This window comes from Centroberyx gerrardi, chromosome 8, assembly GCF_048128805.1.
Source record: "Centroberyx gerrardi isolate f3 chromosome 8, fCenGer3.hap1.cur.20231027, whole genome shotgun sequence".
NCBI lineage: Eukaryota > Metazoa > Chordata > Actinopteri > Beryciformes > Berycidae > Centroberyx > Centroberyx gerrardi.
In genome coordinates this window covers 4,239,678-4,301,687 of record NC_136004.1, presented here as the reverse complement: position 1 = coordinate 4,301,687, position 62,010 = coordinate 4,239,678, and the positions used below count along the sequence as shown (strand labels likewise).

The following is a 62,010-nucleotide window of genomic DNA, read 5'->3' as shown; positions in this document are numbered from 1 at the left end:
ACAAGGGATTAATTAGACAAGCTAAGAGTTGCAGAAAAAGAGGAAAACGTAAACAAGTGTGCAGATGGAGATGCTGCAAAACAGGTTCTGGTTCTGGTAAACACTCTTCGTCCTGCCATCCGACACGACCATCTGAAGCCACTGGTGGTTTTAACGAGCTCGGGCCTGAATTAAGCACAGAGAAGCGGAAGACTTCAAAAGCAAAGGGCACTCATTAGCTAGCCATAAAATGGTTGCATAGTTGTGTTTACCACGAATCCAGCAAATGTCTCGTTAATCAAAGTGAGAATGTGGCTTGCTTGCCCCATACCTTTGCTATTGACTCCTGTGCTGAACATTCAAAACAATCTCACTTTTTTCAGCTCACACACATTTGCTTTGTCACCATGTGATGAATTTTCTTTTCGCTTTTCAGGCTATTTTACTTGATGATTGCCAGAGCATGCATGCTCTGCATGCTCTGATGAAGGTTTTGGCCTAATAAATTTAAATTGTGTAGATCTTAGTGTGCCGAAGTCCTTCTTCACTGTGAATTCTCACGTAACACTGCAAAAAAAATCTCCATCTTAACAAGTCATTAAGTCTAATATTGAGTCCTAAAATCTTAAAGTCCTAAAAAAATTTTCTTAAAATAAGTTAAACAATCTGCCACTGGGATGAAATAATTTCACTTGTTTCTGATGCCAATCAACTTGTTTCAAGGATGTTCTAGAATCAAGTTTCATTTTATTGATAGTGCAGTGATCTGCCTTATTCTGACTTTCAAGATATTGACACTCATTTCTAGAAAGTTCCAGAAACAAGTTAAACTGAATTGGAAACAAGTGAAATTATCTCACCCCACTGGCAGATTTTTTCACTTGTTTTAAGAAAATTAGGATTTTAGGACTCAATAATAGACTAAATGACTTGTTAAGATGGAGATTTTTTGCAGTCTAGCAAAGCTGGGTGAGCAGTAGACACTCTACACACTACTAGATTCATTACTGGAAGAAGCCTGTAGAGAAAACAAATTTTCACTGGTTTGCAAGAAAAAGGTGGTTATCACAAAGATTAAATACATGGCAATTTGTGTATCAGAAATACACTGCCTGTCAAAAGTTTGGGGACACCACATTTTTCTTTATTTTTACTATTTTCCACATTTTAGAATAATAGTAAAGACATCAAAACTATGAAATAACACAAATGGAATTATGCAGTGACTAAAAAAGTATTAAACAAATCAAAACTATCATATATTTTAGATTCTTTAAAGTAGCCGCCCTTTGCCTTGATGGAAAGGCAAAGGCTTTGGAAAGAAATTCATACATAGGATCAACTTCACCATTTATATTTGTCTAAGAAACAAATTTCAAGCATTTAAGCATAAGCCTTTAGATCAAAATGGCAAGATAATGAAAAACATATAGTTCAATTCAGTCAGGTGGGTCCAAACTTTTGACGGGCAGTGTACATTTGTCATCATCTCACGATCCTCCATCATAAAAGACAGCAGTGAGTGTATTAGCAGAACATTGGATAAGCTGTGTTACATAACATGAGCGATCTCACATTTGGTATCCATGACTTAGTGAATTTGCATAAAGTGGGTGCATAGAAACCAGTTTTGACCTGTTTCAGGGAAGTTGCTCTAAATGTCCTAAGTATCGTGCTTGTGGAGACAAATTCCAATCTCGTGGCAGAAGACTGAGTCTGTTATTATCAGCACATTTTTAGGATGAAAGGCTTTGTGAAAAACAGCTTGAATACAGCTCTCAGCTCAGTCAAAAGCCTTAAGGGAGATTTAAATTGTCACTTGATGTCTGGAAGGTGATGGTTGCGAATGTGTCAGTGACATTGTGCAACATCGGTGTCAATTCACAACAACATAATGCCTGTCTACTGTACCTGTCACTCCTCAAACCGCCCCCCCCCCCCCCCCCCACACACACACACACATTCAGTTCTTTAGTCTGTATTTGTGTTTGTGGTTTGTGTGTCTGTGTGTATTTATGTTCGTGTTGGCAGATTAAAAAGTGTTGATTGATGGATTAAAAAGTGTTGATTGATGGTTATTCACCAAACTGAAGATAATAAAGGTATAGAACTATGACTAAGATTTCTAACCTAATAAAATGTAGGAATCCTATGTTTCAGTACATTACAGTTGAACAAGTGAGAGATGTCTGCGCTCCAAGGAGTCTGATGATATAGGTTTGTCTCAGGTGTGTGGCTCAGAAATCATCAACACAAAGAAACCAACAAGAACTCGCACACTGATAAAACAAAAAGGAGGAAATCCAAAAGATGCAAAAAGAGGAGTGACATTTATTTACATCTTGCAAGAGTGACAAAAAGTGAAAAAACTAAATTAAACAACAGAACACATCCAGAAAAGTTCCCATTGATGATGATCTATGACTGACATATTTTCTATTGTGATTTCTTTTTTCCTTTTTTTTAGTGGATGAATTCTTTGCTGTATCATAGGATAATAATAGAATATAATATAACAAATGGGGTTATAGACATGTACATATGTACATACATAACCAAACAATTTCAGCACTATAACATGTAGAAATGTATGAATGAAAAATATTTAAAAAAAAATGAATTACAGCATGATAAGGTAAAATAGCAACAGTTGTAGCATTAGAATTTACTGAGGCAAGAAAAAATGAAAATAATCAAAATACGTACAATATGAAAATATATACGACATAGCCTATGTGCAGTATGACAAGAAAGAGAGAAGGAAAGAAAGACCATATGGAGTCTTAAAAAGAAAATGAGAGAAGGAAAAGGGGGCTGTTAGTTTCTTGCTAAAGCTAATGCAGATTGTTCTTGCTAATGTGCTGTGTTTGCTAGCGCTAATGTCATAAGCTAAAAGGATTTCTTCCTTTTTTATCAGTGTGCAAATACATTTCAGCTGCCATATTGCACAAAATGTAGGAATTTCTTGACATTTACCATCTTAAAGAATAGACACTGTTGCGTAAATCGAATCAAACCTGCGACCGTCTGGTTACAGTAGAACAGCGTCTCCATCCGCCAGACCACCCACCGTTGTCAAATAAGAACAAATACATACAAATAGTGACTCCACCATAGAGTAAAAAAGTAAAAAGTTATAAAGAAAGAAAGAAGGAAAGAAAGACCATATGTAGTCTTAAAAAGAAAATGAGAGAAGGAAAAGGGGGCTATTACGGTAAAGCGGTGCTCTCCCCCTCCCATTCCTTGAATAAAATTCTCGTAATGGCGGAATCGATGAAGTGAGCGAGTAAACTTGTTAAACTTATAAACTTGCTACCTGCCTCTTCACTTGTCATTGTGGAGCATGTAACCTTCAGCGGGAGAAAAATCTGGGAAAGTGAGACTGGTAACTGGCAACACTTCTCTGTAGGTATGTTTAGCTTAGCTATTAGCATTTATGCACGGTCCTTCGCTAGGTTTGTCTTTAGCGGCCTCTGTAGTCCAGCAGCTTTGCTGTGCTTTATTTACAAATGTGTCACCCTCTAGTGGTCGGAAAATCGCTTATTGCAGCTTTAAAGAATAGACAATGTTGCGTAAATAGAATCAAACCTGCGACCGCATGGTTACAGCAGTGTCTCCATCATACACTGTAAAATAAGATGGACTTAGTGAGTGTGACTTCACCCACAGGTTTCTGAAGGGCCGTTTTGAAGCCAAAAGATTGGGTTTACGGTCGCTGCCATTTTGACATTTTTTGGAGCCGAAGCAGCCAGAGCGAGCCTGAAGGTTGTCCGCAGCGCCGCCTGCTATTGGCCCACAATCGGCGACCTGTCGATCACTGGACAGGCGACCTGTCAATCACTAGGAAAACAACCCCGTTTTATAACCGTTATATCTCGTTAATGACGCAATTATTTTGAAAATCGCCATATGGACACATATTAGAAGAAGTGAAATGAGCTACTGAGACCATAATCTCCTGTCGAAAAAATGTATTGACTTTACATTTTGAGTGAGAAGTTGGGTTGTGGTCCCATTGACTTGCATGGAGTTGGGCCAGGTTTGGAGGCTTTTTGGAGCCAGCATCTAGTGGACGTTAGAGGATTTGCAGCTTTCAGCCACTTCCTTATTAGCTTCAAAATTCACCAGTGGTTTTGGCTGCTTGGTCTCCATCCACCAGACCACCCACCGTCGCCGAATAAGAACAAATACATCCAAACAGTGACTCCACCATAGAGTAACAATGAGAACAATCTCTCCCTGCATCCTCATCCTCTGATTCACTCGAAAATTCCCTTTCCAATTAAGTTTCTATGTGCCTTTGTTCAGAGTTTCCCAACTCTAAACAGTCTGCAGAGAAAACCGAGCTTCGCCAGCACACCCATATGTATCCCATTTCTAAGACAGTACATATGTAATCTGTTTAGCCACAACCCAAAAACAACACAACATTTCTATTTGTGAATCCCTGAGGTAGATGAGTAGGTTTTCCCAAAGAGGTTGAGCAAGAGAGACAGATCTTCTACAAAAAAGTACAAATCATAGTGTGTGACTTTACAGCAAATTGGAGGAGCAGCTTGATTCTGCAAGCTGTGCTTACAGTTTTTGAATATAAAATAACATATATAGCATTATACTGTGTGTATGAAACAGTAGCATCATAAGACCTGATGAAATGGGACCGACTTGGACAATCCATGCCTGATAATGTTTTTGAATATTATTATTAATATATTTTGTGCTATGATGTTCATCTATATACAGTATATCTATATATATCTTTTATATATTTTTTAAAAATTTTGTGTATAATTTTATGCTAGAAAATTCCCAGAATTCAGTGCTTCCTCCAGATTTTTATTCTTGTCAAGGTGGAAAAGCCTCTAAAACAGATGGGACACTAAAACTCTCCACTGACTAATAAGAATAATAACAAAAGCAACACCACTAGCAATAATAGTAATAATAATAATAATAATAAAAGCTATATGTATACTTGTGCAGAATTTAATCAAAATGTGTCATTAGAATTAGTTCAGTTCGGGCTTCAAGCACAGACAAATAATTGTAACTTTTTTTCTAATTATCCTGCAAAAAATGTCTTAACAAGCGATTTAGTCACACATGATGTGAATTTCATGCAGGACTAGCTTGTATAGTGAAATCTCTCAGTGACATTGTGACTGGCTGTGCCCAAAAAATATTGATTTGGAACTGCTGCAATCGGTTTCCAGTCCTTTTTTCACCACATACCAGTTGTTTGCACAAGATTTCTGCCAGTTTACAGCCTCATAAACCCATGCTGACAGAGGGGTTTTAGAGCATGAAAGAGACATAGCTACAGTGGGCCAATACTGCAAAAATGTCCATCTTAACAAGTAATTTAGTCACATATTCAATCTTAAAATTTAAACTTAAAATAAGTGTCAAATTGTTAGAGTGGGGTTACACATTGAATCAAAAGCAGGATCTGTTGTTGAATCTGTTCACCAGTGTGTTAAATGTCAGTTTTCAGTCTATTTTCGTGGCCTTATTCAAATGAATGGGAAGTAAAAATCTGAACGCTACAAACTCGTCCAGCTGCATCTGATCTTGGTGATTAGTTTATATTCTGGTTTTCATGGGGGTTATTCAGCTCTTGACCACCATGAAAACCAGAATATAAACTAATCACCAAGATCAGATGCAGCTGGACGAGTGCAAAAAGTGCAATATTGCTTTAAGAAGACACAATTCCAGATTAAATGCCTTGCTAGGATGGACATTTTTTGCAGTGTAGTGAGTAATCACTTCAGTGTAGTGATTGTGATTCAAAAGTCAGGAAAGGTGCAGACTGACTAGACAGTGTGATTGTCCAGTGTTATCACAAAGTCACAGTGTTGTGGGTTCAGATGTGGGTTCTCTTGGGCCACATAGTGCTCTACTAGGGGTTAGAGGCTCAATCCCAAAAGGTCAGAGGTTTGACCCTCATCTCATCATATGTCCATCACCAACCATGTGCCCTGTTGTGTCAGTGTCACTCATACTGAATTAGGGTTAGATTATTATTATATTAGCCTTTTATTAAAATTCAGATGTGGTCCACTCAGTGTGGTCCACCTGACATGGCGGATATAATGCAGTTTGATGGATTACATATTTATTGTAGAATTGATCAGTACTATACTGGTTGCCTATGGGAAACCCTTAACCTCAATTGGTTCAAATGAGACATTTTGATTGGATTCTACGCAAATATGCATTAATATGTTTTATTAGTAATAGTAGTGGTAGTGTTAGTATTAATAGTAGTACTGGTATTGGTAGTAGTATTGGTAGTAGTAGTAGTAGTAATAGTAAGTCAAGTCAATTAGAAGTAAACTGCTGGCGCTACTAGCAGCCTTTCTTAGACTGTTAGGTTGGGGTGCTGGTCCCAGGGTAAAGTCATAAACATGTGAAAAATGGTCCGCAACTCCCAACAAAATGGTCCACCACTTGTAGAATTTCAATATCTATTTATTTTGCAGAGCAATGCTTACGCGTTTCAACTGTATCTTCCTCAGAGCATGTAACATCCATGTAGCACTGTGTAATTTGTATATATGTATGTATTCCTTGTAATTTTTATATTGTGGTTTTGTGTTGTATTGTTGTAATATCTGTTTGCTGCTCTCTTGGCCAGGGCTCCCTTGCAAAAGAGATGAACATCTCAATGGGACTCACCTGGCTAAATAAAGGAGAAATAAAAATAAAATAAATGTAAGTCAAGTCAAGTTTATTTGTATAGCCCTTAATCACAGTTACAGTCTCATAAAGCTTCACAACGCCCACATTATGAAAACAATAAATGACCACAAGCCAATATTAGACCCTCAATGAAAACAAGAAAAAACTCCCATGAATACTCAGGGAAAAAAAATTTGGGCACAGCTGGGTATATGGCGCAATAAGATCTGGTAAACAGGACGGTGGTAGCCCATGTAATAATTTATATGTTAGCAGAAACACCTTGAAGTCACATTTGGCATGAATTAGGAGCCAGTGTAGGGAGGACAGGATAGGCGTTATGTGGCCAAATTTTGTCGTCTTGGTCAAGATTCTGGCAGTAGCATTTTGTACAAGCTGGGTCAGGTGTGATGGGTATATAGAGTTCTGTGTCATCTGCATACAATGAAATTGAATGCCAAATTTATGGATGTAAATTGAGAGGTTGCATGTAAATTGAGAAAAGCAATGGGCCTAGAGCTGAGCCCTGTGGTAGATACAAAGTCCACATTACAATACTCTGAGGTCATATTGTTATGGAAGATGAAATGGGTACTTTCTAATAGATAGGACCTAAACTACGAAAGCACCAAATCCTGCAACACCAATGTAGTGTTCAAGACGATCTATGTGTTATGGATGCTGAGATCGAGTAGGAATAGCACTGAGATTGAATAAGAATCAATAGGAAGCAGGATCATTGACCACTTTTTTATTAGTATCAGTAGTAGTAATAATAGCAGTAGCAATAGTTCTATCAGCAGCAGCAGCAATAGCAGTAATTGTAGTAGTAGTACTAGTAGCTTCAATGGAGATTTTTAGTGTCACATGATCTAAATGCTGTTTCAGCACTTTGCACACCCTGAACACCCTGAAATGAGGAAGCCTGTTTGGTTTTGGGTTCGGAGGCTGAGACGGGATAATAGCCTCATTAAAGACTCTGGCATCCAGACTCTTATACAACATAGCTTAGGGCATCGGGGTGTATATGTTGTTGTGAGAGGCCACTTTCCATCTTAAAAAGCACACAGGAGTTCTGTAAGACCTCCAGGTAAACATATTGAGATTCACACATCATTAGACACATATTAGGACATATAAGATCATAGTTCATCATTATTTTATCTATAGCGGATTTAAGAAATGCTTTACCCAACCTAACTCTTGATGAGTAGATGATATATATTTTAATTAACCAATGCATTGCTGCATCAATAATCATACATTATGGCTCCGAAGTCAATCTTAATAGTCACAATGCATGCATTGGAGCAACCCCATAGACTGACTGGGATATAAGCATCTATACTGTATAAGCCCTAAATAGCAATGTACACATTATGCTCAATGAGATTCCTGTTTACCAGCCAGGGGCCCAAATAATGATGCAGCCGCTATAGAAAGCCATTCTGGTGAAAATGAGGCCCTATAACATTAAGGCAAGAAGCTGGCATCCATTGATGTGGCATGTTGGAGATGCAATTACCACATATTTGGTTTAACTGCATAGTGGAATTTGACAATTAAACTTTGGGGTGAATGTGAAAAGAAACTCATTAAGCTACAACTGTTTTCTTTCCAAATACTCATCTAAAGCTTATCTCTAGGATATCATTCACTTAAATGTAAGAATAATCCCCATGAGCAAGGCAATACAATGCATCTAAACTCAATTTATTTAACATAATTACCCACCTTTTAGGCTGATATGAATCTTTAGGATACAAAAATAATACTATACAAAATAGCACACAATGTCAGACTGTACTAAGTTTCAGGAAAGTAGGGTATTTTGAAGAAAATTAATGATTTTGTGAATATTGTTGATTGTTTGCCTTACAATGATCACCAACTGGAGGTCATAGTTTTCCCACATTTTTATTTACCACTTCATCACTAATTACAATTGCCAGTTTAATGAGCAAATCATAAAAGTAGATATAAACAAAACATACCAACCTCATTGGATTAAACTCACCAGTATAGTACATATTGTTTGCATTTCACCATTTGAGAAAAAGTTCAAATGAGCGGATGAAACTAGGCCAAGTTTGGTTGAATGTCATCTGCTTTGCATATGAGGAAAATGCCTTTAGCAGGTTTGCAGCTCTCGGCATTTCTCCATCTCAAAGTACTTGACATGTCAAAAGCATTCTCAGACTCCAATAAAGAACACCCTGTAATTTACCACATATGTAATTTAGCAGTTGTTTGTCATGTTCAGGCAGTGCTATTACTGTACTATAATTGTCCTATAGCTTTTATCGAACACACTGCCAAGCATTAAAAGGTGGGCAGTGGTGGCCTAAAGGTTAGAGAAGCGAGCTTATGACCGGAAGGTCGTCGGTTCAATCCCCCGGAACCGGCAGGATAAATCTGGGTGGGGAAAGTGAAAAGCAGCGCTTGCCTCTCCCTCATTACCACCACTGAGGTGCCCTTGAGCAAGGCCCTTAACCCCAACCGCTCCAGTGGAGCTGCTCAGTGGCCAGCAGATCAGACTGTGGCTGTACTGGTCAGCTTCCAGGTGTGAATGTGTGAATGTGATCAGGGCGTTCCTGAAAAAGAGAGCATTGCTCTCAGTGAAACTCCCCTGAATAAATAAAGGTGAAAAAAAAAAAAAAAAAAAGGTCAGTATAGTCCAAACTACGGAAGCCGAGAACGGCCGTGCTTGCAATAATTTTTTTAATGCCGTGATTATTTTTTTAATGCCGTTATCTCGAGATCACAAGTTAATTATGTCGTTATCTCGAGATAACAAAGCTCGTTTTCTTGTGATAACGGGTTGATTATCTCGTTATCTCGAGATAACAAGCTCGTTTTCTCAAGATAACGAGATAATTAACTCGTGATCTCGAGATAACGGCATTAAAAAAAATAATTGCAAGCACGGCCGTTCTCGGCTGCCGTACAAATCAGAATGTTTGTAAACAAACAGATTGGCTATACTTCCGGGTGGATAACTCGCACCTGTCAGCAGCAGAAATCGTTCGTTTTAAGCAGCGGTAAATACGAGTCAACTAAACAAAACATTAGCGATTATGCCGAAATCGGGTTGTGTTTGGGGCTGTAATGCCAAATATAGCTTGGTACAAAATGGATTAGGTTTAGGCTTTTTCCGTTTCAAAGCAACCTAACGGAATCGGTGGATACAGATAATAGTTTACAGGCCGTCTGCATCTACAGAACTGGGGACAGGCTGGCAGCAACCACTCATGACCGGGTTTTGCGGCAGGCATTTTCTTACAGGTCAGTAATAAAAATGATAAACGTCGCTGTTGGTTAGCATAACGTGCAAGCTTGCTAGAGAGACAGTAATACAGTCTCTCGGTTTTGCTAGTCTCGTTCGGGTCTAGCACAGCAGTAGCCCCGTTGTGACTGGCACTGCACTGCCAGTCCCAAGGCGTTCCATTAAAAACCGTTCGGGTAAAATCTTTCACTTCATGTAGGTAAGATTTCCTGACCGAAATTTTGCCAACATGATAAGCTTTCTGAAATCCTTGAGCCCTTTTCTGTTACACGAGTAAAACATATTGTCAAAGTGCCACAAATGTTTTATCCGCACGGTTTTTAATGGACCGCGGTTCTAGCGCAGCACAAGTAGCACAACACACGCAGTGGTTTGTGATCTGGGTTTGCTATCATACCCTGCTTTACAGTCAAGATGCTTTACAATCGAGTCTGAAAGTAAATAACGAACAGTCCACAGTTTCTACTATAAAGCAAAACACTAAAGAATGACTGGTTTGAGGTTGCTTTGTTAGATCAGCACTTGAATTTGAACTTCTGCTCACTGAATCACACTAACAGCCTACTTTGTGTCACTGGCTGTCACTGTTTGGCTATATAACATAATATAAAATAAAAACAGAAAGTTATGGTTAATTTGTATATGTGGCCAAAACAGAACTTTTAAGCATTTCTAAACATTTTGGTAAAATATAGTAGTTTGTGGACACATGCTTAAATAGGCTATATATTTACGTTATGTTAGGTTATACACTAACAAATATCAACAGCAACGACATCAGGAACGTCTCGTTTTCAGTGGACAGCCAGAACTACATAATGTCTGTGTTTCTAATCACCTGAGCTTAAAAAGGGGTCTTATAGGGGTTAAATAACACGAAAAATACTGTAGCGCCGATTGCAGCACCACCGACATTATCCACCCGGAAGTAAGTTCTTTGTTGTTGTGACGTCACGCTGATATGGCCTATAGTCTGTTTCTACAGAACACACACACACACACACACATATGAAGACAGCAGGAACAAGAGTGCATTTGCTTGTTCACATCCAACTTCCACTCTCCTGTCAGTGGTCACTGACGACGACTGACACCCGCTTTACATGGGGAGGGACAGTGGTAATTACTGACTCTGCTGGTAGCATGTGTTGAATAAATGCCCATTAATTTCCCCATTAACCAACTCCTCATGAACAACTAACTGCATGAACCTAACCAGTAATGTTTTAATAGATAAGGTTATAAACTGCAACCTACAGTAAAGGTAATTGCAATAAAACATTAACTCAGTAACCCTGTAACTCAATTTCATCTTCAGCAGCTAGCAAGTGATTATAGTCATTAAAAGACAAGTGTTTTAGATGGAATTGGAATCGCTGTGATGTTGGTTTTAATGTACTTCCTAATAAAATTATATATAAAATTCCCTATGCAGAAGTCAAGCCTTTTCTCACGGAACTTGACCTGATTGCTTCTCTCCCCATAACCTTTAAAGGATGTGACTATAAACTGTTTCTGTAAAATGTAAATAGATAACATGGAGAAGCATGGAGGTGCAATGAACAGAGCAATAAAGACATGTCGTTAAAAGCCACCACAAATACAATTAGGCCTTGCAATCAATTTTCAATTTAATAATGCAACACATTAGAATGTAGAATGCAGTTAAAGAGGTCAACCAATAACATTTTTGATGATATTTAAAACCGATAAGATTGAATTTGTTGTGTTCTTAACCTCTGAAACAACAGAGGGTAATACCAAGCCTTACAGCCTGTGCTTCCAGACAGATGAGACGGCACCTCTCTCTGTCCTTGGGTAAATTCCAGCAACAAATACCTGTACAGTTTCCTTTGCAGAGTATGGAAATACCCCAAAAACTCTTTATACCTGAGAATGGAAGCTAATGAAACCTGTAAACCCTCATCCCTTCTCGTCTTTGCCATAATGTCAGCAAGCCACACAGCTTTCATGTGATGGCAATAATGACCAAAACAGAGACCATCCAGGAACAATTTCACACACTGACACTGTTCACTGGTCATGCTTGTGTGACCAATTGTCTCCGGTTCTGCTTACTAGCCCAAGTACTGCACAGGAGCCGGGATGGATGGAGCATTTACAGTGGTTTATTCTGTAATAGTGGGACACACACACAACCACAATCGTTTGGCATTAATGGAAAGTTGGTCTGCTATTCGCTCCAGCTTGAGCCACAGCATGAGAATCCTACTCTGCTGTCTTTTACTTTTACATTGTGACCGTATAGTGGTACATTGATTATATATTAAAAAAAAGATAACTTAAAAAAAATAAAAATATTTTAACTGTACAGATATTTTATATTATCTATCTATGTAATAGTGTCAATATAATAGTGCAATACTATTAATACTATTACATACAACTACTATAACAATATCCAGTACTACATTCTTATAACATAAACATACAATTCTTGCATTAAAGTCGAGATGAAACGGCATTTCGAGAGTATCTAACTTCCGTATCGTGACGTATTTCCGAGTGAAACAGGAAAGACAGGCGGGACATAACGTTGGGAGGAATTTGATTTGAACGTTGAAAAGTGGGTGTGTCATAACACCCGAAGACACACCGAAGTACCATGCTGTTGCTAGCTAGCTAACTAATGAATCTTAGCCTCTTAGCTCTGTGCGCTAAAAGTTGAAGATTGATTGATGGGTGGATGTCATGATATAATTGGTTGAAATTAGTTACGGGCATGCTTACGTAAGCACACGGCATATTTTGTTTTACAGGAAGAAAACATGATTGAATTTTGATATAAGAATACAATGAAATTGATTTTTGGTTTTTTTTTTGGCATCTATTGTTAAATAGGTGCAGAGTATGACCGGGGATGTGATCTAAAAGGGTTAAAAAGGCATTTTTCATTTCATCTCGTCTTTAAAACAAAAGCATACATATCCCTGACTCTAAATGCTCCGTTTTACAAGGAAACAATACATTTGCTTTGCTGCCACCTTCTGGTGGTTACCGAAAATAACAGGCACGTAATACGTGCAAGTCTTGGCAGTCTTCACAAAAGGATTTTCACCCAATTAACTGGCGATCTTCATAACATATAATACAGCACTTCACATTTTAACATATGAACATACCTGTAATAGTGGGACACACACACAACCACAATCGGTTGGCATTAATGGAAAGCTGGTCTGCTATTCGCTCCAGCTTGAGCTAAAAGACAAGGTTGCACATTAATAGACTATCACATGTGTGCTTCAGAGCTAGTTAGCGGCTAGCCAAAATGCGACATGTTACCATACTTTCAATCAGCAAATGTGCACGTAGCGACAGAACTGCGAAACGACTTGCATTGTATATAAAAAAGAACACAAACGGTAAATGCTGACAGCTTCCACACATCGTATGACAATGCAAATCACTTTTATAGATCAATTTAGATCTGAGCGGGCGGGAGACCAACACAGCATGAGAATCCTACTCTGCTGTGGGTCACCCACAATGCCCTGCATATAATACAAAACACAAGCCTTGGATTTCCGCTATGCACTTTCATTAGAAAATAAAAATGAAGAGAGAAATTATGGTTGGTGGTCCCAAATTAAACAGGAATTGAAATATATACATAAATTATTTATTCATACTGTTACACTTGCAGGTTATAGAAGGTAACATGCACACACAACTTCACACATCAATCTCACTTCTGCATAAGACACCAAGGTCCAAGGCATAGGTTTACTTTGGCAAGTGGTAGGGACAAATCAGTAGGGTGCCTTAAGGTTGTCCCTCAAAAATGTTATTATTCTTTAAACACGTTTACTGAAATTCTACACAACTTCCTATGCCTATTTAGTCCTCTTGAACACAATAAAAGTTGGATAATTACCAGTCCAAACACATATACACATTTGAATAATTTATTTAAATTAAGCAGCAGTCCTCCAATCACTACAACACTATACAAGCCCTCAATCACAAGTCTCCAATCTCTAACACTGGCACCAACACTCCCTCCATTGAGGATGACCCTGCCTGCACCAATGTCTATTTGTATGGCCCAAATACACCTGCACCAGTTTGTCCAGCTTGTCCTGATGGACATGTTCATGTTTCCCCTCTCTGTGATCATAATGTTACCTGAGCCTCAGCTGTAGGAGACCTGCTGCCTGCCCCTGTGCTGCTGCTCCACCCTTCATCCTGGATCTGAAATTTACATTGATTTATCTGAGTGACTTCAAGCAATCACGCTTACATGAAGAGAAAATATAGCTATGGGCCGTTGTGAAAGGGAAGAACAGAAATAAATCTCCTCAACAACGGACTGTACTGACCAGAAACAGATTTACACCACTTCGGCAAGAGCCTGGATCTCCAGCTGCTAACCTGGCTAATCCCCCGTCCTCGCACAGCCTGGTAAGGACTGTACATTACTCAAATAGCAACAGGCCACAGAGAAAGCAAGCCACAGGGCCCGAAACTCTGATTGTGGGTGATTTTGGAATTAATAATGTCAAAGACATAAACAGTAAGAATACTAAAATAGATGGATTCCCTGCTAAACAGTTCTGGCCCCTTCTGTCACCGCTGCTCTTCAAAGTAATATCACCATAATATAATTTCACCAATGTGTTAAATATCAGTTTTCAGTCTATTTTTGTGGCCTCATTCAAATTAATGGGTAGTAAAAATCTGAATGCTACAAACTCGTCCAGCTGCATCTGATCTTGGTGATTAGTTTATATTCTGGTTTTCAGTGCCAAATAACCCCCATGTTAAAACTAAGTGGAATATTGCTTTAAGTGGACTTTTCATGTTCCTCAGAACGGTTCAAGAGGCAGCTGTTCTCTTTTGTCTTATTGCATAGTGCAATGTATTAATAGGATATGTGATGTTGAGCTGTGGCAGATAGTCATGTCTCTGATGGCCTAAGTGTGTAGAGCCTGTGTGTATTTAGGTTTTGTTTGTTTTTTTGGTCTGGATCTCTGTGTTTTGTGTACAGGGTGGCTACTTGGGATCAATACAGTTTATCTATCTGTTGAACATTTGCCAAGCAGCCAACTATCTTCACAGCCCTTTGACCATCGACCATGAATAGTTAACTAGTTATGCTATGATCACATAGGATGCTATTTTGAACATGCCCGTGACTTTTTTCAGTTGTTTTCAATGGTTTAGTTGCAGCAGGCGTGCGTCTCCTCCAAACTATGCGTCTTGCGTTTTGGGAGCTGCCCTGGACTCCAAGTTGAACATGTCTCAACTTTAGCTGAGCCACATATTATGTCAATGGTCAATGTGAAAACAGCTGTTGAAGTGGACTCCATTTCCTCCATTTCAGAATGGGCTCCTCATCCTCTTCTGCAAGCGCATCCATTTTTATTTGTAACCACGTTATCCCCTTTGTTACTTCAGGTTAGCTAGCTAAAGCGCATTTTATATACTTAATAATATATATAATAATAAAATAGCGTCTCTCTGCACGTAAACTGACGCTATTTGACGTGTTTTTGGGGCTGAAAAGGGTCTCCGCGTAGTTGTTGGGTACCTGCCAAAAATCTCAACTTCTTATCGAGTCTACGCAGAGTCGTACACTCTGATTGGTTGATCATAGGGGCAATTAGGGGTGATCAAGCTCCAACTGCTCCAACACATCCCATTTCTTCAGCTGCATTGCTATAGTCGCGTCCATTTTTGTTTTTACCGGTGATTGTTGTCACGTCTGCTTCCTATTCCTCTCTTCTTCTAGCTTTTGTTTTGGTGTGCTACAATTTCTTTTAAACACTGCCACCCTGTGTACGAGATTTCAATGACATGCTATGCGCACATCAAAACATAAGTATAAAAACTTATGTGCCGCCAAGTTCTTCACATCCGCGCTTTACATTACGTTTACATTACGTTCAAATGTGCTTAACGCTCAAATAGTTTGCAAGTCCAACTTTGTGCTGCATTGCAACGAGATAAGGGCATAAGCAAAGTTTAAATGTAAAATGATGTATTGTTATTGAGAGTATTGTTTCATTGGAATAGAGTTGTTGGTTCAGATAATGACCTTTCTGGCAAAAAAGGTGAGGTGGCAAATTATGTTGAATTGACTGTTTTAATTTGTGCAAAAAAAATCATAAGTTTACTAAAACATTTTACCCTTCCTCATTAATTGATCATGGAGGTGCGTAAAATGTCACCCTATCCTGGATTATTACACATTTGACATAAAATTCAAGCTATTCTGAACACACCGGCATGCAGTTAAAATGTATGGCCACTGTGTCTAAAAATCTATAGATTTTCACTGAGTCAACTAAAGTAAACTAATCACTAGACAGAGGGTCTGAAAAACCAGCATGAGACCATGTTGCAGACCGACCATCTCACAGCAACCAACTGACCTTCTGACTGAAAGGTTTTTACAAAAGACTAATGGATTATGAGGTAACTATTTTGAATTATACTTTCTCTTGCATTTCAACAAAACCATTTTACCAAGTCATTTAGTCTAGTATTGACTTGTTTTCTGAAATAATGCCAATGCCATGAGATATTTCCAATTGTTTCCAATGCAAATCAACCTGTTTAAACAATTTTCCTGAATTAAGTGTCATTTTCCTGATACCAGTGGAATGATACCTGATTCTGCCTTGTTTCAGGATATCAGCTGAAACTATAGTGAAACTGCATTGGACACGTGGAATTCTCTCACTGACAGAATTTTTCACTTGCTTTAAGAAAAAAACAAAGATTTTAAAACTGAATGTGAGACTTAAAATGGACATTTTTGCAGTATTGTCCCACTGTAGCTATGTCTCTTTCATGTACTAATAGCCCTCTGACAGCACAGGTTTATGAGGCTGTAAACTGGCAGAAATCTTGTGCAAACAACTGGTGTGAAGGGGGGAAAAAAAGGAGTGGAACCCGATCGCACCAGTTCCATATCGGTCTCTCCTGCGCTCGGCCAGTCACAATGTCGCCGACAGATTTTATTATATAGGCTCGTCCTGCATGAAATTTACATTTAACCAGTTTTCGTGCAACAGTAGCAATAAGCTGTTAATTTATTGATAAGGCTTTACTACCATGATACTGGGTCTACCTGGCATTTTGAAGAGGACCAAAATAAGTTTTCAAGTGGGTATTATTATACATAAAAGGTTATACAAACCTTTTAATGTATAATAACTTGGCTACATTTTCAGCTCTTGAAAAGGTTATTCTGTGTGTGTGTGTGTATGTGTGTGTGTGTGTGCTCAGGGAGCTGTCTGTGTCCTAAACAGCTTGCAGAATAATGCCGCTGTGTTGGAGCGGCAGCGTGGACATCAGGAGGATCCAAGTCTGCAGCTCCAGGCTATGCAGGGATTCCTCCATCGGACAGGCATTACTGTAAGTAGAAACACAACAATATCAATAGGCAATTATTCTCCACGAGTAGCTGAATTTTTTTTGAATGATCTTTTTGATTCATGCACTTCGGAGCACTCTTGCTGTGCAGGTGGACACAAACGGACTCTCTATCTTCTATTGCTGTGGCAAGGACCAGAGATTGTAGTGATTCATTGTAGTTTTATTTTTGCAAACATTTTCTCGGAGGCAGAGCTGCTCTGGAGGCAGAAATAATCTCATTGGTTGAGTTAAACCTCAGTGGGTGAAGCCAAAGAACCACAGTTTTTAAGAGCACAAGTTAGCTAACTGACAAACTTGAATGGCAAAGAAGGAACTCTAGTGAAAATATAAATAAATAAAATATGAATGTTAAATGTCAGCATGCTAGCTAATTAGCTTACATAGATAGCTGTAGTTTAGCTAGTTTGAACTTGGAAGGTTAGTTAGGCGCTAGGCTAGCTAGCTAACCTAGAAAACTTAGTGTGGTTAGATTGCGTATTTTCAGTGAGTAACAGCGCTATAGGCTTCATAATATTAGCTTCCTCCTCTCTTAACGTCTTGTCTTTTTCACTGGGCTTCAGTCTTATGTTACTTAGCCAGAATCAGTGGTTCTTTGGCCCCGCCCATTGAATTAACTCAAAAGTGAGCAGCATCCAAATAGATCCAATAGATGCAGGGACTTTGCTATGTTGCTTGGTATTTATGGAACTGACGCCCTTGTTAATTTGATAGATATTTCATTCACTAGAAGTTAAGACAATAAGACAATTTAGCCTATATGATTGACTATTCTAATCATAGTTTTCCCATTTATTAGTTATCCCCACCTACAGCAGAGACAGTTATGCAGTTCTAAATTAAATCATATTTAACAACCACAAATCCACTCAGCTGCATGGTTCCTGGGACAAAAAAAAAAAAATCAAATTGCTGCTTTAATGTATATTGATGAAAACTTGTGGGAACCTCTGCACTATTGAATTTTGTTACTTGCTTCACTTGGACGTCTTCAGGTGGATGAGCTGGACAAACTCAACATAATCCACGTGACAGGAACCAAAGGAAAGGTATGTAACAGTAGAAAACAGTGTACTGCTGGTAAGAAATTCAATATTGAAACACTGCTATGAATAAATAATAAAATGCTATTTTCATTCTTTTTACCCCAGGGATCAACCTGTGCATTCACTGAGAGAATCCTCAGGAGTTATGGCTTTCGAACTGGATTCTACAGGTATTACCAATAAAAAAAAGGACTGACATTGTATATAACCTAAAAGAACCAAAGTAATCTTATAATACATTTTAGAGGGATAGAATATCACAGCAAAATTACCTATCCCTACTGAAATATTATGTTATGTTAGGTTATATTATATTATATTATATTATATTATAGTGGTACCATAGCAAAAATACCATTAAATGAGATAAGGTTCCTATTAACTCACAATTGTACACCACAGACACATTGAAAGTAACTATAGTAATAGGACTACTATAGAGATACCATACGAGATAAAAAAAAAACAACAAAAAAACTTAAAGTACCATAAGATCATCATAAATTCACTATTGAGTACCACAGGCACACTGTAACTCCCATTAGTCCTGAGGGAAATTTGTATTGCACATAATAGGACCCATTGCAACTACATTACAATCCATTATATACATTATATTGTAGTTCACATAGAAACCATATCATTGGAGGAGCATAATAACATCTTAAATTCGGCAGTGAAACACTAACAGGTTTCAATATGTCTCTTCAGCTTGTAGTCCAATGCTGGACTTTGCCTTGCTGGTTTGCTCTCTAGGTAATTAATGGTTAACCAATACTGCTGTTACAACCATGCTGACCCTTCTAAAAGATAATCACATTGCAAGAGTTTATCTGTGGTTAGTTTTGGGTAGGAATAGTAATGTTTCTAGTCGTTAAATTCCAAAGTGTGTGCGCTTTTTAAAAGATGTGCCATTTGCAAAACATCTTTGGGACTAATAGTTTTGTAATCCTTATTAAGAGAGGGGAAAACAACACATAGCCTACAGCAGGATTTTGTGACAAAGTGGTACCACAATATGAAATGATGCTCTGATGCAACCATTCAGGAGATTGATTGGGTGGAAAGCAGATTGCAGTAGGGGTGGGTGACCTATTCTTTTGGTCCACTGTTTCTCCTGCGTTTGTTTAGTTAGGAAGTTAGGGTAGTTACATGTATTTAGGTTTATTTTCTTTTGCAAGGTATGTTAGGCTGTCCTCCCCATTTAGGAGGACAGCCTAACATATTATAGCAAATATGTTAGGCTTTGATATTATAGCAAAGGCTCACCCTGAAGCCTATAGTTTCCTCTTGTGAAATGGTGTGGTAAATCAATAAGTAATTTATAGTAATTGTTATAATTAAGAATAATTTGCGAACTGTGTTTTGGGAGCTGGTGATTGTGGATCACTCTCTTTTAATGTTGCACCTTTAGTCTCCCAGACTGGGTGTAACAGCTATTATTCATGTTTTCTCTTGCATCTGTATGTTGTAGGGAAGGAGTCTATAGAAAACTGAGATAAAAAAAACACAAGATTACACAGAAAACCCTACAGTGTTGGCTGAGACAGCGCATGCTACTTCTTCTGCGATATTTTTGCATGTCCTTCAGACATGGGTCAAATAATACTTGGCAATACTTCTTAGGATTTGTTTTAACCTTCTTGGGGTACCCGATAGGTGAGGCTCACTGCATCACGACCCTTAGTGCTTATGAAACCCTTTCATAACCCATTGGATAAATTCAAAAATGCATAGTGCTCTTGCTAAACACAAGGCTGTCTTTTTTGATCTCCTTAAAAGATGACATTTTGGTGATGTTTTACCTGACAGCAGTAAAATACTCTGACCACAGCCTTTCTACCCTCAGCTCTCCACACTTGGTTCATGTCAGAGAGAGAATACGCATCAATGGACGGCCGATCAGCAAGGAGCTTTTCACCAAGTACTTCTGGGAGGCGTATGAGCGGTTAGAGGTCACAAAGGTAGGCATTGCAATGATAGTATTAACGCTGATTATTAAAGCAGATGCGGCAAAAGCGAAAAATCAAGTTTCAGCCACATCTAAAAATCTGTTATTCAAATAACTCATTTGACCAAAATGTCAGATTGAACCTTATTCATCCAAAGTGTCCACCTCATACTAATCTTGCATAGCTATAGCCACACGTCAAACAACGGAGGTCTGTTGAAAATTTCCTCATACTTACGAGACCTTGCTGAGCCAAAGGCAGCACTGATTGGCTCTGAGTTTGAAATAGGATTCTTGCAAAAGTGGCACTTCTGGTTTGTTTTTCTGCCCAGGTAGAACAAGTTTCCATAGGTACAATAGCTACAATGCCAGGTACTTTGCGAGTAGCCTACAAAGCCTAGCAAAGTGCAACTTCCTTTTCCTTCCTATGACAGTAAACAAGTGAGCACCAGTGCCATGCTCTGAACTAGCCAAATGTGACCGGTTTAAATGATGATGACAGTCCACAGCGTCGCTGCCCTTTTCTAACCAACTACTGCTGGTTAATGGTTCTCCAGACCTCCGTCGCTTGAGCCGGAGGTGTGGCTACGTGAGATTATAACCTCATATGACCTCAGTGACCTCTTCCTACTAATAATCATTGTATTTCCATGAATCCACAGGACGTCCATGGAGGCAGTATGCCCTTCTATTTCCAATTCCTGACCGTGCTGGCCTTCCATGTCTTCCTGCAGGAGAGGGTGAGGCTCTTACATACATACCAATGTCCCCCATCTCAGCATGCCATGCATACCTCACAAAGCCATATCCCAACATACCCCACCACTACACACACACACGCATACACGCACTCCGACCCTAAGGCTGAAACCATCCTCACGGGCATTTTTGCGTAAGACAGGTGGATTTAGCGGTGTTTGAAGTTGGGATTGGAGGGCAATATGACTGCACAAACATAATCAGGTAAAGTTCCGTAAAGATTCAGAAAGCAATGCATTGGATTGTTCTATGTTTATGTAATTGCTACAGTAGTCGTCCAACACTGTTTTTGGTCCATAGGAAGCCATGGGTGTGTGGGATTTCGTCCCTTGGTATCGATCACTCCAGTTTGCTTGGAGACACCATGGAGAAGATAGCTTGGCAGAAGGCCGGCATTTTCAAGGTAAAAAAAATATATATATATATATAATTGATCTCTCCCAACTAAAACAGCCACAGGAGTACATTTTGACTGAAATTCTGAGCAATTTTTAAAGCTTCTACATTTAGCATTTTAATAATAAATAATTTTAACATTTTAACAATAAATGACACATTCATTTTGAGACTTTAGTATAATAACTGAGACCAGAGAAGATTAGCAGCCTCTATACCGGCTTCTACACTGCATTTTTACACGGTGTGTCACTGGGTCGGATTTGGCAGGAAATCTGCTGGATTGCTTTACGGCACAAAACAGGAAGAGGGCGCTGTTCTTCCAGAGCAAATGGAGCTAAAGCTTTCAGAGTTTCTGGCAGCAGATGGTGGAAGGAGTGGACGGCCAATGGAAAAATCACTTCCAACATGGAGGGGGGACAGGAAGCAACGGGGTTTATGGGAAATCTTAATTTTGAGAAACTCCAGCACTAACAATGCCACTGGCGTGAGATAGAGGCTACCAATCATCTCCACCATGCTCTCATATGTTTACTCTAATTATACCAAGGTATCACAGTCAATTTGGCAATGATACATTGATGTTTAAAATGCTACACGCTGCACCTTTAATCATAAAATAGCAGAGCAAAGCAACAACTTACAACAGCAAACATGAAGACAAATGACAGTTGTGTTATTTGTATTGTAATGTATTGATGCCTGCCTCTGTCTGTAGCCAGGCGTCCCAGCATTCACCGTCAGACAGCCACCCAGCCCTCTGAGAGTCCTGCAGGACAGAGCTGAAGAGATTGGGGTGAGGATGATGATGGTGTCTAGCCTTCGATTGGCTCTAGCTGAAAAGAGCAGAAAGTTGATTGGTAGTGTCTCTACGAAACCAAACCCCATAATTTTATCCCTGAAATGTCCTTAATTTTGTCATTACATAAACATTTATTATCCATTAAAAATGACATAGCTTTAATAAAGTAAGGTTAGTATCATTTATGGATTTATTCATGGATTGGTTCGTGGAGACACTAGAAATTAAGGGATTTTTTATGCCTTTTGTGCAGGTTTACAGGGTTATTAATAAGTTATTAATGGAAAGATCCTGTCTCCCTGAATTTTACATTAAATTAGAAAGTAAGCAGTCAAACATTAAGATGGTATTTAAAGTGGTTTTGATGGGGTCTCCTCCATTAATAACTCCCTTAACTCATTTTAAGTGTTGTGACTCTTTTCATTTTAATGTGCATAAGATATGGATACAAAATCCTCACCAACCTAGATTTATACGAAAGTTAAAATATAAAGTATGTTTGTATAAGGAAGTGGAAATTCAGCTGTACATAATCTTATAAAACAAATCCATTAATTTCCTCTGTGGTCCTCTAACATACAAGACAGGCCAAAAATACAAGACAGTACGGATAAGACAAGCAAAAAAAACACTGGACATACTGTACATTCAAATACATAATTAAAGTCGAGGATAGAGATGCTTTTACTGAGTTTCTGTGTGTTTCTTCGGTTTTGGTTGCTGCTTTCAATGAAAAAGGAGTTCCCAGGCACTTTCCAAGTAAAAAAAAAAAATTGCATGACTGGCTCAGAGTTATTACCACTAGAAAGGCTAATGGTTTTTGGGGTCTAAGAGAAGTCGGGCAAGGAGGCAAATGTCCTTGCGTGATTTTGAACATTTGTATAGAAAGTGGGTCCAAGACAAGTCATGGAGGGACATTTTAAATCGGAGATAATTCAATCCTACAATTCAAAACAGCCGTCAACTGAAGGCAGCTTGGATCTCAGGGTTAAAAACCAACTGCATTGCGACTCAGCCATGCTGTGGCCTCCATCAAAGAGTCGCACACCAAACTGCAGCAAGAACTCCAGTTGGAGTATGGTTTTAATGTTCTTTTGAATTAGCCATGCAATAAAGGCTTTTTTAATTTCTTTTTTACTTGAAGAGTGACTTGGAACTTCTTCTTTCTCACGTACTTTCAGTTGAACGGGCTCAATTTGAGGTGGTGCTATTAGTAATAACAAGGTCTGTCTTTTGTATTTTTACCCAGTGTCCTCTGTGGGTTTGTCCGGAGCTGGATGAGTATGAGGCTGTAGCTGGTCCTGTGTGTCTGGGCCTGGCAGGAGAACACCAACGCTTGAACGCTTCGCTGGCCCTGCAGCTCAGCTCTAGCTGGCTACAACACCAGCAGGCGGAGGAGAAAGGTGGTGGGTACATTTGAATCATTGAATTTCAAAGTGCTGTATATCCAAAATCTGAAACAAAGGCATGGGCATCAGTTGGTTGGCGGCAAGGTGTGGCACTCGCTATACGTTTGCCGAAGCGAGTCTCAATTTGATCTTGTAGTTTTTATCATTATAATGGAGAGCAAAGATCATGCAAAAATCACCAGAAATCTATTTGGAATGTTGCTCTTTTGTCAATTAGGGACTTAAACACCCACTATCCTTCCCAAAGTACTGTAATATTTCTTTCATTTTCTGGTATCAATCATATCATGTATTCTCATTCTTTAGTGTGGAACATTGTCTGTGTATTGTGAAAACCTTACAGATGTGACTCCTTGCAAATGGCCTCCTCTCTGCAGCGGGGCACAGACTGGGCTCCCAGGCAGCAGCTTTCCAGCCCAGCACAGCAATGCTTAAAGGCGAGTTTAAATCCTTGCACATGCAGTCAGAGTTTACTATTTGCATCGGAAAATGCTTGACTCTGCTCTTACCCAGCAAACATTTTGACTTTGAATAGATTTGAGTCGATGGCTTGCAACAACATTGAAAATCAGTGTAAATACAGCTCCAAAATGAAAGTTACATAGTTGTCCATACCTGCTACATGCATTGTTTTGTGAAATTAGGACCTAAATATCTTTCTGATATCAGCTCAAAACAGTTTCCAAAACTGTTTTAATATGAATTTTAACCATACCATAATATCTGATGGTGAAAATGTTGTGCTTTTTGGGGTTTTCATTAACCTTCACCATCCATCAAATGCTTGCTGGGGTGGTGTTTTATTCTTTGTTTTTCTCTCCATGTGCAAATTTTCTGTTTTAAAACAGTAATGTGGATGCTGGAGTCCACTCAATTCCCATCTTAGCGATAAGATGGACTTGACACCTGACTTGAGACTTGAAGCAACTGTACATAAAAGTACTGAAATGTCTCTTTCTCCCTCTCCCCTCCTCCAGGTCTGCAGGAGACAGAGTGGTTGGGACGAAGCCAGACGGTGAGGCGGGGTCCTGTGACATATTACCTAGATGGAGCCCACACCGCGGCCAGCATGCAGGCCTGCATCCGCTGGTTCATACAGGAGACGCTACAGGGAAACCAGACTCGGTACGAGAGCACCAGCTTCAGTGGAGTTAGCCCAAACCGCCTTAAGATGGCACTGCAATTCTTTTGCATTTACTTGAGTCCAAACGTAACCCATTCAAAACCTTGGAGGAAAACTTGACCACATACTGTCTCGTCAAAAGACAGGATCTGATGTGATGGCTTCCTCCTTGAGTAGATACAAAACAAATAGATGTGGAAAATGCACACTGAAAAGTTTAGTTTTGTTGTTAAAATCTACTGATTCTGAATGTTCAGAATCACCATTTGTCTTTCAAAATAAGAGTGATACGCAGACCAAACATGCAAATCCTAATATGCAAGGCTACAATGCTGTACCTTACAAAGCTATTTATTGGGTTAACTGTATTTGTTCTGCTTTATATATACTGTATATCTAAACTGAGGTCCCATCAGGTTCAGGCATTGATGCCAAACTCAAGGCTGAACAGTTATTATAAGGACAGGCTGCCTGCGTTGTGCCCAAATTTGTATCCCCTAGAAAATTGTGTTTCATCTCGATTACATCCTAGGGAAGAAAATAAGAAAAATCACTTCAAGTTTGTGGATTGTTTTCCTAGTGCTGGCTTTTCAAACGGTAAAACAACATTTTAAAATAATTACAGAGATTATACACTGCAAAAACTGACTTATTAAGTTATTTTATCTTGTATCCAGACTTATCAAGCTTATTTTAGGATGTTTTTTAGTGAAATCATCTTACTGCACTAGCAGATAATTTTACCGATTTCAACAAATTTGACTTTTTGTCAGGAGAATGTAACTTGTTTCAGGACATTTCTTTGGTAAAAGTGAAATTGTCTTGGAGAAAGTTTCTTGTTTCAAGATTTTCTTCATTGTTTTATGATGATTTCTTGAAAGAAGTCATATTGGCATGAATCAAGTGAAATTTACTGAAACCAGAAAGATTATCTGGCAGTGCAGTGAGAGAATTTGACTAAAACTATCACAAAATAAGCTTAGTAGGTCTGGAAACAAGATAAAATCACTTGACAACTTGCCATTTTTTTGCAGTGTAAGGATTGAAAGTAGTCTACCGAAAGTAACCTACCTAATCCTAACAAGGATACACCGCCAGGGCAACACATTTTTAGGGGAAACATTTTGGCACAACACTTGACTAACAGAATAACAGAGTGCATTTTCTCCTCTGTCTCTCTAACAGTGGCCCTGGAGTCAAAATCCTGCTGTTCAACACAACAGGAGAGAGGGACTCTGTTGCCTTGCTCAAACTTCTAGTGGTGAGTACAACAGACTGTTGTTTTCATGATGTTTGTGTTCAAATACTGCCGTCATTGTAATGCAAATACTGTATGACAGCCTCTCTGTGTGACTTGCAGCCCTGCCAGTTTGACTATGCAGTGTTCTGCCCCAATATAACTGAAACACCTACAAACAATACAGGTGAGATAAGGTGACTTTGTCGTTGTCGATGTATGTCTATTTGAATTAATCTAATACTGAGAATAAACTTTACATCAACACCCCTTTTCAAAACAGCTTTATGAAATGTTGTACAGACTATAATAAAATGTAACAGTGGCCAGATCCACAGTCTTAGTTATGAAATTTCATAGTTGGCTACTCAAATATGCCTGATTTCATGTCATGGAATTGTGTGTGTCTGGATTTTTTAAGTAATTTAGCAGGCACTCCCATCTAAAGTGACTTGCAGTGAGTGAATAGGTAGGGATTCAGTGTCTTACACACTGCATTTGGACTCACTGGTTGATATAAGATGAACAATAGAAATGGCAGACATGAATGCAAATAAAAATAGAGAAGCTTGTGACCGGAAAGTCATCGGTTCACGTGTGGATGGGGAAAGTGAAACTCATTTTGTTCAGATAACTTTCCCTTGATAAATAAAAGATTCAAAAAATATTACACCAGGGATCAAGTGTTCTTTGCAGAGAAATGTCTCTCCCATGTCTTGTCTTCCTTTGCTTTGCTGCTGCTGGTCTCTCCCGCAGCCCACTGCAGCATCAGTGTGTCTGTGCAGCACATGTTGGCTCGCTGCATAGAAAACCAGAGCAGCTGGCAGAGCCTGAACGCCACAGAGACGCTACAGTACCGCCGCCGCCGCCTGGTGACCGACCCTAGAAGTCGCACCCTGGTTTTCCCCTGCATCCTCAGCGCCCTCCAGTGGATCAGCCAGGGAAAAGACCCCCGTATCACCGTCCCTGTTGCCTCGAGGAAGTCCAACATTGTCTCACTTGGGTCCACTGAGTCTGCTAAAACCCTGAGAGAGGCGGGCCGCATCTCTGTCCTGGTGGCTGGTAGTCTGTACCTGGTGGGAGGGGTGCTGAAACATCTGGAGCCTTCACTGGACTCATAGTGGATCATAAATAAGGATGAAAAATCACTAGAATAACCCTATAACACACTACAAACTCCTTACAGTGACTTACATTTCTGTTGGGACTTAGTATGTAATATGCAATATAAATTCCTATAGGGGTTTATGAATTTGTGGTATTCAACAATGAGTTTATAGTGATCTTATAATATTCCTTTAATATTCCTATAGGGACTTATAGTGTGTCTGTGGTACTCAGCAGTGAGTTTATAGTGACCTTATTCTTTATGGTTTTACAGTTGTGCTGTGATATGTGTACAGTATATTTGTGTAGTATCCTATTAGAGGATTACTAAAGCTCATTTTCAGGAAGTGACTATCAAAGGCTTTCTATATGTGAGTTTTGGATTTAAGGGTTTATTTATATGTTTGCAAAAAGCTGGAGGGATTCTCCCTACTCAGAGCCAGTAGTGACTGAGCACTTTCAATATGTTGTAAAACCACTTCAGGGATGTCTATAAAAACTGTCAATGCTTTCAAAGTCTCTGACCGTGTGACTGTTGATGCTTTGACTGTAAATTAAGATGTGTCAACGCCTCAATTTACCCAGCACAAAACACTCATTCATCATGATAATATGTATTAAAGTTTAGATGAATTTCTGTGAACAAGTCAAGTAACTCTTAAATGTTCTTTTTGAGCTTAAATGCTTTCTAATTTATGTGCTGTTGCAAATATCTAGGTATACAACGTGAGCATTTTACTTAACTTTCACAGATTATTTCCAGTTTTAAGAATTTTGAGTATTAGCCCTCCACTTAAAACAAATGCTATCCAATGACATCATCAAATTGCAGTGAAATGGTTGAAAGAAAAGGTTATGGACAGTAATGCTTCTTGTCCCTTAAGCATCTATGTTATATTTTCAGAATTCTTGATGTTTAACACAAGTACAAAGTAACTATTAATTTATTTTCAACAATCAGAACCTGTGCAATTTGAGGATGTCATAGCGTTGCATTTTCTGTGATGCTGGGAGCTCATAAATCAAAAAAACAAATGAAAAAATCTTATTTTTATGATGAAAATATCTACTTTTGTGAAATAACAACTTCAAAGACAATGAGTATAATTTCCCATCAACCAAACTAAAGTTATGGTAATGCCTCATGACAACATTTAAATGGCCAATCGGGATGGGAAGCGACAAATGGGGCAAAATCAATGTGGATCACATACTGGACAGTAAGGTACATGTTGTCAAAATATGGTTCATCATAATTGATGGCAAAAATAGAGAACAATTGTGTCGCTGTGTGGCGAAGCTGTTGGAAAGTCTGTGCTGTAACAGAAAAATCTTGGTTCCTTCTCCACAATTGACATGTTTTCTGTGCAGGGGTGCAGTGGAGGGTAAAACCACCTCAGTTTACCCACCTTTGTATTTGCAAGATTGTGTCCTTTTATGTACCTTAAGAAAGGTGCATAACAACTGCCATGAACTGTACAGCCACTGACCTATAATACTCTAACATTGCTGGACCAAAACAGAAAAACATGTCTGCCTTGTCTGTCTGCAGACCCCCTCTGTGAATTCCCTGTAATGTCACCGCTAAGCTTACAGACAGACACAATCTTAAGAGCTACATGGAATGCAATATTTTGCCATTAGATTTACCTTCAAAATATTACTGGAGGAAGTTCGCTCCAATCCCCTTAGCTCCGCTCAATCCCTTTCATTACTTGAGCATTTGAGCGGGCCTCCTTCAGGCCAGGTTTGGGCGATAAAGGGTTAACGGGGATGTTTTGGAGGGTTGCGGGGCCCACTGGGGGGCCACTGGGGGGACCGCTGTCTCTTTGGCTTATTAGCCCCTAATCAAGATTACTCCAGACAGGAGGCCAACAGATTGAGGCTTGACAATCTCTTTATACCATACAGAGAATATATCATTAGTGCTTGAGGTCAGTTGTTTTTCTAAACGGCGGACATTCTCATGTTGAGCTTAGAGATTTAGCCATACATCCTCCCAGTATATTGGAAACAAAAGTATGTTGTACACTACAGTGGGTTTCAGACCGGTGTGACGATGACATTTTAAGAACAACCAAAAGAGCAGAATAGCTAGAAACAGGTAGAGCCGTGGTTAGATGAAAAGGCCCCAGTTGGTCCGTAAGTCACATCTGATCGTGCTTAATCAGGTATTAGAGACAGCCAGAATAATTAGTGAAGTCACAACAGGGATTTGCTTTCGCGAGCCACTGTCAGGCAACCCCATTTCTCCTTCGGTGAGAAACTTTGGGGATTTGGTCAGGTATCTTACGCCGCTGCTCCTTAAGATGCTTGAACATCCTAGATTCCTCTTACGGGGACTCCCAGGATCGGGACTAATTCCCCTTGGAGGAGGCAAACTGCAGCTCTGTAGTTATCATCGTCGTTTATCGAGTCTCTACTTGTCAGGCTGCTGCAGTACAACTCTGCTTTTATTTAAAATGTATTTATGCAGGGATGTTTTGCTGAGTAATATGCTCTTATTCAGCGACGTCCTGACTGACATTCATACAGTTCCACATTCACCCTGGGTGGTGGTAATCTCGTAGAATCTCGTTTTGTCTCTATCTTTGGTGTTAAATGCTCATTGTTGTGGTGTTTTTTATTTTGTCTCCATCCTTGGTGCTCAGCACTCATTGCTGTGGTGTTGCTGCACTACACTTCCCAGAGATCACCTGCCAATGTGTCCAGTACTGTGACGTCTTGTTGGATTTTCTGTCGATGAAGTTTCTGTAGGTGGCGCTCTTTTCTCTGCTTGGGGGTTCGGACTGGCAACTTTCCAGCCACGAGACAGTTTAAAAAAATACAAAGAAAGAAAGAAAAATTTAAATGTTGTTTACGCCAGAGTTCAACAGTTGTGGATGCACATGGAGGTGAGAAAAATGAACGGTGGATTGGCTGCTAAATGGAGTTTGAATGCCTCCCCGTCTTAGTTCTAGCAGCATTCTTTGTTGACAGAGTTAAAAGGAGGGGGAGGGGGTGAATTTAGGGGTCACAAGGCAATTGGACCTCTTTGAGATGCCATTGTTGTTTAAGGTCAGACAGGAATGGATGTCAAGTTGTGGGGGAGAGGTTCTCTGTGAGTGCGGTGTGTGTGTGTGTGTGTGTGTGACCAGTACGAGATGGACTACCCACAGCAAATCTCCTGTCTGGAACTTTATAAGGAGCCTCATAAATTACAAAACTCCCCCATACCTCCCCATTCTGAGGATGTTGGGAAATGTTAGCTGGGACTTTTTCTGTTGAAAATACAGACAGAGGCCATCAACACCATCTCTTCAAAACCCAGTGCCACCTGCTATTCTGACTTTTGCATACAGTTGTGGTACAGGCAGTTGTGGTTTAAGTGTTAATAGATGCCCCCTCAGTGGGAAATGATGGACTGTCATAAACCTCAATTACCATTCAATGGCAGAATTAGCCTGGGCCGCCTATTACTAGCCCAATCCTGCTCTTCCCACCGCTTGTAAAATACCACCAACAGTGTTTCCTCTTTCCTCACTGTCATGTATCAGCGGTGGCTGGAGATACATTTTGGTTTTGATTCCACATCTGCAACCATTTTAATATTGAGATGCCTGATGCTGCTTTCTACTGTTAAAGTCAGGATGCTGGAGCTCATACTCTACACTTAGGTGCTTGGAATGCTGGTGATGTAGGAATTTTAAGTTCATCTTCCTGTTGCATTCACTGGAAGTCACTCTGGATAGGGGCATCAGCCAAGTGCTTAAATGTGAAAGTACATTTCCATACAGTGCTGCTGTAAAGGAGGAGGTACTGTAGTGTTGGCTTCCTGTTCAAGCTTCCAGGCATGAAGTGTATCACATCACTTGTGAGAGTGTATGTGTTTTAAGCATGTTTGTTTGCCCACAGATCACTTAGCAGATCCCTCACCAAAGCCTCTCCCATGCTGTAGATCATTTGGTCCGTATGGTAACGCCGGTAAACTGCAAACACGAACTTGGAGGGACAGATTGGTTGTCTTGTTAATGCTAATCTGGAGAGTATTTGTTTATATGGCGAGATGACGACCCCCTGTCATGGTTTGTCTGAGTCCTGGATGACGCTGGATTTATCAGTCTAACTGCTCTTAAAGGAATACACTGTGTTTTTGGGAGAATGTCCCACTGGTCAACTTCGCTGTTAGTGATGGGAACATTAACACCGAAATCATTCATATGTCCCCAGTAGATGATTATTTCCAGTGCTCCATGCAAACACTTTAGCATACACTGTGTTCAGTGATAGTATGTTCAGTGAGTAGGCTCCATGCTAACATGCTAATTTTGTAGAAACAAGTGTCAGTGTTTTGAAACAAGGCAGAATAAGCCACTAATGATGACTGCAATAGTATCAAGAAAATGATGAAGAAAAAAATATATCTTGAAACAAGTTGATTTGTTTTGGAAAGGAATTAAATGATCACCCCCTTGACAGATTTCTTTAGCCTACTTGTTTTAAGAAAAATAAGTGTTTAAGAATGTGAGATTTTGATTTGTCATGATGGCTGTTCAGGAAATAAAGAGTGTTAGTTTTTTAACCTTTTCCATTTAAATTCCTGTGTTTTTACTCACTCTAGAGGTGAATAGTTATGCATGGTGGTGTTTTGTCTGTGTGAGGTTCCCCACCATAAATCTCCTCTGCTCACACAGACAGCTTGGCCAGTTTTCACCTCCATAAACTGTACACTAATGGTGGTGTGGGGCCAAGACGAAGCCAGGGAAGATATAAACGTGGATGTGGTGGAGGGTAAACCACAGGAAACTCTCTTTTACCCTCCTTTTTAAGATGATATGAGCATCCATGACGCAAACATGTACTTTAATATGTACTGATGGAAGATACATGAAATTAAGGTCTTCCTGAGAGAATAAAACATAAAAAATACCATTATGAAAAGCTAACTGTTTTTTATTAATTGATTGCTTGCCTTTTTTTTTTTTACCACTATATCACAAGTGCCAAATCTGATGTCAACAACTGGATCCAGCTTGAGTACTACAGTACAGAACTACTGTAACAACTAGGCCTGGATATTGAAAACCGATAATTATGGGTAACCTACTGACACTGATACATATTTCAAGACATCAAAAAGTATTTAAATTCTTTAAAATGATAAAGATGCGGGTACTTGGAGGGTGTATATATATTTATATGTGTGTGTATGTATGTGTATGTATTTTATTTTATTTATTTATTCTTGTTGCTATCTTTACCTTGTTTTAATGTCACTGTGGTGTTTCACATTTTGAAAAAAATAAAGTTAAAAAAATAAATAAAATGAAAATAAAATTCTTTAATATATTAGATGCATATAGGATCTCAGGTCTTTCTACTATAGCCTAGGGGCATTTCTATTGAGAAAATCAATCATATATGGTGTGATTCTGTTTAGAAAAGCCAATGCTACACAAAATATAATTTACTCTATCTGGTAATGAAATGTGATTTCATACCTCAATCAAGGGTATCCATAGAGGGATTGTACTTGAATAGTAGAATTTGAGGAATCAGAACTGGTATTGAAAAATTTTCAGCAATAGCCAGACATAGGCCTAGTAATACCTGCCAAGTGGAACAAGGTTAGAAACTGCAGGTAACCACTGAGCAATATGCAAATAAACTTTAAATACAGCAACAAAAGACAATATCATAAAAATAAGGTTTATTTGTATAGAACAGATTTTACAAAGTGCTTTAACAATTACATAAATGCAAACACCTGGCCATAAAATTAATTTAAATAGGTAAGTAATAGGTTGAAAAACATCATACAGAAGCAAGTCAATAAAAAAAAGACTATATAGACTACACATCTTTTATACAACAACATCCTACAGTCAAGCAAGAACTTGTACATTCTGTACTTTCCCTGACAGACAGGCAGACCCTGGGCATCTTCAGGCCTGGTCTTTGTGTGTCCGACCTGGCTGAGACTCCATGTCAGCCCCCTCTGTCTATTTCTCTATTGTGTGGCGGCTTTAATGAAAGCAGCAGCCAGTCGCTGAGGAATGTGGAAGCTGCGGAGCTGCTGTCTGCTCTGGCACACTACGCTTATACAGATTTGCATGCTGTTTGAACGGGCTGAAGTGAGGAGTTCTGTCCCCCCCCTCCCTCCCCTCCCCCTCTGTCGAGTGTTTAATTAAACTTTTTTTTTGGTGGTTCTGATTGCTGCAGGTTGGAGTTAAGCCTGACGCGGGGTTGTGGTGTGTGCATGTGTATGTGGAGTGTGTGTGTGTGTGTGTGTGTGTGTGTGTGTGTGTGTGGAGGGGGTGCGTTTAAGGCTTCGGCCCAGCTGCCACAGGGGGCTCCGTCGACCGGCTAGGTGTTGGAGAGCGGTGGGAGTTGGGGTGGGGGTGGTGGGTGATGGGGGGGTGGCATTGATCCCGGGCCCCCACTGCACACATGACAATCCTGGACTGGACCCATTCTCTCCATGCCTGAGCCTAACTGAATTGAACTAAATTCAGTCGTTGTTCATGTACTGTAATGACAATTTGTAGCTAAAAAGTATAAAAAATCCTGTTGACGTAATCCATTTTCCCCATTAATGTAATAAAGGTTATTTACTGTTAATAACTTAAATCACTAAAGACCTCCTCCATACATATTCATCCCTTTTTCACCATCATTAATGAGCAAATTTGTGAATGAATGACACACAGCAAAATCATACGTGTTAAATCAACAGTATGCCAGTGTTTCTATCAGTCCACACCCATCAGAGTTAATTTAACTCTTATAGATAGTGGACAAACAACTCTGCAATCAACATTTGTCAACTTGTGTCCATCAGCAGCTATGTGTCCTCACCTGTTGAAGTGTCTGTGCTCTGGATTACAGTGTCATCTAAATGCCATCAAAAATGCCTAAAAATGTAAATGTAGAAATAATAGGTAGAGTGTGTTCAGTTCTATAGTCCAGTATAGTATAGCTGACTCATGAATATAAATAAAAGCTGTTTATGAATAAAAAGTTTTTTGTAGGCAGTGTCAAAAGAAGATAAACAGAGGCAGACAGAGAGAGAGAGAGAGAGAGAGAGAGAAAGAGAGAGAGAGAGAGGGGAGAGAGAGAGAGAGAGAGAAAGAGAGAGAGAGAGAGATACAGAGGACAGAGCGATGGAGCCACTGGTTGCATGAGTCCAATCCAGAGGCTCCGCCCCACGTTTTCCTCCCATCACTCTCTGCCGGGGTGATTACTCTGCTTTACTCTAGCCCAGCTTGGTCCCCAGAGGACTCATACACTCCAAAACACACACACACACACACACTCACACACGCTTTACGCACGCATACACCGTCCCACTACTACTGCTGCCCAGGCATGGAGCTGCTGCCGCTCACTTAACAGCTAACTTTGACCACACTGGATGGACCGCTACTAGAAAAGCCAGCATGCTGGATGGGGAACCTGTGGAGTAACGGCATCGTGCGACACTGACTGGAAACCCTCAGCAGCCGACTTGGCCATGGAGTTTGGAAGAGTTTGGTCCAAGTACCAGAGGACCGTGCTGATCACCGTGATGATGTTCAAACTGGGTAGGGCTGCTCATCTGCCTTCTACAAGTGCAGGGATGTAGTGGAGGAAATAGTTTACACAGCTTTTTTTAGGCTGGCATCAATCTATGGGTGATAAATTCATAGTATACATCATAGTAAGTGGCTTCAAGCTGATGTAAGCTATAAGAGGATAGGGTCTTTAAAGGGGGAAAAAGCATAATGTTTTTCTGAAAGTATAATCGATTTTTATTTCTATCAATGGATATTTGCCTTATAATAATCATCAACTGTAGGTCATGTAGTTTATCCATCTGTTTATTTACTACTACATCCCTGTGTAAGTGTGTGTATGTGTGTGTATGAGTGTGTGTGAATGTGCGTCTAGGCTTGTTTTGCTTGTTTATGTGTATGACTAAGTAAGTTGCACCTTGGAAATACATGTCTACATGCATGTGTGTGTGTGTGTGTGTGTGTGTGTGTGAAGCCACTCTAGGATGTTATATATTATTAATGTAGTAGTAAATGATAGTTGGACTTTCTCACAGCTAAGAAAAGAAGATAAAAGCCTCAAAGGTCAATATGTTCATTTCATTGAAATATACTAAATCCAACGTTGAAAAGTAGCTTTGACTATCATTTTATTTGTTTTTCATATATTTTATTTGGAATAATTTTGGAAGCAGGTAATTTGGTCAATAGAGTATTTGTTAATCTAATGATTGCTAATGATTTTTGGGTTATAATGTATAGGCTAATCGATAATCTGACATACCCAATACATTTCTATTGGCTTGAGTGCTTATCAATATCATCCTTAATTCATACTGTAGTGGATAATGAACTAATTTAGCAGGATCTAAGTGGCTGGTGGGATTGTGACTCACTATTGGGGTGTGGCTGGGTGAGGTGGGGGGGTTTGGGGGGTGGGTGGGGGGGTATTTTTTGACCCCACCACCTCCTGAAATCCTCTTGACCCATTTTTCCCGCGACCTTCGTTTTGTGGGAAGCGTCTGAACCTCGTTTAAAATGCAGGCGGACCCGGCGGCAGGGATTGGCTGGACTGGCATTGTTAGAGATCGCCATGGCGACGGGGCTGAGCGTCCGGCTGCACTGCTGCACCGCTTTTTGTCTCCAGTTTGAATGGGGGGAGCGACGGGTATTAAGGAGCGTGGCAAGAGACCTGGCACTTTGAGCTGCTATGGCTTTAAAGGGAAAAAAAACACAACAACCTAAATACAAAAGGGAACCGCAGTGTTCAGATGATTTTTTCAGGCTGATGATTCAAAAAGTTGAGTTAAGTCTACTGTATTCAAGAAAACACGCTACTTTTTAAGGAAAAAGTTCAAAAATAAGAACTGTGATTAATTTGGTGATTAATTTGTTCAAATCGTTTTTTCATAGCTGTAAAAGGAAGCAATCCAAAAAACTGAGCAAGATAGGGTTTGGTGTATTGCAGGGTAACAGTGTCTAATGATGTATGCCTATTAAATCTACTGTAATCAAGACTAAACAACCTCATTTTAAGGAAAACATAAGAAAAAACTGGGCAGATCCCCCTATCTATCAGCCCAGATATTCTTGATAGCACCAATAGACCTGCCAACCCCAGATGACACATACAGAGGAGACAAAGGGAAGTGCATCCCAGACTTTCAATGTCCCAACTGTGACTAATGTGGTGAGAATTTGTTCAAATGAGTGTCACAGCTATAAGTGCAGGCTGGTGACCCAAAAAGCTGAGGAATAGGGAGCTTGGTACAATGCATGGTAAAAGGTTCTAAAGATGCGTGCCTGTTGAGACTAAACTCAATCTACTTTTTGGCAAGGATCATCCCCCGTATATCCTCTATAGCCCAGCCTCCCCAGAGAGCTGTAATACGCTGCCAACCCCAGATGACTCATCACTCTTAATACAAGAAAAGCCAATGGATTTGGAGGCCAACAAGCTGCTAATTTAAGGGGGATAGATATAATTATAACTGCTATTTATGTGGGTGATCTAAATCTAACAACACTGGTTTGTACAGTAAGCAGGTTGGAAAAGTCATGGAGGGACATTTTGAAATCTGAGACATTACAACGCTAAAATTCAAAACAGCAGTCAGTCCTTTCCAGTGTTAAAAAAGACACATAATTTTTCACCCATCTGTGTGTCTTCTGTGGGACAATGCACACATGTTGCATACCTTACACAACATATATCGTGTCATACTAGTCCCAAACTAGACTCAAAGATGTGTTTGAAAGGGCTCACAAAGCAGACAAAGGGATGTGCATCACAGACTATCCGTGTACAACTGTGACTGATTCAGGGAGGATTTGCGCATTTTTTGGGGTACAAAGCAAGGCGGCCACCTGCTGTGCCGCCTTCAGAGCACAAAGCCGAAACCCAGGCGGGGCTGCCAGTCTCTCGCCGTGATTCAATAAAATTCCTCCAAGCTCCACTTGCGCGTTAGCCAGGGGCTTCCCTTCCCTGTGATTCATAGCGTTTGCTGCTTCCTCTGCCCTGCAGCATGACTTTCTGTTGCCGTCTGACTGGGGGCAAACTCTTTTTTTTCTCTCTCTCTCTCTAACTCCAGGCCCTTTGCACCCGCAAGGAGTCAAAAAACATATCCAATTTATTTTTAGAGCGTTTTGATCATTTAGTGTAGATGATATCAGGGTATCTGTCTGAAAGTGTGAAAAAGTCCAAATTAAAGGCCTTAAAAAGTATTAAAATGTCTTAAATCCACTTATTAATGTTAGTATTTTTTCACCATGTAATGAGTACAATATGCATCCTATCTGCTTTATCCTATTTCTCCTTTTTCTTATTTTTTTTCCCATTTAGAGTTTCCCAACTTTCATCAGCTATGTTCAATCAGAAATAGGCTAGTTTTGACCGCTTTGATGGTTTTTTAAATTGGTGTTAAATTGAATTCCAGGTAGCATTAAAAAGATCTTAAAAAAGCCTTAAATTTGGCGTTCTCAAACCTGCAGATTCCCCCGAAGATGAGATGCTCACTTCTTCGACAAATCAAACAATGATGAAACAACACTGCATGTTTATCTACTCCCTCCCTCCCTCCCTCCCTCCCTCCCTTCCGTCAGAGGGAGTAGTGATATGTCTTCCCTAAGCTAAACCCCCTCTGAGGAGCAGTGATGAGGTCTCTGGACAGCGTCGGCGGTTTGATCCTGACATCCTCTCTACCTGCTAATAGACGAGTATGACGAGTCGCTGGCCCCTGCTCAGTGTTATTGTTGGGTTTTTGCGAGGCTGGTACTACCAGGTGCCAGAGATCAGCCCCCCCCCCCCGTCTGGCCATAACCATGATCTATGAACTGCTCCGCGACATGACGGGTGATATCAGCCCGCTGGAATGTGTCAGGGGGTTGATTGGGTTTGGATGGAGCTGGAAGTGAAGACCAGGGGGTTACAGGTAGTGCGGGCTTCTGATTTATTTAACCTGGATTTATCTAGGTTAGTCCTGGGAAGATCTGGGATCAGCAGAGAACAAGACTGGTAAAAAAAAAAAAAAATCATAAGTAATAGATGATCTCAGAGAACGTGAGAGAGGGAGAGGGAGAGGGAGAGGGAGGTAAGAGGGAGATGGGAGGATATGATGCAAGACACAAGGAATGGCACAGTTAAAAGACAATTTGGCGCAGTTTAGGGATTTCTAACACTTTTCAGGGAGACAATAACATCACAGCTTGGAGCAGGAGAGTAGGCTGAGGAAAGGAGGGAGAAAGAGGCAAAGAAATACCATCAGACCTGGGTCAGTTAACTCTTGTGGTGGGATTCGCCGCATCAAGAATATCATCCATCACTGAAAAGTCTTGCAACCACTTTCTTGTCATTGTCTAAACTTTCTGGCGCTCATAGTATTGTCCTATGCTGCAGAACTCAGCTATCTGGCAGCTAAGTAGGCTAGTATTTGCAGATAGTATTTGAGCAAGTGAGAGATGTCTGCACTCTAAGGAAAAGTCCTATGATGCAGGAGGTTTGTTGCAGGACAAAAAGAATCCACCAAGAACTGATAAAAAGGCAAGAAATCCAAAAAAGGCCAACTAAAGCAACAAGAGGACCAACATTTATTTACATGAAAAAGTGTGCAGACACCCCAAAAGTGCACAACAGAATACATTTCAGTCATAGACCATCAGTTCAAGACCCAGACCTGATTCTAACAGGGTATATCATCAGCTTATGTGCCACCAGCATTCCGATTAAAACAGAGGAAGCACAAACAACAACATGCCGCTTCCCAGGATTCATCAGGCATCAAGGTGTCGGGAGAAGTGAGAGACTGAACGCTTGTGTGAGGAGGAAGGCTTGGTGTTAGAGCAGATAAGGAAGTGACAGCACAGTGTGCATGTGACAGGAACTGGGGGGTGTCAAAGTGGGTGCAGAGGTAGGTAGGTGTTATCTGGCACATACAAACAGATTATCGCTTGAATGTTGGAGATGGATTTGCTTGTAGAGGAAAACAACCAATGTAATTTTGTTGGATGCTTTTATCCAAAGCGCCCTCACAGTGCCTTGATTTCTGGCATGGGTTTTTGGCATTTGGCAGGACTTGATCCCTGACCGACAGGGGTTCATGTGGTTCCACTATCTCAGGGTACACAGAAAGGAATTTTAACCCTCTGTGACCCTTCCTGAAGAGAAAAGAAAACTTACTTAGCGTCTCTAGTAAAGTAGGTAGGGGATACAGGGGCATGTTGTCACACGTTTTACTCATTGGTGTATTTCAGTGCCTCACTACTGAGATACAATATATTTTTCTAGCTAGATTAAGGTCTTCTCTAAAAAATGTTATCATTTTGAATAATTTACTGGGAGCAAAAGTTATTACTGATGAAATGCCACTTGACAACGTGTGACAACTTACCCCTCATCAGGTCATGTTGTCACATAGACAAGTCCAGCAGAGAGGCCACTTTGCTACAATCATAAGGCAAAGGTTTGTGGGTTCAAGTACCAAAATAATATTTATATAGAAAAGAATGCATGTAAAGCTATTTCTAACCAAAAAAACAATTTGGATAGTTATGACAACATGCCCTGAAATCAATGTGACAACATGCCCCAACCAGGCATTCCTGACCAAGGTCCCTTCCCTGAGAACATAGCTTGACTAAACCATTCAGATTTATTATCGGGTTATAGTGGACCCTTGCTTTTGTGTGTTACAATGTACCATTATTTTGATTCCTTTATAAGAAAAAAAAGAAAAACATAAAAATTATTCTGTTTAGACTGTTGTAATCAACATATTAAGAAAGTAAACATTTATGTAATTGGACTTTTGGCTCTAAAATATTTAGTTTCAGAAATAAAGCCATTGAGACAACTGACCCATGTGACAACTAGCCCCACTCTCCCCTATATTGTAAATCTATAGCAAATTACTGAATTAGTTTGCTGGGAGTCCAGCATGGGTTCTGATTTTTGATAAGTTTACCATAAAGAGGTATGGGCGTTAATGGAGTCAACAGTGCAAGTCCTATTTAGCAGTAGTTTACTAGTAGCAGTAGTAGGATTAGTAGTAGTAGTAATAGTATTATCCTGGAACTGTAGGTCTGTATTGATTATGTGCTTCAGTATTCCAACCAACACAAATTCCTTAAATACACTCATACCTGCAGTATGAAAATGAATGTTATTCTCAGAAAATCAGTGCATCTTTTCAAGGGTTTAGTGCTATGTCACCACTGTACTTCTCTATACCCAACCCTATACCAGTCTGATGTAACACGCGTCAAGCTGTGTGTACATACAGAAGTGAGTGAAACTTTCATTGAGAATGCTGACAGCTGCTGACTTGGTGGTCTAATAAGTTTACTCCAAACGCCATCTGCTCTGACCTTAAGTCCAGAGGAAAGAGGGGCTTTTTACTCTTCATTACCAGATTGGTTTCTAAGCACCTCTAAAGGTCAACGTTACAGGTAACCCACTGTATAAGCCAGAGGGTAATACACTTCAAGCTCATACAGAGAACAAATTAAAGGTTCAGTAGTAGGTTACTCCGTCCTTAGTTAAGGTCATTCCATCTGTACACCCGGTAAAATGAGTATGAAATACTCACAATGCCATGAATTCATCACTTTTCACTTTTTATTCGGAGTATTTCTTTAGGCTATTGAGATTAATCGACTGATTTTAAAGTGGTAATCATTTAAAAAAAAAAAAAGTTGCTCAGCGCTCATTGCTTTGTTGTATCGGCACTTCTCTTCCCAGAGATCACCTGTCAATCAAACAGTGTGTCCAGTACTGTGACGTCTTTTTCCTTGGATTTTCCCTTAATGAAGTTTGAGTTTCTGTAGGTGGCGCTCTTTTCTTTGTCTGTTCAGCCATGGTGGCTATCACTGATACTAACTACCTAGTTCTTCTGTTTATTCCAAACAAACAAGAAACGTAAACACATCACTTCCTGTGCGCCAGAGGATTTTTCCCAGGAAACAACTACCAGACACCGGGTGTTTAGAACAGCAAATGTTAAAGCTTTCATGAACTGGATATAGGTTGGATCATTGTTGTGTTATATCAGTCGGTGAGAGAGAGTACCAAAAAGGACATTTATTTAAATAAAAATGTAAAAATATTACAGATCATTACTTTAAACATAACCAACAGCATTCAAAAGTATTGAGTGTAGAAATGAAAGCAGGAAAAAATATGAATTACAGCATAATGAGGGTGTACAAAATAATAGCAGTAGAAAATACGAGGCAAAGGAAAAATTCATGAAAAAATTTACGATCTGACAATATACCAAAGATGTGAAATATGTGCAGTATGAGATAAGTGAAGAATTTGAAAAATATAACTCAAAGTACCACTCAATTCAACTCAGTAAGACTATAATACTTCAACTTTAACACTATAAATGTTCTTCCTTTCCAGGGCTACTGTGCACAGTCTCAGCAGAGAAATGCCTTTCATCCCCCTGTAACAACGGCTCCACTTGTCTCGACCACATGGGCGACTACGTGTGCCTGTGCCCCAAAGGCCCGGTGTGGTACATGGGCAAGAACTGCGACGAGCTGTATGACGCCTGCATCCTGGCACCCTGCGCCAACTGCACCAGCACCCTTGGGACCGAAGAGTTCACCTGCCACTGCCCGGACGGCTTCACGGGAGCCAACTGCACCCAGGTCACGGACGGATGCGCGAGCAAGCCCTGCGAAGGCGTCCGGTCCCACTGCGTCAATGGAGTCAACGGCTTCTCCTGCCATTGTCCCTTTGGATTGGGAGGCGAGGACTGCCAGGATAACGTCACCCTTTGCTCTGAGGAGACATGCCAGAACGGCGTCACCTGTACCGATGTCCCTGACGTCGGGTACCAGTGCCAGTGTGCTGCTGGGTACCAGGGAAAGCACTGTGAGGAGAACATAGACGAATGCCGGTCTGAGCCCTGTCAGAACGGGGCCATCTGCAAAGACGGGGTCAACGCCTACCAGTGTTTCTGCGTGCCTGGTTTCCAAGGCTCCCACTGCGAGCTGGACATCAACGAGTGCGCCTCGCGACCCTGTCAGAACAACGCTACATGTGTGGATGAGGTGGATCACTACAGCTGTGACTGTGTGCCAGGCTTCAAAGGTGAGGAACTCTCTAGATCAGGGTTATTAACTAGAGTTTTCATGCCTGAAAACATTTAGACCATCATGGGACACTAAAACTCTCCATTGAAACCCAGACTAATGAAATAGTTTTAGGTGGGTTAGCAGCTCCTTAAGGCAGAGTGAGGCAGGTTTCATTGCAGACCCCTCTCTTTCCATACCTTCTGCTCGATGTCCTGGAATATCTTTCTTATCTGTTACAACAGTATTGCATACACATTTAACTCTTTACCCTTTAGGCATTTCACTGACACTCTCATCCTGAACAACTTAGAATGAGTGCAACAGTAAAAAAAAGAGCTGAAATCCCTCGATTGTCAACATTACAAGCAGCCAACAGTAAGCAGTGCAATGGTCAGAGCTACAGCGCCCTGAGATTAGAAGGTTTAGCTTTAGTTTATTTCCGCACAAACCCCAGAAACAAAAAAAAAAGGTAGAAGAAATCCAAACTGTGTGGGTGAGAAAAAGCACCCTTGGAGTTTTTCATGGCATTTCACCCAAAAGAAAAACAAATCAACGTGACAGACAGAGACAGAGAAGTGAATTGAGCAAAAGAAACCAAATTACATTAAAAACTTGCCAAGGAGGGGAATGGTTTAAAATGCATGAAAAATAAGTTAAGGAAAGAAGAGAAGAGAAGAGAAGAGAAGAAGATGAGATTAGATTAAATTTTATTGATCCCCATGGGGACGTTGGGCCATTTCAGCAGCAAACAGTAATAGGAAAGAAAAATTAAATATAAACAAGAATATAGCAAATTGTGGGTATTAAACATAACACAACTGACAGTTTTAGCACTAGGATGTGTTAAGTAGAAATGTGTGAGTGAGCTACAGCTTTATGAGAGTAGAATAGAATAGAATCAGATAGATAGCTTCCTTTTTACCACCTTTTTTCCACATTTTTGTTCTACCATGCACTTACCTAGTTGGACTCCCAGTGTATCAGTGCTGCCCTCTGCAGCTGAGGCTCTGGCTGCTGCCGTGTTATTGTGTGTGTCTGTTTGTGCGCTAAGATCATTACGTGCGTTGCCGATCTCATGGCTTGGCCCGTCGCCATTTCCCATACTGTTTTCCTGAAGGGATTAACTGCGAGGTGGAGATTGACGAGTGCGAGGTGCATCCCTGCCGGAACGGCGCCACCTGCCGAGACCACGTCGCCGCGTACACCTGTGAGTGTATGGCCGGCTTCCAGGGCCGAGACTGCGAGGTCAACATCGACGAATGTGCCAGCACGCCCTGTCTGAACGAGGGCAAGTGCGTAGACCTGGTCAACAGGTACGATGACACACACACCCACGCATCCATACTGTCCAAACCTCTATTAGGGTTAGACTGATATATATTTTTCCAAGAAATTCCAAGATGATTCAGACTTTCTCCTCCAGTTTTATTCTTGTCAGGGTGGAAAAGCCTCTGAAACAGCATTTAGACCATCATGGGACACTAAAACTCTCCATTGAAACCCATAATAATGAAATTCTTTTAGGGTTAGCGGCTCCTGAAGGCAGGGTGAGGCAGGTTTCACTGCAGGTTTTACAGACTGTTGAATAAAACCCTCCCACACCACATTGGAATGATTTCTCTGATCAGACATCTGCTATAAAATAATGCCTAGTTGTGTGGAATCTGATCAAAATGCCACATTATAATCAGAGTTAGACGTATATATTGAGTTTGACTCGCTAAGAGTTTTAATAAATGGCAAATTTCAAAAGCAAACTGGAATATTGGTCTAAGCCTAATTTCTATATCTCTTTGTCTCTGCCTGTCTCGTTCTATTTCCCACTTGTGTTGAGCCATCTAAGCTTAACCCCAATGTGTCACCCAGCAGTGTGTTGTGCCAGCCTGGGGCGTCATGGCAGACATTAAAGTTGACTAGGGATAAGAATTAATCGACTTACTGTTGGTGACGATGATGAGTCATTAGATGGCTGGCTGGATGTTGTGAATACCTGGTAGAAAAGCTGATGAGAGCAGGGGGGGATAATACAGGATTTTGGATTGAGGCTGAGGATAAGACAGCTGATGAAAGGGGACCAAAACAAAGTATGAAACAGTGTTATGCAGTATGTTAACTATGAAAAACAGCCTGGTTTTTACCTTGACCAGCACGCATTTTTGAGTTTTTCAATGGGTTTTAAAATAGTTTAATGAGCTGCAAGATTGTATAATAATATCAACCCATATAGGAATAATAATGTTTCAGTTGAAGTTAAATGAAAATCACCAAAATTGGAATTGCGCAGTTTGTCACATGACAAAAGTGATATTTTGAACATACAGTATGCAGTATTTTTATTGTGGAAATCTACAACAAATCTACCATACTATTATAAAATGCTCTTTAAATAATTTTGATTCAAAATATTTTTATTATCACTGAATTATAAAATCTTTGTTCACGTGTTGTCTTTTTTAGTTATTTTTCCTCCAGCTCCTCTTGACACCAGAAAGGCCGAGCCGCTATTGATTGACAGCTGTTTTGAATTTTAGATTGAAATATCTCAGCTTTCAAAATGTTCTTAGACCCAATTTCTGTTGGCCCTCTTTTCGATCCCCCAAATCCATTGGTCTTTGTAGTGTAAAACAGCCTTACCTCTGTCTCTACTGTTCCCTAGCTATGAGTGTGACTGTGATGGGACCGGCTTCGTAGGTGACCACTGTGAAGAGGATATTCCAGAATGTTCCTCTGACCCCTGTCAGCATGGAGCCACTTGCCTGGAGGGGATCAACCAGTACAGCTGCCTCTGCTGGCCAGGTGACACTCACACCATGGTTCGACTGATATGGGCTGTTGAAGGCCGATACTGATATTGATACTGATATTTTTGGATTGAAGCTGCTGATAGGCAATATTGTGTGCCAATATTTATCTTATATCTTTAAGACATAATTTTATTTCCTTAAACTTCATTAGGCCATCATCACAAATCACATTGGGGTTAATTCTCCAATGGACCTCCATGATGGAGCCATGTTGGAATTGGCTGTGTGCAAATAATTCCTAAATAAAACAACCAGACAAGAAAAAGAGAAATAGCTGAAAAAGATTGGTGTGAATATAGGCCAATTTAGTAATCTCTATTCCACAACAGTTGTAGCTTGATAAGTCAGTTTAGTTAACCTGAAGAAATTGTTGTTTTCTAGCTGTTAGCTGGCTAACTAGCTGGCAGGCTATTTTAGCAAAGCAGCCGATGTCACTGTTAACAGCAACTACTAGCCACTAGCTAGCTTAGATATGTTAGCTGTTGTGCAAATCATGTGCTTGCAAGAAGACAGTGATGGTTGGATACTATGGTTAGCTAGCTAACTAGCTGACATTATCTAAACACAAAATAAATCATATATATCAATGATGAAATGTTCAGTTCCCAGTTAAAAACATCACAGAAATTCTGTTGAGACGACCAAGCTGTTTGTTTAGAAATGTAATCACCTGTTCCCAGCCATTGTTGCCAAGACATGAGGGGCTCCAATATGGCCGCCAGAGAGTGCATTTTATCATCTGCAAAAAAGACCTCTATTGGAAAACTATGACTGTCTAACCCTGGTATAAACCAAATAGCTCAACCACTGACAACAAAACATGTAGCTGTCAGTCAAACATAGAGTTACTGTTTGCTATAGCTTATCATAACTTGTTCTAAATATGTTACACTATACACTATTATATACAAATAATTTACAGTCTGTACATTATGTAAATTTTCAATGAAAATGCAAAAGCCCCAGTGAACGAAGTGCTCAGCTTCTATACTAACCCTACTATCAAGCATATAATCAAAGCAAACAAAATGCTAGAGGCTCCAGGTATCATAAAAAGACTAGTAAGAAGCTGTGCACATAATGAGTCTCCTTTTGGGGTTTCCCTCACATAAATCAAACAGATAGAGTTGAATATTACGAGCCTGGAGGTTAGAGGACAAGAAGGGGGTGAAGAGCAGGGGTGTGCTTTTGCACCACAATGCCATTTAGGGCAGAACTGTATGGAAACAGCAGTGCGTCACTATTTAAATCTTTTAGGGCTGTGTTGAATTATGAAAAGTGTTGCATGAGCACATTGCGACAGGGAAAGATGCAGACGTGTGCAGTCTTGCTGTGATTTTTGCTGTCATAATCCTGCGTGTGTGTGTGTGTGTGAGTGTGTGTTAGATTGCAGGCCTAACAAAAAGGGCTAAACAGCTAGTAACAACTAGACAATGCTTTTTGTATCCTTAAATGTCCTTAAATAACTCTCATGTCAGAGCTTCAGCGCTTTTAAAGCGTTTGTGTGCATGTGCATATATTTATATTTGTGTGTGTGTGTGTGTGTGTGTGTGTGCATGTGTGTGTGTGTGTGTGTGTGTGTGTGCAGGTTATGAGGGGGAGAACTGCCAGGTGGATATAGATGAGTGTGAGCTGAGTCCCTGTGAGAACGAAGGGGAGTGTTTCCAGCGCTCAGATGTCCTGAACTATGGGACACTGCCTGAAGTCAGCACAGCCAATTTCAGCTATGAGGATGCAGCTGGCTTCATCTGCCACTGTCTGCCAGGATTCACCGGTAAGACCTTTCACTTGTCCCATTAGTCAACTTACCCGTTAGAGCATAGACACCAAAATCATCCAAGTGTCTCCAGAAGATCATTGTCTTCTGAGCAGAGAAGTGACACAACTTTCCTCTTGCAGGAGACAATTGCTCGGTGAATGTGGACGAGTGTGAGTCTAATCCATGCCGGCATGGAGGAAGCTGTGAGGATCTGGTCAACTCTTATCAATGTGTGTGTCCAGGCGGCTTCACAGGTAGGAGCACCTCCTTATCTCCTAACAAAACACCTCCGCTGACCCGCTCTTGCTCACTATCAGCCAGTTTAGACATGATAACCCCCCGTGCCAGGTCCCTGAATCTCCTCGGCCAAACAATAAAGCGCTAATCCTCCTCCTGCCGATCATTCCTCATGGCCTGCCAAGGTATTAATTCCTCATTAGAGGAGATTTGTCGCTGCATCACTCAAAACAGGGGGAAATCACACCAAAACCTGACCTTGAAACACACAATCTGGACTTAGAAGGGAGGAATTCCGCCAAAAATCTCTCATCAACAAAATGAGAACTTAATTGGCTAACAGTATTACGGCCGCACTGTGTGGCGGCCATAACAGAGCGGGGGATAGGAAGGGATGAGAGGGCATATGGTATGGGGGAACATAGCAGAAAACAACAAAGCCAATAGAAGCTGCCATATGTCAGCTGTCCAGCTTGGGCATTAAACGGGGGTCTCCCAAGAAATTTATCAGGGGGTGGGGAGATTATGGCAAAGCCGCTTATGAGCCTAATTAAGGCTGACTGAATAAAAGAAGATACGAGAAGTTCTTCTGAGAAAAACAAGGCCCTTTTTTTCCAAATGAGCTGCATTTCATCCCTCTGGTATGCTGCGGAGTAAACATACCGCTGTTGTGCAACAGCAACCGAATATAGAGGGAAACCCCCATATGGCACAAAAATATGATCCTATTGGCTTTCTATGGCACGTGTGCAAGAGGTTGACTTTCCACGTGCGTTAGGTGGTCGCCAGTTGCCATTGTAGCTGGCTGCTAAGCCAATTTAGATGACCCCTCTTATGCCCTACTCACTCTACTTGGGCCATGCTTAGGGTTAACAGCTAGGGTTAGATCGATATGGGTTTTTCAAGGCCGATATAGACCTGAATTTTTGGATATATTTTTTTTTACTTATATACAGTTTCTTTAAATTTGACCATTTTAATGCCAAAAAAATGTAGTAGTGTTTCGTGTAGTAGTGTTTCCTCCAGAATTTTATTCTTGTCAGGGTGGAAAACATAAGACACTAAATCTCTCCATTGAAACCCAGGATAAAAAATAAAAATAAAAAAATGATAATAATAATACTAGTGCTACTACTACAACTACTACTGCTATTACTGCTACTACTACTACTACTGCTGCTGCTGCTACTACTATTACTACTAAAAATAGAAAAACATATTCAAACATACTTGTTTGTTGAATCTGATTAAAATGTTATCAATCCAGGTTAAGGGCTTCCCATAGACAACCAGTGTAGTATTGATCAATATGTAATCAAACAAACTGGTGGATGACACTGATTGGCCGATATCCAAATTTTAATAAAAGATCAATATTGGCCTCATATATTGGTCTAACTTAGGCCTGGCCCGCCAGAGCCCCCCTACCTCCAGCACCTCCAGCACCTCCAGCACCTCCCGCCTGTTCATTATAATAGCTCCTGCCGCTAGTGGGCATCCACAGGCCAGCGCATCGATCAGGGAGGGACTGCAGCGCTGCATTCCTCTTGTCAACACTGACAGGAGCCAGCTGGAGGCTGGAGGCTTACTGCTCTGCTTGGGCTGGGCTGCAGACAGGAGGGAGGAGGAAAAGGAGGGGGCCGGGGCGAGGGAGGGGTGGGGTGGGGGGGGTGGATGGAGGGATGGAGGGAGGGGTAGACAGGGAGGAAAAGAAAAGGTGGGAAGGGCTGCCTGTAATCACTCCTGCCTGTCCGCCTAGTACAGAGTGGAGGAGTAGAGACAGTTCTGCTTTGTAAGCTAGAGAGAGAGAGAGAGAGAGAGAGAGAGAGAGACAGAGAGAGAGAGAGACAGAGAGAGAGGACCTGGTTGTGTCACTTCTGTCATCTACTAGTGTGAGGAGTGTGCTGGTTGTTGACTCAGTGCATCATGGGGGGAAGGAGGTTGCTGCTGCTGCTGCTGTGCTGCTGTGGGCCTTGGGGGCTAGCAGGTACAGTATGGTACTTTTAGTGCTACATTTAAAAAAGAAAGTTGTGCATTTGTGTGTGTTTGTGTGTGTGTGGGCGGAGTCTTGGCACAGAGAGGACGAACAGCTTTAGGGTTCCTCAAGTGTATTTTAAAGGACTATGTTAATGCAAGTTGACTGGTGCTGCCAGGGCTTAATGTTGAATGCGGCTTGATGAGGAGGCTCTGACTGCTGCTTGGTGTCTGAATCGATGACCTGCAGACAGCTGAACTGTATTTGTTTGTGCCGCATAAGTAACCAAGTTTATTTGACAATATTTCAAAGGTCCAGCTGATCCAATCAATGTCACAGACATTGCTTTAATTGTGTTAAGGAAGATTCCAAATCTAATTCACCACTCACTGTGCAATTATTGGCCATTTTCTGCAGTCATTTCCTCATCTGCAAATGATGATGACGGAAATCTTCTTACTTGTGTAACCAAACCTGTGTCTGTTTATTTGCATGCGTGCATGCTTAGCTCTGTATCTAATTAAGTTATTTAGTTTGGCTTTCCAGGCACTCAGTACAGTCTCTTATTGTTTGATTGATTAACTGGATTTATTTGATAGGTTAAAATGCAGCATGCCAACAAGTATAGAGCACTATTTTTCAAGATGGCACTGTGAAACTACCTAACTTTTTTCCATTGTGATCCAAGTTGGATGTGTTTAGGTAGCCAAGAGGGAGGTGGATCAGTATGGCTAAAATAAACAGCATAGTTCTTATGTTAACCACCCTCACATGAGAAATGCAGCACAGCACCCTTATCTGTAGTACTTTGTAAATGTCACTCTCTGAAACGCTGTATTATCCTCCACGCAGGCGTGCACTGTGAGGTGGACATCAACGAGTGCGAGAGCGATCCCTGCCAGAATGGCGCCACGTGCGAAGACGCTGCCAACTCCTATAGGTGTCACTGCCCTGAGCCGGAGCCTGGCCTGGAGCCCTGGGGTGGGCGCGACTGTGACGTCCGCCTGGTCGGCTGCCAAGGCCACCAATGTCAACACGAAGCGACCTGCGTCCCCCTGCTGACCGACGATGGAGAGCACAACTACACCTGCCTCTGTCCGCCTGGCTGGAGCGGGGAGCGCTGCAACACCTCCACCACTTTCTCGTTTAACTCCGAGGGCTACGTCCACATCCAGCTGCCCGTGTCCAGCGACAGGTCTCGGCGAGAGACCGACCACCACGACCACGACCAGGGGCTCCACATGCAGCTCCGATTCAAGAGCACTCTGCCCGACATGGTGCTGTACTACCGGGGCACCGTGGAGCGGTTTGTCTCCCTGGAGCTAGTGCAGGGCTTCCTCCAGGCTAGGGTGAAGTCAGGGAAGGTGCTGCAGGTTATCCACCCTCAGCCAGTCAATGACGGAGAATGGCACCAGGCCACTGTGACCATGGACGAGAGGCTGGTTCTGGTTGTGAAAGGACCTGGATGTGAGGACGGAAAAGGGTGCACAGTGAAGAATGAAGGCTACAACCATCTCATCTTCCTCCAGCCCAGCTCCTTCCAACAGTTGTTTGTTGGAGGGGCACCAGAGGAATATTTGGCCCGCACAGCCAGTGGGAGGGGGTTCATTGGCTGTATGGAGGACCTTCAAGTTGACCATAGGCTGCTGCTGCCTCAGGACCTCAGCAGAGAGGAGAACAGGGGTATGGAACTGGGATGCACCAAGAAAGACTGGTGCGAGGCGGACCCCTGCTCACAACGTGGGAAATGTGTGGACATGTGGGTTCGCGCAAGCTGTGAATGCCACCGGCCCTACTATGGGGAAAGCTGTGAGGAAGGTAAATGCACTCATATCTCATAGGGATGCAGCAATACACTAAACTTTTAGAGTAAAAACATTCTGTATGAAACGCTTTTCACCAGAGGTCTTTTACATCAGTGGTTCTCAAAGTGGGGTCCTTGAGGACCTCAAGGTTCAAGGTACATTTCAGGTGCCAGATGTATTTCCAAAGACTGGTGCAGGGATAGGATGGTAGAGAGATAAAATGGGTCACCAAATGAAGATACGATACAGCCATATTGTTATTCCTCAATGTCAGACTAGATGTAAGATTATGTAAGATTAATAACCTAAAAACTGCATTAGGTTACTCTACAGAATAGCCTGCAGCATCAGTTTTAAGTGGCAAACATTATTTTGAAAATGTAGGTATCCCATAGGGTACTCAATTATCTACTGTGCATATGGTTTTCTAGGTTCTTAGATGTAGATTTATTTTATTATTTAAATGCTAAAAACTGAAAAGAAGCACCAAGGCACTTCTAAAAACAGCTCACTCCAAAAGAAGAAAAGAGAAAAAATGAAAGAAAGATGAGGACAACATGACAGTCACAGGTGAACTGGGCACAGGAACCAAATGACATTAAAACAGGCAAGATTTGTATGCAAAAATCCACCCGTCTCTTCAGCCTAAGTGGGGCTGCAACAGAGAAGAGCGTCCCAGAGTGAAATCCAAAGGTGTCTTCTAAACAGCAGTGAGCGAGTGCTCCATTCATACTCACTATTAAAGATAGTCTGTTTTCCAGGAAGTAAAAGTAATGGGAGTTCATTTCATGGGGACTTTAATAAAGACCATGCCAATGTTTCTACCAGTCTACACCCATTTAACACTTCAGATAGCCAACCCAGAGCCATATCAGCTCTATGAGTGAACAAACAACTCAATTAACACTTGTCAATGCTAAGTTACTAACAACATTGTGCTTGCCTCTCTCAGAATACCCATCCTGGACCTTCAGTCACGAGAACACAACCAGCTTCGCCTCCTTCGACATCTTGGAAAACCACGGAGACAACTTCACCATCTCCTTCTTAATGCGCTCCCTCAAACACAACGGTCTGCTCCTGCAGCTCCGCCGAGAAGGAAAGCCCTACCTGACCATCTACCTGAAGGAGGGAACCGTCGCCATCTACAGCCCCCACACCACGCTGCTGTCCGAGGCCGAGCTCGTCACTGACGGCCGCAGCGAACTGGTGACGGTGAAGGTGCGCTACGGCCACGTGGTCTTCACCAAGGCGGGGAACCATCGCGCTTTAGGGAACGTGAGCGTGGAGGCGGGGGATGTGGTGTACCTAGGAGGGCTACCTCCGGACGAGAACACCACGTCCTGGGGGAACTTCAAGGGCTGCCTGCAGGACGTTCGCCTGGACCACAAGCATCTGACTGTTGGAGATCATCCAGAGGGAGTGGAGGTTTACCGTTCAGTCAAAGAGGAGGATGTGCTACAGGGATGCCACAGCGATGACACTTGCAAGGTAAAGTAGAAGTATATATGGTCATTAGTACAACTTCAGAGTTTGAGCACTCGTAATGTCTTTTCTCACCCCTCAAAATGATCTAAAATGTAGAGAGAAGGGCTCGATTGATGTAGGTGTTGAAGGCCGATAAGGATATATGATTGTTTGCTTTCATTTTATTATAGTGTCATACACCATACTGGTGCTCAGCCCACACAGGCTTACAAGACACTGTAAGTGAAACAAAGTGATCAAACAAAGGTACAATGATGAAAACATAGAATGCATGTTGTCCGTCTACATTTCACTTTTTTTTACTTTTTTACTTTTTTTATTACATTACAAACAATGAAGTTCAGTATCGTAGTATCCAATATCTCATTCAGAATTCAAAATAAATAAGGATTCCTTCTTCCTTTCCCACGCATTGGAGATATATTGGGCAGGGTCAAAGTCATAGTTTCTAAACTATGACTAGTTTCTTCTCCATCAGAAATAAATCACAATGAATTAGCTCTTAATTCTCAAATCATTATATAAAGGGCAATAAAACATTAAGTGAATTTCATTTTCAATCTCATTTAAGCCGCAGAGTGAACATAGTCGCTCTTCCTCCGGAGTGTTATTGTATTGTCCACTTTCAATAGCAAGGGGTAATGTACCTGATCTTAACTATGCACATGGTGATCTTTTACCTTCTTTTACCTTCAATAGCCAATATTTTTGACAATATTCAGTATCTCTAAACTTGATCATTTTAATGCCAAAAATCCCCCCCAAAGTAATCAAGGATTCAGTGTTTCCTCCAGAATGTAAATAATAATAATAACCGACTCTGATAACTGACTTTTAATAAAAGGCCAATACTGGCCCAGTGTTGTCTGATAGCATTTGCTGTGCAATGTACTGTATCGCTGCGTCCCGGCTAACGTTGAGCTGGCGCTGAACCCCTGTGATCTGTAAGTGAACGCTCAATCCTCTCTGCAGCTTGCACCTACGCGGTCGCATCAGGTGGGAGATTTTGCAAACGATCATCTAATCCATCCATCTGTGTGTGTGTGTGTCTCTCCACAGGATAAGCCGTGTTTGAATGGCGGATGGTGTCAAGTCACCTGGAATGACTTCAAGTGTGACTGTCCCATGAACTTCTCAGGCAGGAACTGTGAGACCCGTTTATGGTGCGTCGACAGCCCTTGTTTTGATGGAGTCCGCTGTGTCGAGCTACCGGATGGTTATGAGTGTGAGTGCACCTTTCAGCTGTTGTCACTTTATCATGCCAAGTCAGGTCAAGTTTATTTGTATCGCATACGGCTTCATAATGGCCATATTATGAAACAATACATGAAAACGAACCCCCCCCCAACCTTAGACCCTAAATGAGAACAAGCAAAAACTCCCATGAAAACCATGAAAAAAAATGTGAGAGGGATCCCTCTACCAGGACAGGCAGCGATTATCTTCATCCAGTACTATACTCACATAATATAAAATATTGTAATATATTATAACATAACAATATAAACAGAACATATGTATTTTGGTGGATGCTTTTATCCAGCACACCTTTTGATATTTAGCCTGGATTGAACCCGTTAGAACACTGTAAAACATGTCCATCTTCATCTCAGTCATTTAGTCTCATATTCAATCAGAAATTTTTTTTTTTTTTTTCTTAAAACAGAGATTTCCAGTTGTTGTCAAGTGTAAATATCTTGAAACAAGGCAGAATAAGGCAGATCACTTCACTAGTATCAATAAAATGATGAAGTGAATTTTTCTATCAGCCTTTCACTCCTTCCACTATCTGCCATTGGCAGAAACTCTGACAGCTTTAGCTCTGTTTATGCTGGAAGAATAGCACCCTATTCCTGCTATGTGCCATAAAGCAATATCCCTCGGTGCCGTAAAGCAATTCAGCAGTAACATATCCGACCCGGCGGCACACAATGTAAAATGCAGTGTAAAGGCTGGTAGAGGCTGCGAGTTCTCAGTGATGGTCTTGCTTGTTTGTAATTATACTAATGTCTCAAAATAAATATGCTAATGATTTATTAATGTTAAAATGATGCATGTAGCACCTTTACTTCACTTTCTAAGATGGTGTTTTTTGCAGTTATGTAACACACACAATGCTTAATTTCAATAACTCTGTTCCATATGGCTCACCTGATCATCTCCTCCCCCAGGCTTAACTGAAGCCACCTTTCAGGACAACGCCCTCCAGTATGTTGCCAACAGTTCCCTGGTGAGCCCTGTAACTAACATCACTATGGATGTACGAACACGGGACGAGAACGGCATCCTATTTCGGGCCGGCAACAGAGCTGAGGTCCTCTGCCTGGGCCTGCTCAACTCCACCCTGCTGGTCAAACTCCAAAGCGGGGAGAGTCCGGAGCTGTTGGCCTTCATCAGCGACATGACCGTCGCTGATGGGGCGTGGCACCGCATCCAGCTGGCCATGGCCGACCCCACGCAGCCAGTGTCCCGCTGGCGCCTCACCGTGGACGGGCAGAGGGCAGGCGGCAGCTTGGACGTTGGCGGCAATCTCAACTTCCTCAATGACACCAAAGTGTGGCTGGCTGAGAACTTCACCGGATGTTTAGGGGAGGTGAGGGTAGGCGGAGTCTACCTGCCGCTCATAAACCTACCGGACCCCCCACAGATGACCCGCTTCTCCAGGCGGGGTGGGCACGAGCCGATCGTAGGATGCCACGGCGCCCCGATTTGTGATTCCCAGCCCTGCCTCAACCAGGGTGTGTGTCAGGACCAGTTTAATGACTTCAACTGTAGCTGCAGTCCAGGATGGAAGGGGGATTTGTGCCAGTCAGAGATAAATGAGTGTTTGCCAGACCCCTGTGTCTATGGTACATGTAGTGACCTGCTGGCAGACTACCAGTGCGACTGCCAGCCTGGATACATGGGCAAGGATTGTCAGGACGAGGTGGACAACTGTCTGCAGTTCAGCTGTGTGAATGGGGGAACCTGCCTGGAAGCCATGGGAACCCACACTTGTTCATGTCCGCAAGGCTACAGCGGCAAGCGCTGCCAGTGAGTACAACAACATGTTAGAGGATTCATCAAGCTGCTGCTTTCTGTGTACATTTACATTTTTACGTTTTATGCATTTAGTTGAGACTCGTATCTAGATCGACTTACAGTGAGTGAGTAGGTTCAGTGTCTTACTCCCCATCTAAACTCATCTTTTCAGCATGTACCTCGTATCACCTTCTCTTGCATAGTTTTGTTGATCTAGGACTTTAAATTTAATCTACTGTTGCACTCACTGTAAGTCGCTCTGTATAAGAGTCAGGTAGATCCTAAAATGGAAATGTAACACTATAACACAACACATGGCTGTTAAGGGACATATTAAGTTTTGCTTGGATCAAACCTGTGACATTTCTGTTATGGGACAGTCTCTAACCACCAGGTCACCCTGTCACCTAATACACTGCTGAGGCCAGTGTACGTAGGGTTTGACCGATATGGGATTTTGAAGGCCAATAGCTGTGTAAATATTTTTGGTTTTAAGTTGCTGATTATATTTTATGCCTCACAGAATGTTATTCTTGTCAGGGTGGAAAAGCCTCTGAAACAGCATTTAGACCATCATGGGACAGTAAAACTCTTCAAATCCAGACCCCAAAAAATGTCTCATTAGAATCCGTTGAGGTTAGGGACTTCCCATAGACAACCAGTATAGCATTGATGAATTCTACAATAAATATGTAATCAATCCAGCTGCATCATATCCATCATGTCAGAGGTGGGAGACACTGACTGGTGATATCCAATTTATAAAATGCCAATATCAACAAACTTATATATCGGTCTAATTTTAAAACCATAGAATCATATATTAGATTGTAATAGAAAGTGTCTGTGTGTATCCAATAGGTGGCGTTTCCCTCCAGTGGCGTGCGATGCGAACACAGAGTGTCTCAACGGAGGGGTTTGCATGGGGGGCATCTTGGGGGGCAACTGCACCTGCAAGCCGGGATACACTGGTGCCAGGTGAGAGCAGCGCTATGCACAGTACACTCCATGTTCCTCACACTCCTGGTTGAGGGAAAGTGTGTCTTAGAGCAAGTCCAAGTGCAAAGGTTAGGAGTGCGTATGTGTGTGAGCTGCTGGTCTGTCAGTCAGCGTTGTGTTAAAGCCCCGGTGATGTGTTTCAGATGTGAGACGGAAATAGACGAGTGCGAGTCCAGCCCTTGCCTCAACGGTGCCACCTGTCTGGACAGACTCAACCACTTCCAGTGTATGTGTGTGCCCAGCTTCAGCGGCGCACTGTGTGAAAGCAATGTAAGTGACATGCAGATATTTACTGATACACTGTGGGTTAAATTCACCTTTACCTGTATGTATGCTGGTTATGACAATTTAGCTTATTTTAACTACATGAACAAAATTTTTCACGCATTAGAGAAGCATGTAATCCTTCAATTGAATAATCAAGATGAAGCTTAAAGATGACCAACAGAATTTTCAGAGAGCAAAGAAACAAAAAACATGATCGTGGAGAAAACTCACGGATAAAAGTAGACACTGTATTAATACTAGAGAAGCTTGGAGAAAAGTAAAGTTAGCATCCTTCTTACTCGACTGGTAAGTTAGCTTGCTAGCTGCCTATGTTGAGCTGGAAATTCTAGTAAATGATGTACTGATGGGTTAAGAAAGTTAGCTGGTATGGTTACCTGAAACGCCTGCAACTTAGGCTGTCAATCAAATGAAGGGGCGGAGCTTCCTCTGCAAGCTGCACTGAGATCCAGATGTAAACACTGTAGCCTTGTAAACATTCAAAACGAAGACTTTCCGAACGTCTTTGATGGTAATAAATGTATTCAACATAGTCACTAGGGTCTTAACAACATACAACACACTGAAATTATGAACGGAAACAAATCCACATTGTTTACATGAAAAACTGTTGTTCATCTTTAAATAATACCTGTGGGGTAACTGGGTTGTTACAGCAGCAAATGGTAATACAGCTTGACTATAGGTATCAGACTGATCACTACGTCTCCCTACTACTACTCTATTCTCCCCTTGTAGAAACAAGAGCATAAGGAGCGAGTCCCCTGGCTGGCGGTGGCCATCCCCCTGACCACCCTGTGCATGTTGCTGGCCATCCTGGCGGTGTTTTTCCTCATCCTGACGGCCCGTAAGAAGCGCCAGTCGGAGGGCACCTACAGCCCCAGCTCCCAGGAGGTTGCGGGGGCGAGGCTGGAGATGGGCAGCGTGCTCAAAGTGCCCCCCGAGGAGAGGCTGATCTGAGGCCTGCGGCCTGGGTCTCAGACGCTGACATCGACAGGAGGTATCTAAAGGGCGGAGAGGACATATGCTGTTACTGCAGTGCCATGCTGCTGGGGGCCTCCTGCCCAAGAGGACAGATGCTGGAGGATAAATCAATGGCTGATCCCTTCGCTTGGGAAAACTACTGACGTTTAAGCCTCAGAGATGGACGGGTAAAAGTGCAGAGGCTGGGAGAGACTGTCTTCTCTTGATTACTCAGGCATTCCTGCTGGGGAGAGTGTTTGAGGATTCTCTGACCCTGGTGGTACCCTTGAGGACAATCTCAAGCCCTATTCACACAGGACTAGTATTACAGTATGCGGGGACCTCATGTAGCCTAATTAAAGAATTGCCCACAACTTCTGGGTGTCATGAAATGGATTCACCAGCGATAATGAAATTAGCTGAAATCACCAGTGCCCCAGACGTAGTTGTACAAGGTTACGATTTTTTTTTTTACAATTCATCACTTTCTGATTTAGCAAAGCAAAACAAAAAATGCATTCAAAACTTTCCTCTGTAGATGCTACTACTGACTTTATTTTCCATGACAGGAGGAAGATAGAAATCATGTGTCTAGAAGAACAAAAATAAATCGTGTGCCAAAACAAATTATGGCTGACATTACAGAGACTTCGATTCGCATTGAAAAATCTTGACCTTATACAATTTATTAATTACATGAGGGGCCCACATAAAACTAGTCCCATGCGAATAGGGCATTGGTCTAAAGCAGTGTTCTTCAACTATGTGCCATGGACATGTATATTGTTTTTTTCATTCCAGCCAAAGACTTCAGCAGCTGATTTCACCGATTAGTTCCTCCTCTCTGGTTGAAGGTGTGCTAATCCATAAATTCACCTGCTGTAGTGTTTGGTTGGCATGAAAACCTGCAGACTCTCTGCCCTCCATGGTTCATGGTTAGAACACCACTAGTCTAAACGATACCGACGCCCAAACTCTATGAAAGTACGGACATCACTGCACCCTTTGCATCTGACTATGATGTTTAGAATCGTTGTATTATCCTATCGATGTGCACTGCGTAGCTCAATAGGGAAACCACTGTACCCATTCTTTGTCACTATGTAAATATGCTGTGAGTGTTTTGTCCATGTCTTTGTGTTGCGTAAAAAATGTGATGTGCTCCAAAAGTTAAAGTCGCTGTAATTTTTTATTTTTTTTTGTAATATCTTAAATGGGAATAGTAATTAATATAAGAAATTCTGTGTCATTCCTATGGTCCAGGACTGTTCAATCAGTATTTGTTGACAGGAACAACTCCAGGGAAACCAGAGAACTAGTTTTTACGAGTTTTTGACAGTTATAGTTCAGCTCAGCTCTGAATCAGAGAACATAGCCACATCTCCAGAAAATACCCAGTCACCATTACCATATTTCCCAGTCTATTTTGTTATGGAGCAGCTCCAGTCTGTTGAGTCTTCTCTGGTTTCTAGCTTCAGGAGAAAGTTTGTCATGATAACAAACATTGATTGAACTGTCCTCGACCAAAGGATTAACATATTCTTAAATTGAGTTGTTCCCCTTTAAACTCTGATGCCACTGTACTCACTTTGTACTCTAGGACGTCCCGCCACTCACTTGCCTTTCACTCTGTACTCACCGGTGCTGCTATAACAAAACCACTTAACCGGGACACTTGTACTGTCCGCTAAAGGTGCTGACACAATACTAACCTACTTCTGCAGACTGATGCGTTGTACCAGTTTAACGTTAACAGCAATGGCACACTATATTATATGCAAGTCACAGCGGAATACGAGACATCAGTCTATGATCACTATCGAATGTAATTATAAAACGATGGCAGGAAATGTGCGTGCATGATGAGTTGCTAGCGTGTGCCTTTATGTTCGGCTGCATCCATGAAACACAAGCAGAGCCACACCACCACTGATTATTTTGTATTTGTCCCTGTTGAGACAGATTAAGCCTTTGTGTAAAGTATCTCAAAGGATAGATCAATGAAGGAAAACTCGCTGTGAGGATTGTACTCATTACGCATACAGGGAAGCAGCTCTGTTCAAGTATTGTAGAAGCCATTACAGTATTATACAAATATAGCAGTATTATACCTTGCAGAGTACAACAGATCATACATATAGGAATGATAAATATTTCAGCTATGTACAGAATGGTAGTGATTTTACACTGGAGCTGTTTTTACTAAAACTGTACTGTGTACAGTACACCATAGGTCGGTACAATATATGAAGAGTTCTACTCCAAAACATTATATATCCATTTTAGTAAAAAAATCATCATTCAACGTCTCTAAAACATTGAGGATCCAGTTGGTAAATGTGTTTCAAGTCACTTACTGTCCTTCAAAAATCTTGCAGTTTGTTTTGATTTTGCTCTATCAATCATTTTCAAATGTAAATCGAGTAGTTGTCACTGTTTTCAAAAGGTGGATATCTCATTTTGGAATGAAACTCTTCATTTGTTCTGAGAACACTGGTCTATATATACGAGGAGTACTCTATGATTGCTCTATAAAAGGAGATGTATACTTTCAATCCAACTGGATAGCGGCACTGTAATTTTGTGTATATAGCGGGAAAACGGCGCCATGCCAAATGTTTCTGTTAGCATCAACATCATTGGGTATGAAACGTGTCTTACACTGTGTTGAAGGAAAAATAAAGTAAATAAAAAGGAGATCCATATTCTGCGTGGAAAGTGTTGAATTTCTATTGCTGTATCACACCTTTTAAACATGAATCATGCAGAGAAGGGTTTTGCTGAGCGTACAGTACATACTCATTCATGCAGATACATACATTCATACCATCTACTTTTGGCTACTGAGCATCAGTACTGTAGCGCTTTCCTCCATGGATTTGCAACTTACAATGAGCCAGCAGAGACTGACGGAAAGTTATTAAGTCGGACAGCGTTCCCACTGCTCATGGAATTGCTGGGATATCATTGGAATTTCGAGGGATGTATTCCATACGGGGAGAGTCTGGGAATTTGATAAATTCTGTAGGGGAAAGGCAGGGAATATCAGGGATCATAATGTTCTAAGCCCTTATACACTCTAAACTTTCAAAATTTGAATAGGCGCCTAACCAAAACACAATGTTTATTACAGATTTATGACTAGAAAAACTTGACACACAGTGCTGAGCTGCATCTCAAATTAACCTTCAACCCTGGTCCTTCAGAGCTTGTGTCGAAGAGTTGTGTCTTAGTTCTCACCAATCGATTAATGAAAATCCCAATTAACACAGTTATGTGTTTTGTAAACCATTGTGTAAGAGCCAAGTGTTGGAAATATTGTTGTTCCTTTTTTTATATGTAATTTCTACCTATCAATAACATTATGGGGAATTGTTACGTGGAGAGAGATTGGTAATATGTTTATGTAAGACACCTGTGTATTGCCCTTTAATTGAAACTCTCTGTTATACATAGGCTTATACTGTATGTTAGGTCACGTAATGTCCTCAGTTTAGAGTTTAGAGTTTAAAGAAGGGAATAATGTACCTCAAAGGGTTGTAGAATGCCTGGTGCCACTTTCCAGTTTTTGAGTAAAACTGAATCAACACACATCAATTCCATACAAACTTGAATGTCTCTTAAAACCCATAGTACTCACATCTGATTAGACTAAGGGCCTACACCTTCTGTAGTTTTTCAGGACCAGGGTTTGACACTACAGCACCACAGTAATGATAAAAAAGATGAAGCTTACTATTTAACACCATTTAATGTATTTTACAGATCTGGAACAATGAGAATACTGCAAACAATCTTTCTCCTGTCCTGTATCATTTGGGTATGTACAGGACATGGACAGAGAGCAATGTCAGATGAGACCTATGATGTGATCCTCAAGGCACTCAAGGGGGAATTTAATGTCCCTGTAGCACAGAGATCAAGGACCCAGCGTGCTGCTCTTGTTCGACTGTGGCGGAATAGGCAACTTTACGCCCTCAGTGAGGATGGCCAGGCAATTACATTTGCTGGAAAATTGGTATAAGAAGTCAACTATCCCTGCACTTGTGAACAGGGTTCTTGATGAAACAAAAGGCTCTGGTGCAAGAAAGGTGAACATACACCTTAAGGCCCTGACACACCAAACCGACTTCAAAGAACCAGCGACGACGAAGGCCGACTGTTGCGTCGCCTCACGTCGCCGGCGTCTGGTCCAAAAAGTTGCACTTGAACACACCGCAAAGACTACACCCGACGGCCAACTAGCACGTATGTGCTGCGCCTGCGTGAGGGGAAATAACTCTCCATACCTTATGTCTGATAAGAAGTTGCAAATGGCACTGGCGTTGTCAGCCCTTGGTCTTTTGGTTGTGGAAGAAGAAAGGAAGAGGCGGAGGCAAAAAATAAGGAGAAACCGCAC

The 62,010-nt window shown here is 41.1% G+C and overlaps 2 protein-coding genes across 2 annotated transcripts; both read left to right on the top strand.

Annotated features, from left to right (window-relative positions):
* The first annotated feature begins 16,378 nt into the window (after positions 1 to 16,378).
* On the top strand, positions 16,379 to 27,197 carry LOC139915065 (folylpolyglutamate synthase, mitochondrial-like). The gene is made up of 15 exons (XM_078285341.1): positions 16,379 to 16,390; positions 17,207 to 17,335; positions 18,349 to 18,402; positions 18,505 to 18,569; positions 20,249 to 20,363; positions 21,013 to 21,090; positions 21,252 to 21,313; positions 21,410 to 21,512; positions 22,224 to 22,301; positions 23,557 to 23,717; positions 24,104 to 24,153; positions 24,694 to 24,855; positions 26,036 to 26,100; positions 26,200 to 26,273; positions 26,843 to 27,197. The coding sequence occupies exons 1-15, from the start codon at positions 16,379 to 16,381 to the stop codon at positions 27,195 to 27,197; spliced, it is 1,563 nt and encodes a 520-aa protein (XP_078141467.1).
* A 7,478-nt stretch (positions 27,198 to 34,675) lies between these two features.
* On the top strand, positions 34,676 to 57,608 carry LOC139915063 (protein crumbs homolog 2-like). The gene is made up of 13 exons (XM_071903551.2): positions 34,676 to 34,745; positions 41,596 to 42,291; positions 43,393 to 43,588; positions 44,932 to 45,071; positions 46,668 to 46,853; positions 46,979 to 47,092; positions 49,903 to 50,868; positions 51,808 to 52,346; positions 53,403 to 53,568; positions 54,515 to 55,376; positions 56,226 to 56,342; positions 56,507 to 56,633; positions 57,387 to 57,608. Exons 1-13 carry the CDS (start codon positions 34,676 to 34,678, stop codon positions 57,606 to 57,608), a joined length of 4,401 nt encoding a protein of 1,466 aa, XP_071759652.2.
* The last annotated feature ends 4,402 nt before the right edge of the window (positions 57,609 to 62,010 follow it).

Bases quoted from the DNA above. Each gene is read 5' to 3' on its own strand.
- LOC139915065 (XM_078285341.1), top strand. The intron at 17,336-18,348 runs GTAAGTAGAAAC...GGACGTCTTCAG, and splicing joins TCCATCGGACAGGCATTACT to GTGGATGAGCTGGACAAACT. The intron at 24,154-24,693 runs GCGAGTTTAAAT...CCCCTCCTCCAG, and splicing joins CAGCACAGCAATGCTTAAAG to GTCTGCAGGAGACAGAGTGG.
- LOC139915063 (XM_071903551.2), top strand. From the start codon at position 34,676: ATGGAGTTTGGAAGAGTTTGGTCCAAGTACCAGAGGACCGTGCTGATC. The intron at 50,869-51,807 runs GTAAATGCACTC...TGCCTCTCTCAG, and splicing joins TGGGGAAAGCTGTGAGGAAG to AATACCCATCCTGGACCTTC. The intron at 52,347-53,402 runs GTAAAGTAGAAG...GTCTCTCCACAG, and splicing joins ACAGCGATGACACTTGCAAG to GATAAGCCGTGTTTGAATGG.